The 66,624-nt window shown below is 48.9% G+C and overlaps 3 protein-coding genes across 6 annotated transcripts; 1 reads left to right on the top strand and 2 right to left on the bottom strand.

Moving 5' to 3' along the window:
• Positions 1–6,587: 6,587 nt before the first annotated feature.
• Positions 6,588–29,292, top strand: SHISA5 (shisa family member 5). Of its 4 annotated transcripts, XM_049777429.1 has the most exons (6): positions 6,588–6,737; positions 8,529–8,679; positions 18,585–18,668; positions 27,766–27,881; positions 28,034–28,246; positions 28,330–29,127. In XM_049777429.1, the coding sequence occupies exons 1-6, from the start codon at positions 6,680–6,682 to the stop codon at positions 28,407–28,409; spliced, it is 702 nt and encodes a 233-aa protein (XP_049633386.1). In that variant the 5' UTR covers positions 6,588–6,679; the 3' UTR covers positions 28,410–29,127. The 4 variants fall into 4 exon arrangements, with proteins under 4 accessions (XP_049633386.1, XP_049633382.1, XP_049633383.1 ...); XM_049777425.1 differs by lacking the exons at positions 6,588–6,737; positions 8,529–8,679 and having other exon boundaries at positions 18,588–18,668; positions 28,330–28,441; positions 29,100–29,292; XM_049777426.1 differs by lacking the exons at positions 6,588–6,737; positions 8,529–8,679 and adding an exon at positions 29,128–29,292 and having other exon boundaries at positions 18,588–18,668; positions 28,330–28,451.
• Positions 29,293–29,657: 365 nt separating this feature from the next.
• Positions 29,658–30,625, bottom strand: TREX1 (three prime repair exonuclease 1). Its single transcript, XM_049777433.1, has one exon. The coding sequence runs from the start codon at positions 30,623–30,625 to the stop codon at positions 29,699–29,701; it is 927 nt and encodes a 308-aa protein (XP_049633390.1). The 3' UTR covers positions 29,658–29,698.
• Positions 30,626–31,241: 616 nt separating this feature from the next.
• ATRIP (ATR interacting protein) lies at positions 31,242–62,524 on the bottom strand. Its single transcript, XM_049777441.1, has 13 exons — positions 62,390–62,524; positions 58,091–58,209; positions 55,315–55,485; positions 51,975–52,093; positions 48,573–48,732; positions 42,314–42,416; positions 41,877–42,006; positions 41,006–41,695; positions 33,575–33,711; positions 33,336–33,427; positions 32,356–32,433; positions 32,019–32,268; positions 31,242–31,678 (listed from the first exon to the last, which is right to left on the bottom strand). Exons 2-13 carry the CDS (start codon positions 58,190–58,192, stop codon positions 31,611–31,613), a joined length of 2,100 nt encoding a protein of 699 aa, XP_049633398.1. The 5' UTR covers positions 58,193–58,209; positions 62,390–62,524; the 3' UTR covers positions 31,242–31,610.
• Between the last annotated feature and the right edge of the window lie 4,100 nt (positions 62,525–66,624).

Here is a 66,624-nt window from a genome sequence, read left to right as displayed (position 1 = left end):
GAGTCACATCCTAAGGCAAAAATTGATGCTGTTGTTATGGTTGCTATTGTTTTTATTTTGGCTTTGGGGCCACACCCAGCAGTGCTCAGAGTTTACACTGGGCTCTACACCCAGGGATCAATCCTGGTAGGACGCAGGAACCCTATGTGATTACCAGGGATTGAACCTGAGTTGGCTTTAAGCAAGGCAAGTGAGCTACATGCTGTTCTATCTCTCCAGTCTCAAATTTATGTTCTTTTTTGTTTGTTTTTGTTGTTTTTGGGTCACACCTGGCGGCGGCAGCACTCAGTTCAGGGGTTATTCCTGTCTCTGTGCTCAGAAATCACTCCTGGCAGGTTCCGGGGACCATATGGGATGCCAGGATTCGAAATGCCATCTGTCCTGTGATTTGAACCAACCACCTTAGGACCTGGGTCGGCGGCTTGCAAGGCAAATGCCACTGTGCTATCTCTCCAGCCCAGGCCTACAATATTTTTTTTTTGTTTGTTTTTTTGGGCCACACCCAGTGTTGTTCAGGGGTTACTCCTGGCTGTCTGCTCAGAAATAGCTCCTGGCAGGCACGGGGGACCATATGGGACACCGGGATTCGAACCGACCACCTTAGGTCCAGGATCAGCTGCTTGCAAGGCAAACGCCGCTGTGCTATCTCTCCGGGCCCAGGCCTACAATCTTAAACCTATTTAAACAGGCTCTCCCTGCTTCTCCTCCATCTCTCTTGCTTTCCCTGCTTCTTCCTCCATCTCTCTTGCTGAATCCCCTCCATCCCCTCAGGCAAACCTTTTGTTACTTACCAAAGACCCCTCCCAGAAATGGGCAGGTCTTATTAGCAGGTAAGGTTACAGGAAGAATGGGGATGGGCCAACAGCTTTCTTTAAAAGAATCGCTTTTTTTTTTGGGTCACACCCGGCAGTGCTCAGGGGTCACTTCTGGCACTAGGCTCAGAAATCGTCCCTGGCAGGCACAGGGGACCATATGGGATGCCGGGATTCGAACCAAATGCCTTACCTCCATGTTATCTCTCCGGCCCGCCAAGAATTGCTTTTTAATACCAGGGACTAAAACATAGTACAGTGGGTAGGATCCTCAGCACCCCATATCACCAGGAATGATCCCTGAGTGCAGAACCAGGAATAAGCCAGGAATAAGCACTTGTAGGGTGTGTGGAAGGGAGGAAGGAAGGAAGGAAGGAAGGAGGGAGGGAGGGAGGGAGGGAGGAAGAGAGGAAGAGAAGGAAGGGAGGGAGGGAGGAAGAGGGAGAGAGGAAGGGAGGGAGGAAGAAGGAAGGAGGGAAGAAAGGAGGGAAGGAAGGAAGAAAGGAAGGAAGGAAGGAGGGAAGGAAGGAAGGAAGGAAGGAAGGAAGGAAGGAAGGAAGGAAGGAAGGAAGGAAGGAAGGAAAAAAGGGTCAGAGCGGGCAAGGTGTTTGCCTTGCACGCAACCAACATAGGGTTGACAGTGATTCAAATCCCGGCATCCCATATGGTCCCCTGCCCCATCCCCTTATGGAGCGTGCCAGGGGTGATTTCTGAACACAGAGCCAGGAGTAACCCCTGAGCTGAGCACCACAGGGTGTGACCCAAAAACAAAAACAAAAAAAAGAAAAGAAAGAAAGGAAAAAGAAAGAAAGAGAGAGAAAGAAGGAAGGTTAAGAAAAGAAAGAAGTGGGCCCGGAGAGATAGCACAGCGGTGTTTGCCTTGCAAGGAGCCGATCCAGGACCTAAGGTGGTTGGTTCGAATCCCGGTGTCCCATATGGTCCCCCGTGCCTGCAGACAGCCCAGGAGTAACCCCTGAGCACCGCTGGGTGTGACCCCCCCAAAAAAAAGAAAAGAAAAGAAAGGAAGAAGGAAGGAAGGGAGAGAGAGAGAGAGAGAGAGAGAGAGAGAAAGAAAGACAAGAAAGGAGAGAAAGAGAGAAATAAAGAAAAAAAGAAATAAAGAAAGAAAGAAAGAAACAAAGAAAGAAACAAAGAACGAAAGAAAGAAAGAAAGAAGAAAAAGAAACCACTGTATCTCCTCTCTTGCCTCCACTTTCAAATACAATAAATCATCTAGTCTTCTGGTGTAGTCTCTCTCAGTGAAGGAGTTTATATGTATATATTTTTTGTTTGTTTGTTTGTTTTGCTTTATTTTTTGGGTCACATCTAGTAGCGCTCGGGGGTTACTCCTGGCTCTACACTCAGAAATTGCTCCTGGCAGGCACGGGGGACCATATGAGATGCTGGGATTCGAACCACTGATTTTCTGCATGCAAGACAAACACTCTACCCCCATGCTATCTCTCCAGCCCTGGAGTTCTATTTTTTTTTCGGCCACACCTGTTTGATGCTCAGGGGTAACTCCTGGCTAAGCACTCAGAAATTGCCCCACCGTCCTTCTGCGTGCAAGGCAAACACCTTACCACTGTGTTATCTTTCTGGCCCCCATTAAGGCAGTTTTATGGGGCCTGCCAGTCTTGTTGAGATGCCCACATTTGACATGAGGATTCAGTTTCTATGTTAAAGAATCTGATTTCAAGGTCGGAGAGATAGCATGGAGGGTAAGGCGCTTGCCTTTCATGCAGAAGGTCATCGGTTGAAGTCCCAGAGTCCCATATGGTCCCCCAAGCCTGCCGGGAGCGATGATTCTGAGCATAGAGCCAGGAGTATCCCGGAGCGATGCCAGGTGTGACCTAAAACCAAAAAAAAAAAAAAGGGGGGGGGGGAAGTTTGGTTTGAGGGAGCAGATGAGAGCACTTGTGGGACCCTGATACCAAGGTCAAAAAGGCTGAGGTAGGGGCCAGAGAGAGTATAGCAGTAGGCTTTTGCCTTAAATGCAGCCAACCCGGGCCTGGAGAGATAGCACAGCGGCATTTGCCTTGCAAGCAGCCGATCCAGGACCAAAGGTGGTTGGTTCAAATCCCGGTGTCCCATATGGTCCCCCGTGCCTGCCAGGAGCTATTTCTGAGCAGACAGCCAGGAGTAACCCCTGAGCACCGCCGGGTGTGGCCCAAAAACCAAAAACCAAAAAAAAAAAAAAAAAAAAAAAAATGCAGCCAACCCAGGATGGATGGTGGTTCGAATTCCAGCATCCCATATGGTCCCCTGAGCCTGCCAGGAGCGATTTCTGAGCGTAGAGTCAGAGTAACCCCTGAGTGCCGCTGGGTGTGACCCCAGAAGAGGTAGAAGAGAGTTCCTAAGTGAAAATGGGAGGGAGGTCCAAAGGTCAAGAGGTCAAAGGGCAAGGGAGAGGAGAAAGGCCAACCCAAGAGTTTAGTGAGGGTGGGGAAGAAGAGAAACCAACACTACTCATGATAGCTGGAATCTGGAAATAGCCCAAGTGTCTGAGAACAGATGAGTGGATAAAGAAACTATGGTACATCTATTCAATGGAATTCTAAGCAGTTGTTAGGAAAATGAAGTCATGGAATTTTGTTTTGTTTTGTTTTGTTTTGGTTTGGTTTTGGTTTTTGGGCCACACCCGTTTGACGCTCAGGGGTTACTCCTGGCTATGAGCTCCTGGCTTGGGGGGACCATATGGGACGCCTGGGGGATCGAACCGTGGTCTTGATCTTTCCTTGGCTAGCGCTTGCAAGGCAGACACCTTACCTCTAGCGCCACCTTCCCTGCCCCTTTTGTTTTGTTTTTGGGTTACACCTGGTGGAACTCAGGAGTTACTCCTGGCTCTGCACTCAGAAGTTGCTCTTGGCAGGCTCGGGGACCAGATGAGATGACGGGAATCGAAACAGAGTATGTGGAGTATGTCTGGGGCTGGTTTCGTGGAAGGCAAAGGTCTACTGCTATGTTATCACTCTGGCCTCAAGTCATAAAATTTGTATATGAAGAGCAGCATGCAAAGTGAAATGAATCAGAGGAAGAGACATAGAATGACCATCTCATCTGCAGGATATACAAATAATAGTATTAGAATAATACCCAAAGACAAGAAAAACGAGGGCCAAGGGGGCTGGAGTGATAACACAGCGGGTAGGGTGTTTGCCTTGCATGTAGCCGACCTGGGTTCGAGCCCATAAATCCCATAATTTAAAAAAACTAGAAGAAAGAGAGGAGGAGGAGAAACTAGGGCAGGTAGAGCACTTGCATTTTATTGGCTGATCAGTGTTTGATCCCCAGCATACAAATTCCACTAGAAAGGATCCCTGAATGTAGAGTCAGAGTGAACCCTGAGCACCACTCACACACACACACACACACACACACACACACACACACACACACACACACACACACACACACACACGGAGAAGGAAGGAGGAAGCAGGTTTGGGGGTGACTGAGCATGAGGGCAAGGCTGGGGATCTGCATGTTATGGGGGGGACTGTGGGACAGCTGCTGTACATGGGGTGGAGGCACCTGGGCTTATTCTTTTGCAGAGTGGAGAGCTGAGGAAACAGAGGCGGTCCTAGGAGGAGGCTGTTCTGTCACAGAGCTGCACATCCTGAGCAGAGACAGCCCTGACTTTGTCCTCCAATCTGTGTGTCCAACATGGCGAGTCTCCCAGCCTCCTCCACCAGGTGTTTGGGGGGGCCTGGGACCACCCAGACCCTTCCTCCTGTTCTCTCACCCAGCCTGGAAACTGCATCAAGACCATTCTGGTTGTCTCCTCATTCATTTGCCCTCTGCTGAGAGTCACGTACACAGTGAGGCAGGGGCTCCGGGGATTCCAGCATTGAGTGTTTGACCAAATGTGCCAGGTATGGGGAGAGGAAGGCTGAAACACAGGGCTGAAACCCTCGACAGAAGAATGCAGAAGACAGTTACTAGGGGAAGAGAGTCTAGGATCAGGGGTCCTCAAACTTTTTAAACAGGGGGCCAGTTCACTGTCCCTCAGACCATTGGAGGGTCTGACTATAGTAAAAACAAAACGTATGAACGAATTCTTATGCACACTGCATAGATCTTATTTTGCAATGAAGACACAAAACAGATACAAATACAATATGTGGCCCACGGGCCATAGTTTGAGGACCACTGGTAGGTGATTAGATCTGAGGGTGGGGCCCTTGTGGACAGAATTAGTGCCCTTTGAAAAGAGACCCCTCCACCAGGTGAGACACAGGGTAAAGTACATACTTTGTAATGCAGAAGACCTGGGCTCCATCCCTGATACCCCACAACCCACACAAAGGTTCCATCACTTCTGAATGTGTTCCCACCCCCACCCCCCCCTTTTTTTTTTAGGTTTAGCAGTGCTCAGGGCTTATCTCAGAGTCGACTCTCTCTGCTCTGGGATCAATCTTGTTGTGCCCATACTATCTCTCTGGTTCCTGGATATGTTTCCTGTTTAAAATGTGCTCACATGGGGCCGGAGAGATAGCATGGAGGGAGAGCATTTGCTTTGCATGCAGAAGGACAGCAGTTCAAATCCCGGCATCCCATATGGTCCCCCGAGCTTGTCAGGAGCGATTTCTGAGCACAGAGCCAGGAATAACCCCTGAGCGCTGCCAGGTGTGACCCAAAAAACAAAAAAATAAAAATAAAATAAAATAAAATGTGCCCCTAGGCCAGAGTCATCTATGACCAGGATCACACAGAGGGGTCCGTGGCATCTATCTTGGCCTTCTTAGCCTAGAGGATAGAGCAATGTATCTGCACTCACCGGCCAAGTCTGTGATGGGCATTACAACGAAGATAGTTGCTTCAGCTTTGGAGGAACCCCTTGTCCCAATACAGCCAAAGCCCCATCACAGGATAGCCAGCAAGGGCCTCTGCCAAGGGGGAAGACAAAGATACCCTTCAGCCAATGCCCTGAGTCAGGAGGTGGCAGGAGTGAGTGCCCAGGACACTGCAGCCAACTCTGGCTCGAAGCTGGGATGACCTAACCAGTCAGTACTGGGGGCTTGGATGATTATGGGTGAGGGGTGTCCCTAAGAGGGGAGTGGGGGGCCTGGAGAGATAGCACAGCGGCGTTTGCCTTGCAAGCAGCCAATCCAGGACCAAAGGTGGTTGGTTCAAATCCCGGTGTCCCATATGGTCCCCCGTGCCTGCCAGGAGCTATTTCTGAGCAGACAGCCAGGAGTAACCCCTGAGCACCGCCAGGTGTGACCCAAAAACCAAAAACCAAAACAAAACAAAAAAAAAAACAAAGAAACAAACAAACAAAAAAACTATGGCCCGCAGGCCACATATTGTATTTGTATCTGTTTTGTTTTTTCATTGCAAAATAAGATACATGCAGTGTGCATAAGAACTCGTTCATCCAAAAAAAAAAAAAAAAGAACTCGTTCGTAAGTTTTGTTTTTACTATAGTCAGACCCTCCAATGGTCTGAGGGACAGTGAACTGGCCCCCTGTTGAAAAAGTTTGAGGACCCCTGGTCCAGAGGCTGGTCCTACTCCTGGGTGCATGAGGACCCCCCCCAGAGACCAGACCAGAGAGGGTCTGTGTCCGGGCTCCCTTAGTGCTGCCGGTGGGGTTTCTGGGGAGACTTTCAGAGATCCTGGCCAGGCGGGCACCAGTGAGGGGAGAGCGGAGGAGGCAACTTGGAGTCGACACCGGACGTGGCCAGGGAGGAGGCGTCCACCTTCCCCGCCCTCGTCCCCACCTCTCCCAACGGGGTTCCCGGAACGGGCGGGGCGGGGTGAGGAAGGGCCGGGCCTAGCGGGTCATTTAGGTTGCTTTGCCTCCAGACCCTGCTGCTTCCGTCCGTCGGTCTGTCCGTCCATCCGTCCGTCTGTCCGTCCAGCCATGGCCGGGCCGGGTCCTGTGCTGCTGCTGCTGCTGCTGTTGGCACCGCTGCCGGGGGGTGAGCTCCGAGTTGGGGGGTGCAAAGGGGCCAGGGAAGGGGGACACGGTGGCATTCAGGCCACCATGCTCAGCAACCCTGGGACTGCCCGACCCAGACCACCGAACCCCCTTCCACCATTACCGCCCTGCCTGCTAGAACCCTACTCCGACCCTCTTTGTTCTGGCCGGCTGGGTCCCCCCCACCCCCAGAGAGCTTGAATGGAGCACCCCCGTGGTGACCCCATCTGGGGCCTTTTTACCTTTGGGCTCCGGTGTCCCCTGGCCTCAGGGTGGGAGGTGATTTTTCTAAGGGTGGGGCTGGGAGCTGCCCCCCTCCCCCCCAACCCTTGCCTAGGGGCCTCCTGGGGAAGGGCCTGATGTTTTGAGGATCTGAGGGCTGGAATTAGGGAGTAAGCTGGAGGCCAGGCCGGGCAGGTCTGGGAGTTGCTCACCCAGAAAATCTGGGAGCTCCAGGTTTCTTTTAGTCTTGGGAGGGCTCCCTTTTCCTCCCCTGCTCCTTCCTCCTTCTCTGCTCCAGCTTAGAAGCCTGCCCTGGGCGGTCTGTGCAGGCTAGAGATGGGGTTACCTGCCTCCTTAGGCCTGCCTTGGGCCTACTGAGGGCTCAAAGCCACCTGCTTAGCTAGCCTAGGATGGGGTTCTTTCAAGAACGGTCCAGAGAGAAGCCATCCCCACTTTCCCAGCTTCCTCTTTTCTAGGTCATCCGGGTCCACCCAAGGCTCATGATGGACCCTGATGGACCTGGTGCAGACGCTCATTGCCCCCCAAGTCCTGACTAGGCTGAGTCCTCTCCAATGGCAGAATGTTCCAGGCTCTTCTGGTTCAGCACATGGCCCTTCTCACACATTCGTGTGGCCTCCACGCACTTGGTGTTCTGTTTGGGGGTGCCCGGGCAAACTCTGGGCTTCACCTACTCCTCTGCTGCTCAGCTATTCCAGACTCTGAGGAGACTTAGAGACATTAGTCTGTAGTGAATTCCCAGAATTTCCCAATCATCTAGTCATTCCAACCCCTGCCAGCACCTGGTGGTGGTGCTACCTTTCAATTTGGGAACAGCTAGGCTGGGGTGGATTCTGGAAGGATTGAGGGGCAGAAGGAAGTCCTGGAAGTCGACTAGAGGTGCAGAATAGGAAGCAGGAAAGAATAGGAGCAGAAAAGATAGGAGTGGGAAGTTGGGGTCACCATCAAGGTCATTGTAGTCTGGCTCCTCCTTTGTAGACTCTGGACTTGATCCTGTGGCAAGGGGCACCAGGTATGAGAGTGATGGACTATAGGGGATGGTCCAGTAATACAACCACTAATTGGGGCCAGAACGATAGCATAGCGGTAGTGAGTTTGCCTTGCACACAGCCAACCCCAGATGGACGGTGGTTCGATTCCCAACATCATATATGGTTCCCCGAACCTGCCAGGAATGACTTCTGAGTGCAGAGCCAGGAGTAATCCCTGAGCACTGCTGGGTGTGGCTCAAAAACAACAACAGCAAAAAACAAAACAAAACAAAACAAACAAAAATCCCTCCCCCAAACCAACCACTAATCAAGTTCATCTCCCAGCAAAGAGTATCTAGACTGGGAGCAGGGATGGGGGACACCATTATCACCTAGTGGGCTAGGCAAGACTAGTAAGGGTGGTTGTCAGAGGCGGCCATTGACTACAGGGCTCCCAGTCTGTCCACTTAGTTTGTCCCCTTGGGCCATGCTGGGACAAACACAACGTTGTGCTTGTGGCTAAGGGCTGGTGTGTGTTTGGGCCCCATGACCCTTGACAAACAAGTATATCTCTGCTGCAGCCCATAGTGAGTTTTGCATGACTTCCGGCGGAAATGGCTTCCTTGAATACTGTTCCTACTACTGCTGTGGCACCTGCAGTGACCAATACTGCTGCCAGGATAAGGCTCATCAAGCGCCGAGCCCAGAGAGCTGTGCATTGGAGAGCAACAGGTGGGTGGATGCGCAAAGAGAAAGAGCCCTGGCCTCAGCCTTGAAGGCTCTGATTTATCCAGCTGACCAAGCAGCCTGCTGTGCATTTCACTTCTCCCAGCATGTTCTCAGAGCGGGCATCTTGGCATGAGTACTTTTCAGGAAATGTCTGCACCCAGTGATCTGTGCAGGTACCATCTTGTGGGCCTGCCCACAGACCATAATTTGACTTTCAAGCGTGGCTTGTGGATTTAGACTTGGATATAGGTTATAGATGGTTTCATGAGGAGCCAGAGAGATAGTAGGGTACAGAAGGTAGAGCATTTGCCTTGCACATCTTTTGTTTGTTTGCTTGTTTGTTTGTTTTTTGGGCCACACCTGGTGATGCTCAGGGGTTACTCCTGGCTCTGCACTCAGAAATCACTCCTGGCTTGGGGGACCATATGGGATGCTGGGGGATCAAACTGTGGCCCCTCCTAGGTTAGCACATGCAAGGCAAAGGCCCTATCGCTTGTGCCATCGCTCTGCCAAAAACGAACAAACCAACCAACCTAACCACTAATCAAATTTATCTCCCAGCAAAGAATATCTGAACTGGGGGCAGTTGCAGTTGTTTTGTTCTTTGGGGCCACACCCGGTGACACTCTGGGGTTACTCCTGGCTATGTGCTCAGAAATTGCTCCTGGCTTGGGGGACCATATGGGACTCCAGGGGATCGAATTGCAGTCAGTCCTAGGTCAGCTGCATGCAAGGCAAACGCCCTACTGCTGCTTCACCACTTTGGCCCCGCTTTTTTTTTAAATTTGGGGTCATACCTGGCCACACTTGGGGATCAGGGGGCTACTTTTGATCCTGTGTTCAGGGGTCACTCCTGGTGATGCCCATATGCAGTACCCAAAACCACATATAGTTTTGTCCAAAGTACCTCTCTCCAAAAAAAATTTTTTTTTTTTGGTTTTTGGGCCACACCCGGCATTGCTCAGGGGTTCCTCCTGGCTCTACGCTCAGAAATCGCTCCTGGCAGGCTCAAAGTGGGGACCATATGGGATGCCGGATTTGAACCAATGACCTTCTGCATGAAAGGCAAACGCCTTACCTCCATGCTATCTCTTTGGCCCCGTCCTCAAAGGATTTATTTATTTATTTATTTATTTATTTATTTATTTATTTATTTATTTATTTATTTTTGGTGTTTTGGGTCACACCCAGCGGTGCTCAGGAGTTACTCCTGGCTGTCTGCTCAGAAATAGCTCCTGGCAGGCACGGGGGACCATATGGGACACCGGGATTCGAACCAACCACCTTTGGTCCTGGATCGGCTGCTTGCAAGGCAAACGCCGCTGTGCTATCTCTCCGGGCCCATCCAGAAATATATTTTGAACACAGTTTTTGGAGCAAATGCCCTACTGCTATGCTTGCTCCAGCCCCTTGGAGAGAAATTTATATATTAAGTGTTTGATTTCCTTTTCATTTGTTTGTTTTGTGGTCCACGCATGGGTGTGCTCTCGGTTTACTCCTGGTTCTGCTTTAGGTTCTCTCCTAGAGGGACTCAAAGATCTGTATAAGGTGCTGCTCAGACTGCTGTATGAAAGTCAAGTGCCTTAAAACCCCCTGCATTATCTCTCTTGATCTTAGGTGCTTAAATTTCTTAAAAATAAAAATAGTCTGCCGGAGAGTTAGCATGGAGGTAAGGCGTTTGCCTTGCATGCAGAAGGACAGTGGTTCAAATCCCGGCAACCCATGTGGTCCCCTGAGCCTGCCAGGAGTGATTTCTGAGCGTAGAGCCAGGAGGAACCCCTGAGCGCTGCCGGGTACGACCCAAAAAATAAAATAAAATAAAATAAAAAATAGTCTGATGCCGGAGTGATAGCACAGCGGTAGGGCATTTGCAGTGCACGCAGCCGATCCAGGATGGATGTTGGTTCAAATCCCGGCATCCCATATGGTCCCCAAGCCTGCCAGGAGTGATTTCTGAGTGCAGAGCTAGGAGGAACCCCTGAGCACCGCCGGATGTGAACCCCAAAATAAAACAAAACGAAACAAAACAAAAAACTTTGGGGCCGGAGTGATAGCAGAACAGTAGGGCATTTGCCTTGCACATGGCTGACCCGGGATGGACCCGTGTTTGATACCTGGCATCCTGTATGGTCCCTGAGTCTGTCAGGAGCAATTTCTGAGTGCAGAGACAGGAGGAACCCCTGAGTGCTGTCAGGTAAGGTGTAGCCCAAAAATCAAAACAAACAAACAAAAAATAGTCTGTTTGACTAGAAAGACTATGCGGGGTCTAAGGTGCTGGCCTTGCAGGACTCTGGCTTAATCCCCAGTAATGCTTCTGGTCATCCAAGCACCACCAGAAGCCCAGAGCCAGGAATAGCCCCTGAGCAAGATGTATTTGGGGGAGGGGCTCCTAAAAAATGCTCAGGGGGCCTGGGATCACTCCCACTGATAATCAGTCAACTGTGCCTGATGGTTAAGTGCTAGGGCTTGGGATACGGTGCTGTTTGGGCACTGGGTTGCTAAGGAAGATCAGGGAAACTCCTGGAAGGTTCAGAACCTTGAGGGTTATACCCAGAGATACTTGGGAGTAGGGCCATGCAGTGCCGAGAGGTTTTTTTTGGACTTGGTGGTGCTCAGGGTTTAGACTTGACTCTGAGCCTGGGATCATTTCTAGGAGAGCTCAGGAGTCTATATGGGACACTGGGTCAAACATGTATGCAAGAGCCTTACTTGCTGTTCTAGCATTCTGGCCCTTGCGTGCTTTACTGTTTTCGGGATATTGAACCTAGACTCATGCACATAAGACATGTCCTTTGCTGCTGAGCCACATCTCTGGCTTGATTTTGGGAGATGAACTGGGATCACATGCATGCTATTTCACTCCCCATGTGCTATTTCACTCCCCAAGGACTGTATTATATATACTTTATTATTATTATTATTATTTTGTTTTTGTTTTTGGGTCATACCCGGCAGCGCTCAAGGGTTACTCCTGGCTCTATGCTCAGAAATCGCCCCTGGCAGACACAGGGGACCATATGGGACACCGGGAATCAGACCACCGTCCTTCTGCATGAAAGGCAAACACCTTACCTCCATGCTATCTCTCCGGCCCCACTTTCTTCTCCTCCTCCTCTCCTCCTCCTCCTCCTCCTCCTCCTCCTCCTCCTCTTCCTCGTCCTCTTCCTCTTCCTCTTCTTCCTCCTCCTCCTCCCCCCTCCTCCTCCCCCCTCCTCCTCCCCCCTCCTCCTCCCCCCTCCTCCTCCCCCCTCCTCCTCCCCCCTCCTCCTCCCCCCCCTCCTCCCCCCCCCCTCCTCCTCCTTCTTTTTTTTTTTTTTTTTTTTTTTGGTTTTGGGGCCACACCCGGCGGTGCTCAGGTTACTCCTGGCTGTCTGCTCAGAAATAGCTTCTGGCAGGCACGGGGGACCATATGGGACACCGGGATTCGAACCAACCACCTTTGGTCCTGGATCGGCTGCTTGCAAGGCAAATGCTGCTGTGCTATCTCTCTGGGCCCCTTCTTTTTCTTCTTCTTCTTCCTCCTCCTCCTCCTCCTCCTTCTTCGTTCTTCTTCTTATTTTGGTTTTTGGGTCACACCTGTCAGTTTTCAGGGCTTACTCCTGGCTCTGTGCTCAGAAATCACTCCTGGAAAGCTCAGGGGACAATATGGGATGCAGGGGATCAAACCCGAGTTTGTGCTGGGTTGTCTGCATGCAAGGCAAATGCCCTACCCTGTGCTAGCACTCAGCCCATATTACTATTATTGTTGTTGTTATTATTTTTTACTTTGGTTTTGTTTTGGGGTCATACCCAATTCAGTGATGCTCAGGACTTCCTCCTAGTGTGCATTGGGACCATTTGCAATGCCAGGGAGCAAACTAAGATCAGGAGATGGAGCGATAGCACAGTGGTAAGGCTTTGGCCTTGCACGCGACTGACCCAGGATGGACCTGGGTTCGATTTCAGCGTCCCTATGGTCTCCTGAGCCAGGACTGATTTCAAAGCACATAGCCAGGAGTAACTCCTGAGTGTCAACAGATGTGGCCGAACCCCTTCTCCCCCGAAAAAAAGCAAATTAAGGTTAGCTGTGTGCAAGACATGCACCTTTATCCTATATACCATCTCTCTGGCCCAAGTATTTTTTTAGTTCAGTCACTTTTTTGTTTTGTTTTGTTTTTGTTTTTTTTTTTGGGTCACACCCGGCGGTGCTCAGGGGTTACTCCTGGCTGTCTGCTCAGAAATAGCTCCTGGCAGGCACGGGGGACCATATGGGACACCGGGATTCGAACCAACAAACTTTGGTCCTGGATCGGCTGCTTGCAAGGCACACGCAGCTGTGCTATCTCTCTGGGTCCAGTTCAGTCACTTTTCTCTGGACTTTCCTTATTTTTTTCTTTATACTTTGTTTTTTAATTTTTTTTGGGGGGGGGGTCACACCTGGCTGCACTCAGGGATTACTCCTGGCTCTATACTCAGAAATCGCTCCTGGCAGGCTGGGGGTGGGGGACCATATGGGATGCCAGGATTTTTGAACCACAGTCCCTCTTCATACAAGACAAATGCCTTACCTCCATGCTATCTCTCCAGCCCTCTTTTTTTTTTTGGTTGAAGTTATCCTCTATTGATTGCCTCATTTTATGAGCCTCATTAGGACTGTTGCTTCTTCAGGTCAGCTGATAGTTTTATTATTGCTCTGTTGCAATACTTGAGGGACTAAATGGGGTCCTGGGTATCAAAGCCAGCTCAGCTGTTTCCAGGCAAGTGTCTTTGCTGCTATACTCTCTCTCCCACTCTCTGACTGCTTTAAAGATTTTTATCTTTGGAGATGAGAGATAATTCAGTGGGAGATAGTACAATGCCAGTCATGTGCCTGATCTTGGTTCATTGATTACCCAAGCACCGTTGGATATAGCCCTAGAGATCCTTGAACACTATTAGGATTGACCCTGGAGGTCCTACACTACCATTGGGATGTTCCTGGAATTCCCAACACTGCAGGGTTTGAGCAATACCAATACCTCAGGCTGTTGTGTAGAACCGCTGTCTTGATTAACAGAGCATCATAGGTGGGGTATCCTGACTTCCAAATGCCTCTTGGAAGGCCCTTGAACTTTTTGGGGTGGCCACAGCTGGCGGTACTTAGGGCTTGCTCTTGGATCTACGCCTAGAGATCACTCTTGGTGGGCTCAGGGGATCAAACTGGGTCAGTTGTATTCAAGGCAAGAGTCCTACCCGTTGTACTATGTCACTTCTGGTTTTAAAAATTATATATTTTCAAAAAAATTATATATTTGCATGTATATTTTAATAATTTTAATTTAGTTTCTTGGTTTTTTTTTTTTTTTTTTTTCGGGCCACACCCGGCGGTGCTCATGGGTTAGTCCTGGCTGTCTGCTCAGAAATAGCTCCTGGCAGGCACGGGGGACCATATGGGACACCGGGATTCGAACCAACCACCTTTGGTCCTGGATCGGCTGCTTGCAAGACAAATGCTGCTGTGCTATCTCTCCGTGTCCTAATTTATTGTTCTTGATGTGGTTTTCTCTAAATTCATGCTACTTAGAATTCCCAGTACTCCTTGAAAACATTACTTATTTTATTTCTAATCAGTTAAAAAACATTTTTTGGGGCCGGAGTGATAGCACAGCCAACCCAGGATGGACCCTGGTTCAATTCCCGGCATCCCATAAGGTCCCTTGAGCCTACCAGGGGCGATTTCTGAGCTTAGAGTCAGGAGAAACCTCTGATCGATGCTGAGTGTGACCAAAAAAAAAAAAAAAAAGAACCCAAAACCCCAAAAAACCCACATTTTTAGGAGGCTGGAGCAATAGTGCAGCAGGTAGAGCATTTTCCTACTAGGGTTTGATCCCTGGCATCCCATTTGGTCTCGAGCCTGCCAGGAGCGATTTCCGAGTGCAGAGCCAGGAGTAACCCTTGAGTGCCACTGAGTGTGGCCCAGAAACCAAACCAAACCAAACCAAAAAAAAAAAAACAAAACGGTTTTAGCCATTATAATTAAAATATTTTTTGTTTTTGTTTTTGCATCATACCCAGTGGTGCTCAGGGGTTACTTCTGGCTCTGTGTTCAGAAATCACTCCTGGCAGGCTCTAGGGATCATGCGAGATGCTGGGAATTGAACCCAGGTTGGTCCCTGGTCGGTCATGTGCAAAGGCAAACACCCTATGGCGTGCTATCTCTCTGGCCTTCATTTTAAAATTTTCTCTTGTGGTGCTGAGGCTCAAAAGTCACCTGATTGCAAGCCCTGAGCTTTACTACTTCACCTGACTAGTTATACTTCTGAGACCTTACATAAAATCTGTTCCATATTTCACCTATAGCTTCTGTATTTAAGTTTACCTTTTGTTTTTGTTTTTTTTTTTTTGGGTCACATCTGGTGGCACTCAAGAGTTACTCGGGCTCTGCACTTAGAAATTGACCCTGGCAGGCTTGGGGGAACATATGGAATATTGAGAATTGAACCACCATCCATCCTTGGTTGGCTGCGTGCAAAGCAAATGCCCTACCACTGTGCTATCTCCCTGGACCCTACCATTTTTATTTTTGTGACTGGGATTTAATTAACATATATTTATTTGAACATATGTCAGATTCATTAATTCTGTCCTAGATGTAGCTTAACTTCTGTAAACAAATCCAATAAATTACTTACTTGTTGTTATTCTTAGTTCAAGGGCTCTTCAAATTTATTTCTTCTCCCTTTTTTTTTTTTTTTTGGTTTTTGGGCCACACCCAGCGGTGCTCAAGGGTTACTCCCGGCTGTCTGCTCAGAAACAGCTCCTGGCAGGCACAGGGGACCATATAGGACACCGGGATTCGAACCAACCACCTTAGGTCCTGGATCGGCTGCTTGCAAGGCAAGCTATCTGTCTATTTCTCCGGGTCCCCTTCTTTCTCTTGCTTATTATTCTCCTCTTTCCCTCCCTCCCTCCCTTTGATTTTGTAGTGTCAGGGATTAAGTCTAGTGTAAAAAAGTACTTGCTTTGCAAGCATGATGCCTCGAGTTGAATCTCTAGTGCTACCCATATATGCTCAGTATTCAGTCTTCTGTGCTGTAGTTAGAGGGTTCCCTGAGCCCCTTCAGTGTGAGCTCAGCCTACAGAGCTCTATATTTGTTGATTTGGTTTGTTTTTTGGGCTACACTCAGAAGTACTCAGGGCTTTCTCCTGGTACTGCATTCAGGTATCACTCCTGTCCTGGCTCAGGGGATTCTGTAGGGTGCTGAGGATCGAATCCAGGTCAGTCACGTGTGCAAGGCAAACACCCTATTCTCTGTATTATCATTCCAGCTCCAGCACAATTTTTGAAAATTTTTTAAAATTGCACTCAGGGGTTACTCCTGGCTCTGCATTCCTGGCAGGCTTGGGGAACCATATGGGATGCTGGGAATTGAACTCAGGTCTGTCTCAGTGGCAACACAGCCACTCTACTGCTGTGCTATCTTTCCGGGCTCCATTTTTTAAATTTTATTCAAAGCATTGTGATTCATAGTTGAGTTTTAGACATGCAATATTTCATCACCAGACTCACTACTAGTGTCAAACTCCCTTCACCATTGTTCTCAGAGTTTATCCCATGCCGCCACTCCACCCCAGCACAATTTTTTGTTTGTTTGTTTGTTTGTTTTGGGGCCACACTGGGCAGCACTCGGGTTACTCCTGGCTATGCGCTCAAAAAATTGCTTCTGGTTTGGGAGGACCATATGGGATGCTGGGAATTGAACCCAGGATTGTCCAGGTTGGCCTCATTCAAAGCAAATGCCCTAACGCTGTGCTATCTTCTGTTGGTGGAGCTACATCTCTACCCCAGTTTCAAAAAACATCTTTCTGACCCCTATTTGGGGTGGAGGTTTGGGTCACACCCAGTCACACTCAGGGATTACTCCTGGCTATGCGCTCAGAAATCACTCCTGGCTTGGGGGACCAAATGGGACGCCAGGGATCGAACCCAGATCCATCCTGGGTCAGCCCCGTGCAAGGCATATGCCTTACTACTGTGCTATCGCTCGGGCCCCTCTGGACCCTGTTTTAAGCATTTTGTTTGTTAGCTTGTGGTGAAAACTGAACCCAAGGCTGTCTTTCTACTCTTGAGCCACATCCTCTGTCATTGTCTATCTCTCCATCTCTCTCTTCTTCCTCTCTCCACCTCTCTGATAACTGTTATTTTCAATTCTTTTTTTTGTTTTTGTTTTTGTTTTTTTTGTTTTTTGTTTTTTTTGGGCCACACCAGGCAGCAGCACTCAGGGATTACTCCTGGCTCTGTGCCCAGAAATTGCTCCTGGCAGGCTCAGGGGGCTATATGGAATGTCGGGGATCAAACCTGGGTCCGTCCCGAGACAGCCATGTGCAGGGCAAAGGCCCTACTGCTATGTTGTCGCTCCGGCACCTGTTATTTTCAGTTCTATTGTTTGTTATTAACCTTTATTGTTGTAGTGATCTGAGTTGCTCACTTGTTGGGCTCTGGTGCTTCCATTTTTCAGCTGTGCTGCTCTTGGCGCTCACCTATACCAGGGTACCATGCTCACACTCGAAGGTTTGCACTCGTTGAGTAGTTGTTGTGAAGCTTGCATATGTGCTTTCCTGGGCTTGCTTGCTTGCTTGCTTTATTTATTTATTTATTTATTTATTTATTTATTTATTTATTTATTTATTTATGTTTAGACTTAGGGGCACACCTAGCAGTTCTCAGGACTTACTCGTGGCCCTGAGTTCCGGGATCATTCTTAGTGGTGCTTGGGGGACCGTTTGTCCTGTTGGAGATCAAATTCAGGCCAGGCATACAAATTACGGTTGTGGTGCTTACCAGGTTCACTCACATAAGTGCTTACTGGAGTTTCACTTCCTGCCTGTGGCACATGCATGTTCCCCCCCCCACACACTTTTTTTTGGTGATTTTTTTGTGTGTGTGGGCCACACCCAACAGTGTGCTTGCACACTCCTAGTTGTGATGCAGTTGAGAGTTGCTTATGGTGCAGGGAATCCTTGGCTCAAACAACAGATTTGTTAGAATTGTGGTCAGCACATGTGAGGCACAGGAGAGTTGAACTCAGGACCAAACTCTTGCAAGGAAGTTGTTTTCAACCGCTGAGCGATTCCTATGGGCCCCTTTTCAAATCTTGTTTTTTGTTTTTTGGGTCACACCCGGTAGCGCTCAGGGGTTACTCCTGGCTCTACGCTCAGAAATCGCCCCCCAGCAGGCACAGGGGACCATATGGGATGCCGGGATTCGAACCACTGACCTTCTGCATGCAAGGCAAACACCCTACCTTCATGCTATCTCTCCGGCCCCCTTTTCAAATCTTTTGAGCATTGTTTGGAGGCATCGTATATAGTCTGACTGGATCTTGGGGGCCGGGAAAGTGGCGCTAGAGGTAAGGTGTCTGCCTTGCAAGCGCTAGCGTAGGACGGACCGCGGTTCGATCCCCCGGCATCCCATATGGCCCCCCCAAGCCAGGGGCGATTTCTGAGCGCATAGCCAGGAGTAACCCCTGAGCGTCAAATGGGTGTGGCCCAAAAACCAAAAAAAAAAAAAGAAATATAGTCTGACTGGATCAATTTCCCATGAACACTTGAGAAAAATGTCTTGGTTATCTGTTCTCAGGAGCTAGAACAGGCAGTAAGGGGTTGATTTTTTGTTGTTCAAATTTTTTGTTTGGAGCTTGGGGCCATTCCTGGAGGTGCTCAGAGGCTTTGTTCTCATGGTTTACTCCTGACAGTGCTTGGGGGACTGTAGAAGTTATTTTGGGGTTTGAACTGGTTTGTCTGCATGCAAGGCAAGTGCTTTCCTCCTTGCACTGTCTCTTCGGTCCCCAGGGTTGAGTTTTGGGCTTGTTCTATATGTACCAGGGATAGTGTTTTGAGCTGGGTGTTGGGTGGGGCTTAGGGGTTAACTGAGATTCTTTTCTTTGCAGTGTGGCTGATGCTGTGAACATTGAGCCGAGGGAGCAACTGGGTACAGCACTGAAATTCAGCATGGATAGTGACCCTATGCCAGGGTAAATGAAACCTGCAGCCTGGCTGCTTCAGTGGTAGAGGGGACGGAGCCTCCAATGGCTAGTGAAGGCAGGGCTTTAGGGACTAGGATGGGGCCTCAGGAAGCTAACAAACATGCCTGATCCCAAGGCCTTTGCTCCTTATTTTGGGAAGTCCATGTCCTGATTTTTGAGCAGGATGAGGGGGACTGGTTTAAGGTGAACAATTAAAGGTTGAGGGGTGCAAATCTGATTTGGTGTCTTTTTTTTTTTTTTTTTTTGATTTTTGGGTCACACCCGGCGGTGCTCAGGGGTTACTCCTGGCTGTCTGCTCAGAAATAGCTCCTGGCAGGCACGGGGGACCATATGGGACACCGGGATTCGAACCAACCACCTTTGGTCCTGGATCGGCTGCTTGCAAGGCAAACACCGCTGTGCTATCTCTCCGGGCCCTGATTTGGTGTCTTGAGATCGGTTTCTAGTGGTGGTATTAGAAGCCAGTCCTTTGGTGTGGGGGGTAGAGACCTTCCTATACCAATGAAAATGCACCTCAGTTCTACAGTTTGGGAGCTCTGTCTCTCCAAGACTTCCCTCTACTTCATAGGCCTCGGCTTTCTTTTCTTTTTCTTTTCTTTTTTTTTTTTTTGATATTTATTTCAGTTGGAAGGAAGGAGGGAGAGAGGGAGGGAGGGAGGAAGGAAGGAAGGAAGGAAGGAAGGAAGGAAGGAAGGAAGGAAGGAAGGAAGGAAGGAAGGAAGGAAGGGAGGGAAGGAGGGAAGGAAGGGAAGGAGGGAAGGATCGGGAGGGAGGGAGGAAGGAAGGAGGGAAGGAAGGAAGGAAGGAGGGAGGAAGGAAGGAGGGAAGAAGGAAGGCGGGAAGAAGGAAGGAGGGAAGAAGGAAGAAGGGAAGGAGGAAGGAAGGAGGGAGGGAGGGAGGAAAGAAGGAAGGAAGGGAAGGAGGGAGGGAGGAAGGAAGGAAGGAAGGGAAGGAGGGAAGGAGGGAGGGAGGAAGGAAGGAAGGGAAGGAGAGAGGGAGGAAGGAAGGAAGGAAAGGAAGGAGGGAGGGAGGGAGGAAGGAAGGAAGAGGGAGGGAGGAAGGAGGGAAGGAAGGAAGGAGGAAGGAAGGAGGGAAGGAGGGAGGGAGGGAGGAGAAAACAACAACAAAAAAAAACAGTTTAAAGAAAGGTGTTGGGGTGGGGAGGAAGAAGATAGGACATTGGTGGTGGGAAGGTGGAACTGGTGAAGAGAAGTGCCTCGGCTTTCTTGTTCTCCTTCCTGACTGGCTTTGAGTAGAGGTTCTGCCATCCTGTCCTCAGTCAGTGACTCACAAAACTCCGGAAACACAGTAGATGCTCCTTTCGTTACAAAGGAACTGAGGAAGGGAGGAAGATGATTGCAGAAACTGAGCATATGCTTTGCATTTGGGAGTTCTGGGTACTCCTAGTACCGGGCGCTCCCCTTCCACTTTTCCACAGAGCCAACAATTGCATCCAAACAAACAGTAAAACAGAAAGAGAGGAAACAGTTGGGTGGAAAAGATACACAGGGATGGTAAGAAGACTTAGTTTTGTTTTGTTTTTTAATTTTTATTTTCTTTAGTTTTGGGGTCCCACCCGGCAGCACTCAAGGGCTACTTCTGGCTCTAGGCTCAGAAATCATTGCTCCTGGCAGGCTCGGGGGACCATATGGGATGCCGGGATTCGAACTGCCGTCCTTCTGCATACAAGGCAAAAGCCCTACCTCCATGCTATCTCTCTGGTCTCAAGACTTAGCTTTTGTAGCCTCTCCAAATTTTTGTCTCCCCAAATTTTTGTGCATACCCACCCAGAAGAGTTGTCTCCTTTGGAGTTTTTGGTTTGGGGCCACACACAGCAGTGTTTAGGGTTTACTCCAGCCCTGCACGCATATTACTTCATGTGGGGATTTGGGGACCATATGGGATGCTGGGGATCACATTCAGATTAGTCACATGCAAGGCAGGCTCCCTTACTATTTACTGTACTATAACTCCAGCCTTCCTTCAAGGTTTTTTTGTTGGATGCTTTATTGTGTAGGCACAGCTGATTAATTCATTTGCCACTCGCTGTTGAATTTAAACTTTTAGTCCCCCCCCCAAAAAAAAAATAAAAGAGGGACCGGGGAGATAGCATGGAGGTAAGGCATTTGCCTTGCATGTAGAAGTATGGCGGTTCAAATCCCGGCATCCCATATGGTCCTCCAAGCCTGCCAGGAGCGATTTCTGAGCATAGAGCCAGGAGTAACCCCTGAGCGTTGAAAGGTGTGACCCAAAAATCAAAACCAAAAAAACAAGAAAAAACTTTAGTTCCTCTCTTGACCTACTTGTGCCACTGGAGGTTCCTATTCCTGATTGGTTCAATGGCTACTGGCATAGAGTTACTTGTTAACGTAACAAGAGACATCTTGGTGACTCTACTCTTGTGCAATTCTGAGGCTTCTGGTGAGCTGGGAACTGTGGGTAAAGAGTAAATATTAGTAGGAAATCTATTTTGGTCATCTGAAGGAAAATAGACATTTCCCCCTGGTAATCACTACCACAGGACCCACACTCACTTGAATGATAGGGTGGCATGAGATTGGGGTGTGGTGTGGTGTGGTGTGGTGTGGTGTGGTGTGGTGGTGGCAGCGGAGATGAGGACAGGAGGTCAGACCTGAGTGTCAGTGAGATGGAGGATGGGAGGGGAGAGGTGAAGGGCGGTTGATGAGTCCTGAGTGTTTACAATGCACAGTCCCCGTGGACAAGTGGATGCTTAGTCTCCAAGCCCATGTGTGGGATCTGGGTGCTGATCCTGCCCCCTCCTGCCCTGTGTATCTGGTAGGGTGTGGGAACCTATAGGAAACTTGGGTTGGGGCTGAAGAGATAGCATGGAAGTATGCATGCAGAAGGACGGTGGTTCGAATCCCGGCATCCCATAGAGTCCCCCGAGCCTGCCAGGAGCGATTTCTTGAGTGTAGAACCAGGAGGAACCCCTGAGCGCTGCCAGGTGTGACCCAAAAACCAAAAAAAAAAAGAAAAAAAAAGGAAACCTGGGGAGATGGAAGAAGTAGACTTGAGCCTTCTTTTTTTTTTTTTTTTTTTTTTTTTTTTTGTGGCTTTTGGGTCACACCCGGCAGTGCTCAGGGGTTACTTCTGGCTCCATGCTCAGAAATTGCTCCTGGCAGGCACAGGGGACCATATGGGACGCCGGGATTTGAACCGATGACCTTCTGCATGAAAGGCAAACGCCCTACCTCCATGCTATCTCTCCGGCCCCAACTTGAGCCTTCTTAATGCTCAGGCAGGGCCTCCTAATTCCTCTCTGCTAGTTGAGCCTGAAGCAGGGCTACTCATACATTGCAATATCCAAGGATCCTCCTCTTTGCCTCTAGGGACAGTCCTTTGCTGTATTCCACAGAAGTTGCTCAGATCCAGTGTGGGGGTCTGAAGGCAACCCAGGCCTCATCCTTAGGCTGGGGGCACCATGATGGCTTCAGGGCAGTGCTGGGTGTGGTGGTGTTTCAGGGTGACCACTCTGGCCTCTCCCTGGAGGCGGGCAAGGCATGAGGGCAGCCAGTGACAGAGGCTGGGCTGCCGAAAAGGGCCTATAGGATGGCCTACTAGGAAGGGGCCAGAGGGAGTGCTGTGTGGTAGGGCATGTCCTGTTCTCTGCCTTGCAAAGGGGCAGACTTGTGCTGTTCCAGGGTGTCGTGCGAGAGTGGGTGTAAGCTGGAGAGGGGGTGTGGGGTGCATTGTGGTGTATGTGTGCTCCTGTGTGTGATGTCGTTGCATATGCATGTCTTTGTGCCTTGCGTGATGTGTGGGCGTGAAATGTATGTGTGAGATCCAGGATGGCCCTGTAGCGTCATTGAGTGTGCATATATGTGTGTGTGTGTTTATGTGTGGTTGCCCTGTAATTGTGTTTCATTGTGTGTGAGTGTAAGGTGTGTGTATGCTAATATGTGTGATGGCCCTATAGTGTTATGTAGGGGTTAGTGTGTGTGTGTGTGTGTGTGTGTGTGTATGTGTGTTCCTTGATTCCTGGGGCAGTGCAGGAGGAGGCCTATGGGATGTTTATGTGTGGCTTCCACACAGAAAGGCTACCATGACCTTGGCAAGATCATTCAGAAGAGTGTTGGATGAGTGAGTTAGTGTGTGTGGTGAGGCGAGTTTAGATTCAGTAGGGACGATGAGGGGCAAGAGAGGCAGGAGCTGGGGGATATGGGTGACGTGGCAGGAGGTTTCCGCCATGATGCAGTGGGAATAGGGAAATAGAGGAAATGCAGGTTTGGACCCCCCTGGAGTGGGCAGAGGAGAGAGGTGGCCTCTCTGGACTTATTACAACAGACTGGGGCCCTCCTGGGGTGTGGCCGGAGGAGTGACACACTGTGTATTGCAGACACCCGATCTGGCTCTGCCCCCAGGTCCTCAACCAATCTGGCTGAAGTCCAAGCAGAGACTTACCTGCTTTGGGAAGGTTTCAGGCTGGCAAAGCAGGTAGAGGGAGGGTAGAGTGACCAGGCAGTTAGACCAGCTGTGAATGCCCTCAGGTGACCACCACCCCTGCTCTGGAAGATGGCCTTCCCAACAGGCATCTGTGTGCTGCCCTCCTGGCCATGAGCATTATAGGTCATTTGGGTCCTTGTCATGCGGGGAAAGGGCAGATGTGCTGTGCTGGCCTCTGCAGGAAAGGCGGGGCACAGGCGCCCTCAGCCCCCGTGGGTGGTTCAGCTCCCTGCAGTTTTTTCCTGGTCTGAACCTGAGACAGGAGTCTTCCAGCCCCATCAGGCATTCCCTGCTCTCCTAGAGGGTTCTCCAGAGACTCTGCCCTCCCATTGGACTCTGAGTGAGTCCAGAGGGGAGGGGGAACTCCCAGGATTGCATTTCTACAGGGCCTCAGGTTTGATTGTTCTCCTGCAGCTGCCCCAAGAGGTCCTGTGGGAGTTTATTCAAACTCAGGGATTTAGTGAATATCTTCCCTGGGCCATGTGGAGAGCTGTAATAGGTGCTTGGGGCCAGATGACAATTAAATTCTGGGAGAGCATTTATCATAGAACCTTGCTTACCTTGTCATTGTGTGTGTGTGTGTGTGTGTGTGTGTGTGTGTGTGTGTGCGCACGTGTGCGCACGTGCGCGTGCATGAGCATGCTCAGGGATTTCTTTTTTCTTTTTTAAGCCAGTCAAATTGAGCAGTGGGGGGGGCTATATACCAACTTTTGTGATACGTTAATAAGTTATGATAAATCACTGCCATGGGACCAGCCCTTTTTTTAAATTTTTTTAATTTTTGGGCCACATCCCGTGGCGCCCAGAGGTTACTCCTGGCAGGTTTGGGGGACTGCTTCGGACCTTTTATCCTGATAAGACAAAAGTGCCTAAGCAAACCTAAGTGGGTTCATTTTCCCACTGGGAATCAAGCGGAAGCACGAAGCGGGCAAATATGAAATATGAAATATGAAATAAATGAGACCACACAGAATTACATGGTGAAAACAAGAGGGAGAGGCCAGAGAGAGGCTTTATTCCTTAAATTGGGCCTTTATAGACGGATTTTTTTGGGCGTAGCCAGGGAGAAAGGAAAAGGGGATAAACCAATGAGATCAGAGCTAAAATTAGCATATGAAGAGACAGGTAAAGAGAAACCAGATACCTTTAAGGAAATGGGGGGAGAGAGAGAGAGAGAGATCACAAAGAGAGCTCAGCAGGAGACTTTTGGCGGGCTTTTGGCACTGTATTTTCTTTGTTAGAAAGAAATACTGAGGCCTGATTTCTAATAATGGTCAAAAATAAAGAGAGAGATAGGCACAGCCACGTTTAGAATTATAGCCAAACAATCCACACAAGGGTTAACTGATTTGACTACTCTAAGCGGGCCTTTTTGGCAAATAATTCTTTTTCAGGAGTGCACTACACCTAAGAAGGCTAAGAAGCACTTCTGAGTGGGGTGTAACAGGGGACCATATGGGACGCTGAGATTTGAACCAATATAGGTCTTGGTCGGTTGTTTGCAAGGCAAATGCCCTACCATTGTGCTATCTCCAGCCCCTATGCTCAGGAATTTCTCCCATTGGTATTGAGCGGACCATGTGATGCCCAGAAAGGACCCTGGGCAAAGTGTACACCCAGCCTATTGAAGCGGCACCTGTCCCCCAGAAGTGAAGTGTTTTTTTTTTTTTTTTTTTTTGGCCACACTCGGTGATCCTCAGAGGGTTACTCCTGGCTATGCGCTCAGAAATCACTCCTAGCTTAGGGGACCATATGGGACGCTGGGGGATCGAACCACAGTCAGTTCTAGGCTAGCGCAAGCAAGGCAAATGCCCTAATGGTTGTGAAGTTTGAAGCTGAGGTCTTTAGTGGAGTGGGAGCGATAGGGAGTGGGGTTGGGGTGGAAGAGATGGTGGACTCAAGTCTTGGGCCAAAGTTCTCCTTGTGCTTTTCAGAGTTGAAAGGAGATGGTGGCTGTAGCACTGTGAGGATGGGAGTCCCAGAGCACACAAGGAGTTTGGTTTTATTTAGAATTTTTGGTTTTATGATTTTTTTGGTGGGGGGAGGCCCCACCTGGCAGTGTTCAGGGCTTACTCCCGGTTCTGCACTCAGGGATCACTCCTGGAGAGGCTTGAGAGTCAGTGTGGGATACTGGGGACCAACCCTCGTCACCTAGTACAAGGCAAGCCCCGCTTTGCTGTACTAACTCTGTGCCCCTTAGTTAATATTCTTTTTGGGGGTCACACCCGGTGGCACTCCTGGCTCTGTACTCAGAAATCGCTCCTGGCTGACTCAGGGGACCATCTGGGATGCCGGGATTTGAGCCACCGTGCAAGGCAAACACCCTACCGCTATGCTATCTCTCCAGCCCCATAGTCAATACTTTTTTTTATTTTTTTATTTAGTTTTTTTGTTTGTTTGTTTTTGGGCCACACCCGGCGGTGCTCAGGGGTTACTCCTGGCTGTCTGCTCAGAAATAGCTTCTGGCAGGCACGGGGGACCATATGGGACACCAGGACACCGGGATTCGAACCAACCACCTTTGATCCTGGATCGGCTGCTTGCAAGGCAAACGTGGCTGTGCTATCTCTCCAGGCCCCCGTCAATAGTTTTTTAAATAAAGACGAACAGTCACTTGATTGTAAGTGCACTATCAGGGGAGGCAAACCTGATTTGTTATCATTGACTGTCAATAGTAGTACACACTTTGCAGAAAAGTATAGACAACACATGTGGTTTGGTGAGGAAGCTTGAAGCCACATTCCCCATAGGATCCCCCCCAGAGTTCCAGAGCCACTGTGGGCTCTTGAGCAAGAAACTCTTAAGAGCAGCCGGTGTAAGGGTGACTGTGTGGCTTGGAGCTTGCTCTGGTGGGAGCTGGGGATGTGGGGGTGGATGATGCCTGGTGGGACCCAGAGGGGATCTTGGGAAGCTGTAGGACCTCTGCTCAGCTTTGAGTGCTGAGCAGGAAGGCCCAGGGCTCCAAAACCCCAGATTCAGACCCTGAGTAGCTCTCCCTGCTACTAGGAGCAGCCAAGTGGGGAGGCCTGGGAGCTGCCGGGCCTGTCTGTGTCTTTAAGAGGGCCCTTGTGCTTGTCTTTCCTGCCGCTGACGGCAAGAGGAAGGCGGACCAGGGGCGGGCCTAGGAGAGTCGCTTTCTTTTTCCCCTAAAGGGGAGGAGATCTGAAATTCAACCGAGGAAGTGGGGATTGCGAGAGGCCCCCGAGTGAAGCTAACATGGGGTGAGCTTGATAAGCGTGTGGGTGTGTCGTTGTGTATGCGCGCTGGCTCACGGGACTATGGATGGTCCTTTAGCTTGTCATTAGGATGTGTGTCTGTGTGTGTGTGATGTCATTGGATATGCATGCCTTTGTGCCTGGTGTGACGTGTATGTCTGTGAGATCTGGGATGGCCCTGTAGTGTCTTTGAGTGTCTTTGTGTGTGGTTGCCCTGTAATTGTGTTTCATTGTATGTGAGCGCAAGGGTGTGTGCATGTTAATGTATGTGTGATGACACAATAGTTTATGTAGGGGTGTGTGTGTGTGTGTGTGTGTGTGTGTGTGTGTGTGTGTGTGTGTGTGTGTGTGTGTGTGGTGTGTTCCTTGATTCCTGGAACCAGCTGGGAAAAGGCTGTGCGGGAGCCCTACTGAGCAGGAGGGCGGGCCCCCTGATTTTGTCTCTGGCTATACCTGAGGCTCCTGGGAAAGCCTCCTGAGTTTGGAGTCGTCCCCTCCTGCTTTGATTTTTAGGTGGCGCTGCCCATTTTGAGCCTCGAGGTGGAAGCAAAGGCAGGGCAGGCCAGGCCCAGCCTTTGCTCCAGCTGTTTTGGCTTTTTTTCATGACTTCCTGTGCTGGCTACAGTTAAGCGTTTGTCTTCAGTAGACTTGGCTTGGCCCCTGGAGATGGAAGGCAAGCGTGGGACTCTGTCTTCACAAGTTAATTTTGGTGACCTTTCCTGGCTAGGGTCTGCTTACTCACAGGGCAAGTCACGCCATGGTGTCCCAAACCAGCAGACCCACATCAAGCTTATCCCTGTCATTCATCTGGCACACACCTGGCAGCCTACTGGGATTCCAGGGATGTGTGTGGACACTTGGCCTACTGCCGGCACCCAGGGTCAACAGTCTTGCCCTGGTACAGAGGTTGTCCATGCAGGGCCGTCATCCCATGCTTCTTTTCTCTTTATTGAGTTGCCATATGGACCTTAGATCTTCTGGCATCTTCACCATCTTCACCTCCTCTGCTTCTCAAGTTATCCTGCCTTCAACCTCTGCTTCCTCCCTAGGCTCCACAAACTAGTCTGTTTCACTCTCCACTGGCTCGTGATCTGTGTGTTCTATGACCATCTGCTGATCAGCTAGTGGGGTGGGCAAGATGTCTTGTCAGGGAGCAGAGGGCAGATGCTAGAATTCCTGTCCGAGCTCCTGAGGGTAAAGTGGAAGAGGCCAACTTCCAGCAAGATAGATGCATTACAGACTCCCCAAGCCCCATTACACCTCAGAGGAAGTGGGCTTACAGCAGCATGCAGTCTGGAAGCTGAACCGAGTCCCCTTCTGGCCAGCAGGCTAGCCCTGGGAGTGGGTGGGCTGTGGCCCCTGGGTCAGGGTACATGACCCCAGGTTGTGATCTGGTTTTCTTGCAGTTTCGGGGCAACAGTTGCTATCGGCCTGTCCATCTTTGTGCTCTCCGTGGTCACCATCATTATTTGCTTTACCTGTTCCTGCTGCTGTTTGTACAAGATGTGCCGCAGACCACCACGTCGTAAGCTTACCCACCCCCCACTCTTGTGTAGACCCCCACCTTGTGTCAACCCAATTTTTGGGGCTTACGGGGAGCTGCTTAAGGCCCCAGGTTGGGTTCAGCTAGAGGGAGCTGGTGAGACAGAATCCTGACTGTGCTTCTCTTCGCAGCGGTGGTAACTACGACCACGTCTACCACGGTGGTGCACGCTCCGTACCCGCAGCCTCCGAGCGTGCCACCCAGCTATCCTGGACCAACCTATCAGGGATACCACCCCATGCCCCCCCAGCCAGGGATGCCAGCAGCACCCTATCCTACGCAGTACCCACCACCCTACCCTGCCCAACCCATGGGCCCTCCGGCCTACCACGAGACATTGAGTGGTGAGTATGACTGCCATCTCCATCATCACCGGTCCCCTGCAGCTGCCAGGGGGCCTCCAGCCACTCCATGTCTTCTCTTTTAGGAGGAGCAGCCATGCCCTACCATGCCAGCCAGCCTCCTTACAACCCAGCCTACATGGACCCACCGAAGGCCTGCCCCTGAACACACCCTCTATCTCTGGCTGCCTCTGATGTGTGTGAGTGTGTGAATGGGAATGCAGACACGGTTCTGTTGATGTGTGGGTGTGGATGTTGTTTGTACACAGGCTTTTTATAATGCTGACGTGGTGGTGAGCGGTCCTCGCCAGAGATGCTGGGACAAGCTTTATTCTCTCCCTCAACGTTAATCTTCTTGAAATCACAAGAATCCAAGAATGGAATGGGGGCTCTTTTTCAGACCATCCCTGGGAGACCAGAGGGCCATGTTAAGTGAGTCACACAGGTCTTTGTGGAAACATACGTGTGCTTTCCTTTGGGCAGACTGCCATGGTCTTGAGGCCACGAAGAGCCAGAGCCACAATGCAGGCAAGTGGATAAGGCTTGTGGCTCAGAAGTGGGGTTTTAGTCATTGCAAGTGGGAGTGCCCAGGCTCCTGGGCCTTGTGCTGCACCTCGTGAGGGCAGGCAGCATCCTGGCATCAAAGCACCTCAGGCAGAGCCTCACCTACATATATTAACTGTTTGCCCGGGTTGTCCCTGCCTCCTCCGAGACTGCCGAGGAACTATGTTCATCCACAGGTCACTCTTACTGGTGCCAGTCCGTGATAGGTGGACAGGTGGCCTCCGTCCACTCCACCTCTGCACTCAGGTGTCCACCCTGCAGTGTTTTTTTTTTTTTTTCGTTTTACTTTTAGCCAAATATTATGCCTTATCCGTTTCAAGAGGTGTGAAAATTTCACTGGGCTGAAACCAAGGGGATACCAATGGCCCAGTGAAGACACCATCTGATGCTCATCATTCCCTACTTCCCCAACAACAGCGTCATCAAGTGTCCAGCTTCTGTGCCTGTTGCCCGTCTGGACAGTGGGCTCCCTATATCAAGGGGCACGGGGACCAGAGGTGGAGGGGGTTTTGGGTGGCAGCTCTGGCCCGAACTTCAATTGTGTTCCGGTCTCTCTGATCATTCTCACCAGATCTTTTTAGCTTTGTACTGTTCATGTGTTTCTGTGTCTTGTTTATAATAAAGGCAAACTTTTGGAACTGCTGCCTTCTTTTCCTCTGTTAGTGCTGGCGCTAGATATTAGGCCTGGTTCCATTCCACTGGCACCTGGCTATCTGTAACAACTCTTGCCTCTTTTGGGGGTTAGGTGCTTGACTGTCCTGCTCGGGAGTCCATGCCACCTTCTATGTCTGTCTACTCTTAAGTGGAACAGAAGCCCAGGTGGCTATAAAGAGGGGCGGAGACAAGTGAATCAGTGCAGTGGGTCTTTATTAGGCAGATACCCTTCCTGGCCTACTGCCCAGGGGTAGCCAGGGATAGCCCATACAGTGTGGCTATTGCCAGGGTCAGGAAGGCCAGCAGGCTTAGTGGGACTAGCAGGCCATCCTTGGGTGGAGCTCCAGGGCCCTGCACCGCAGGAGGGGCATTGGGCTGCCTGCCTCCCCTAAGGTTGGGATTGGGGTCCCTGACTCTTCTCAGGGATGTGGGCACTACAGCAGTATACGGCCTTGGATTGGAATCAGCCAAGGTGGGGACCACCTCATACATTGGCTTGACAGTGCTGAAGGGTTTGGCATGAACATCCACCCATCGCAGCAGGGCCTGTGGCTGCCACTGACAGATGCTGAGCAGGGCTAACACGTCCCCTTCAGCCGTATGTGAGTCTGGTGGTTCCTGCCCATACAGGCGTGTGTAAATGCTGCCCAAGCTGTAGCTCTTCCTCGGTCCGTGCTCTGAAGGCCTGCCTGCTTGTTCCAGGGCCTTCAGGGCTGTGATGCTGTCTACACAGAAGGCGTCGTCCAGAACACTGGAAAGGCCCAGAGTAGCCAGCTCTGCTTGGAGCAGGGGAAAGTCATATCGATCCCCGTTGTGTGCCACGAGGCACCAGGGCTGTGGCTGGCGCTGCAGAAAAGCCTGGAGCATGTTGGCCAGGTTGGTATCGAAGAGTTGACGCCCATGTGCTGCTAGCAAATCTGTGTTCAGCCCAGTGATCTCGCTGGCTGCAGGGTTACAGGCTTTCCCGGGAGCCACACACAGGGAGAGCTTGTCCACCACACGCGGGGGTGGGGGCACTGTGGGAGGTGGCCCCCGAGGAGTGGGTGGGCTCTCCAGAGCACATCTGTGGATGGCCAGCAGGCACAACTCTGTAACCTTGGGCTGGGAGAAGGGTAGGCCAGTGGCCTCCAGGTCCAAGAAGATGAGGGTCTGTATGGGGGCCATGGTCGAGCCAGATACGTGCTGCTGAGCCTGGGGAGAAGCATGGGTAGGGAGTGGGTACGAGTGCCCCAGCAGCAGGACCTAGGAAGGGTGGGGAGGGGCAGGACTGGGAGCAGCACATTTCTGGCCTTCCCCACGGTCATGCTTGGGAGCTCCACAGTTCGTTTTCAGGGCAGGAAGCCCGAGAGGGTGGGGTAGCTTCCTTCATGGGCCAGCACACAATCCTGGGAGGTGGGGCTCCTCCCTGGTGCCTATCTAGTCCTGGGGTGTCTTTCCCATTGTGTCCCATCCCGCCAGGGGGCAGGGGTCGTCACTTACCTACAAGCAGCAGCACGGACTCTGGACGCACATTTTCCGGCTGGCTCTTGCAGCTGGCAGCAGTGGCGGGAAGTGAAACTCAGCCTGAGCCCGCCCAGAGGTTGGCCTCGGCAGGGCCTGCCTACTTCGTCAGCTGCCATCCTCCTGTCCCCTCCCTTTCCCACACGCCCCACCCCATGGTGTCCAGCAGCCTGTACACTGCATTTCAGGCCCTTCTGCTTCCCATCGGAGAGGAAGCCAGAGAAGGACCCAGGCAGCATGCCCACGTGTGAGAGAACAGCGGAATCTGAGACCTGAATATCCTAATATGGTCTTTTAGAACCCACATTTGGTCCCCATGTTCCCAGGACTCTCCAGTGTAGGCCTCAGTGAAGAGCAGGCTGCCTCCTTTCTCGCCACACAAGGTTTCTTCCTATGGCCTGGGCCCAAAGCAATGACTCAGGACAATTCACAGGCAGGGCATGGCTTCTGTCTGAAGGCTGACTCGTTGCCATGGGGACAGGAAGGAGGACGCCAGCCTTCTCAAGTCCTGTCTTGCTCCATCCCTCCCACTGGGCTGACACAGACCAGACTCAGGAAACACAAGCAGCACTGCTTTTAATCAACTGACGAGGTGAGAAAGCGATGGTGCTGCCGCCACCGCCACCGTGTGGTCCAAAGTTCACTGGCCTCAGTTACAGTCCATCTCATGGTCGTCCACATCAGGTTCAGCAGCACACAGGTCCTCCAGGGCTGCCTCTGAGTGAGAGGAGTCAATGGTGAAAAGCCCATGCCCACGGAACTAACCAGGCTGTTCCACACCCAGGCCTTGCTCTCTCCACATCATGGAGAGACAGCAAAAGTGATTCAAGCAAAGTGATTCAAATAGGCGAGTCAGATGGGGTTGTTTCTGGAAAATTGTGACTGCCAGGCTGACTCAGCAGACGAGTGAACACCAGCCTGCTGAGCTCAGAACCAGAGCAAGAAGGCAGGAGAATGGGCCCAGTGCTAACAGCGGCAGTGGTAGGTGGAAGGAGGCCTGCACGCTTAAAGCCAGTCTCTGGGAGACTGCCCTAGGGAAGGCCTGAAGGCGGCTTACCTTCACAGTCTGTCACATCTGGAAGTCCTCTAATCAGCATACTGACTCCTGGCATCACCTGGTCATACTGGTGCAGGACCTCCACACAGTGCACGGTGAAGAGCTTGTCCTTCTGAGACAGGCTGTGCAGCAGCAGCACAATGTCCCGCAGGCACCGCACTGTCCGCTTCTGCTGCTCCGTCTTTGGGGGGCCTGCCCACCGCACCGTCAGCCACTGTCTGTGCAGCGTTACCGTGAGCGCTCTGACCACCTGTAGGGTGGGCGCAGCCTGAGATGGGTCTCTGCTTCCCACCACCGGAGCAGTGTCCTAAGCACAGGGCAGCACCCCTCTACTCACTTCAACGCTGCACTGACAATCAGAGCCGGTGACTGGAGAGGAGTTCTGTACCCCAAACTTAGCGAGGAGCCATACAGCCTGGAATGAGAAAAGACCCTGCTGCGTGCCTGGTGGAACTAGGCCTGAGAACAGCAGAACCTGCCCCTAGAAGGTGTGTGTGTGTGTGTGTGTGTGTGTGTGTGTGTGTGTGTGTGTGTTCCTGTCCCCATCCGTCCATAGCCAGCAGTGCTCACTCCTGGTGGGGGCTCAGGGACCACATGTGGTGTTGAGGATGAACTCAGGCCAGCCACGTGCAAGTCAAGCACCCTACGCACTGTACTGTCTGGTCCCCAACAAGTCTTCTATACCTGGCAATGTGCAGGGATTACTCCTGGCTCTGCACTCAGGGGACTATATAGGATACCTGAACAGGCTGAATCCAGATTGGCCACTGCAAGAAAAGTACCCTACCCGCTGTACTATCGTCCTCATGAACAAGTGATTTTTAGCAGTCCCCAGAATAGCATTGGGAGGCATTTCCAGATCTGACTCAGGATAGACCAATATCCATGTTTCACCCCACCTGCCATCATGCACCTCCCTCTCAATCCTTTCCCTATCCTACCTCTGTCACCAGGCCCCACAATGAGGTGGTGATCAGAGTGGCCACTCTGCCAAGTCCACGACTCTTTGGTGGCCACCCACATTGCATCTGTGTATATGAAACATGGCTGCTACATAGCTTTGCTACTGAAGTGAATGAAAACTCCTTTTCTTCCCAGAGAAAGGAAAGAGTATGTTTGGCCCTAAAGATGGCATGGTGAGCAGTCCCCATGGAACTCTGGAGTTCTTACCCTTTTTGGGGGAATGTAGAGGGTTTTTAGGCCACATCTGGTGGTGATCAAGGGACCACATGTCGTCCTGGAGACCAAATCTGGGTCAACTGTGTGCAAGGCAAGTGTCCTACCTACTGTACATCTCTCTGGCACATGGAGTCTTACCTCTTGTTCCAGTTGAAGCCACTGCGACTCTGAGGCCACTTTGTCAGGCCTTGATGTGATGTACATGTAGAGCAACAGGAGTAGGCAGCCCTCTGAAACAAACACGTCATCTCTGACTCAGACAGCCTCTCACCACCTGAGCTTGGGCACAGGCTGCAGTAGTCATCAGGCAGCCAATGCCTCCTCCCTGCCACTTCCCTTCCTTCCCATCCTCAGATATCAACCCTGGCCTGCCTCACCTGACCGGGAACAGAGTTGAGACAGGAGCTTCTCGTGGTCTGCCAGGAGGGAGATCAGCTTCACAGTCAGCAGCACACTGGGCAGGGGCGTATCTGGGCTGAGGCACTGCGGTAGCACTGGGAACAGACACTGGAACCTATGTCACAGGGACCCAGAAACATGACTCTCCCAACCCTACTAGGACACTCGTTCCATTGGCTAACAGGACACCCGAGCAAGTCCATACTGGGAAGCCTTGGGGTTCACACAAGTGGGGTTAAGAGCAGGCCATTGCTGATTGGTCTCATCTGACTATCCATCACTGAGGGTTAGACTGCAGGACCTCAGCTGACACATGTCCATACAGAATATGGGCAATGCCAGGCCTTCCCAATGCTTGGATCTTCACTGCCTTTGCTCCCTAACTGAAGCAGGCCTTAAACTGGCATGAGAAACATGTTCTGTGCCAAAGAACTGGTCCTGGTCCAAAATGACAAACATGGACTAGCTATAGGTGGATCTTGTGAGATCAGAGCAAGATTTTTTTTTTCCCTCTTAATTTTGGAGTCACATATGGCAGTGCTCAGGGCTTACTCCTGGCTCTGTACTTGGGTTCACATGTGACAGGCCCAGGAGATCATAATGGAGTGCCAAGAATCAAACCTGGGCTGGTCAAATGCATAGAAAATAAATGTGTTGGGCCTGGAGAGATAGCACAGCAGCGGCGTTTGCCTTGCAAGCAGCCGATCCAGGACCAAAGGTGGTTGGTTCGAATCCCGGTGTCCCATATGGTCCCCCGTGCCTGCCAGGAGCTATTTCTGAGCAGACAGCCAGGAGTAACCCCTGAGCAATGCCGGGTGTGGCCAAAAACAAAAAACAAACAAAAAAAAAACCAAAAAACAAAAAACCCCCAAACCCCCCCCCCAAAAAAATGTGTTACCCACTATACTAACACTGGTCTGAGGATGGCTATTTTTCCCATCAGAATATACCAGTTCTATTGATAAAGAGTTTATATGGGGTGTGCATGGGGTAAATATTACCAAGGAACCAATTCCCAAGACAATCACAGTGCCTGGTAGTTGGTGAGAGAGTTAAATCTAATATGTATTGTCATGCATCTGCAATCTATGTATATAGCCTTGAAAGTTAAGATTTTTTTTTTTGGTTTTGTTGTTTTTTGGGTCACACCCGGCAGTGCTCAGGGGTTACTCCTGGCTCCATGCTCAGAAATTGCTCCTGGCAGGCACGGGGGACCATATGGGATGCCGGGATTCGAACCGATGACCTTCTGCATGAAAGGCAAATGCCTTACCTCCATGCTATCTCTCCAGCCTCAATATTTTTTTGGTTTTTCTGCCACACCTGTTTGATGCTCAGGGGTTACTTCTGGCTAAGCACTCAGAAATTGGCCCTGGCTTGGGGGGACGATATGGGATGCCGGGGGATCGAACCAGGGTCCTTCCTTGGCTAGCGCTTGCAAGGCGACACCTTACCTCTAGTGCCACCTTGTTGGCCCCGAAAGTTAAGAATATTTCTTGGCGGGCCCGGAGAGATAGCTCAGCGGTGTTTGCCTTGCAAGCAGCCGATCCAGGACCAAAGGTGATTGGTTCGAATCCCGGTGTCCCATATGGTCCCCCGTGCCTGCCAGGAGCTATTTCTGAGCCGACAGCCAGGAGTAACCTCTGAGCAATGGTGGGTGTGGCCCCCCCCACCCCCAAAAAAAAGAATATTTCTTGGCGGGCCCGGAGAGATAGCTCAGTGGTGTTTGCCTTGCAAGCAGCTGATCCAAGACCAAAGGTGGTTGGTTCGAATCCCGGTGTCCCATATGGTCCCCCGTGCCTGCCAGGAGCTATTTCTGAGCAGACAGCCAGGAGTGACCCCTGAGCACTGCCGAGTGTGGCCCCCCCACAAAAAAAAGAATATTTCTTATGGATAAAACACATATTCCTTATGGGGCCAGAAGACAGCTTGCCTAGGGCACATCCCTAGCTTGTTTCCAATTCAATTTGAATCCTGGAACCGCATGGAAACACCCCCCCCCCCCCACATCCCCAGAAGCACCGGCACTGCTGAGGTGGCCTAAGTACCCTTTGGCAACACAATATCCGCTGGCCCTTGAATCCTCTAAGTGGATGGTCAGAGAACTGTCACTGGGGCTGGCAGGTCTCTTGAGCACTACTGAGAGGACAGCCCCCATCCCAAGAACATTCCTCTTAGAGGGCTAGAAATGTAGCTCAGCAGCAGAACATTTGCCTTGTCTGCATGTGAGCTCCTGGCTCTGGTTCTGAAACTGCCTCCAAGAAATTACTCCTCAAAAAAAAAAGAAATTACTCCTCACTGGTGGTGAGATGGTTCAACAATGCAACCCTTGCTCCATCTGGCATTATCAAAGGCAAACAAACAAAAATCCTCAGTGCACTATTAGTAAGCAAAGTAGGTCTCATTTAAATTTATCATTTTCATTACTGGTACCAGAATCTTACACAAGTGGAGAATGTACTATACCATTTGCCCAGCTTAAGGTCTCATTATTTGTGAAATGACTTTACAGCAAATGCTGTCTACCACACACACAACAGACCTTCATTAGAGCATGTGAAGCTTTTTGAGAAACTGGGATTTTACCTAGTTGTTACCCAATTCGAGGTGTGTAGAGGCCCCAAGCCATCTTTTCATAACAGTGGTTTTAAGTATTTCTTTTTTAAACATCCATTTATGCTCAGGAGCTACTCCTGGCTCTGTGTTGAGAGGACAATATGTAGCACAGAGATGGAACCTGGGCCTCCATCAGGCAAAGCATGTATTCCAAACCATTAAGCCATCTCTCTCTCTTTTTTTTTTTTTTGGTTTTTGAGCCACACCCGGCAGTGCTCAGGGGTTACTCCTGGCCATCTGCTCAGAAATAGCTCCTGGCAGGCACGGGGGACCATATGGGACACCGGGATTTGAACAACCACCTTTGGTTCTGGATCGGCTGCTTGCAAGGCAAACACCGCTGTGCTATCTCTCCGGGCCCAAGCCATCTCTCTTAATCTCTCTGGCCCTCAATATTTTTTTTGGTACTCTGGGCTTCTACCTGTCAATGCTCAGGGAACCCTATGTTTTTCTAGGAATCGAATCAGGGTTGTCCTAGTGCAAAACTGGCCTTTCAAAATTATTTTTGTGTTTGTTTTTGGGTCATACCCAGGGACACCCAGGTGTTACTCCTGGCTCTGCATTCAGAAACCGCCCCTGACAGGCTCAGGGACCATATGGGATGCTGGGATTTGAACCATTGCCCATCCTGGGTTGGCTGTGTACAAGGCAAATGCTCTACTGCTGTGCTATCTCTCCGGACCCTCAAAATTATCTTTTAACACCAGACTTTTTTTTTTTGGCACACTCAACAGTACTCACGGCTTACTTCTGGCTCTGCAACAGGAATTGCTCCTGGAAATGCTTGGGGATGAATATAGGATGCTGGGGTTGAATCAGGTTCGCTGCATGCAAGGCAAATGCCCTACCCATTGTACTATTGTTCTGGCCCCCAGAACTTTTTTTTTTTTGGGTTTTTGGGCCAAAAAACCATACCCTGGGGGTGCGCAGGGGTTATTCTTGGCTCTATGCTCTGAAATCACTCCTGGCAGACTTGGGGGACCATATGGAATGCTGGGCATCAAACCGGGGTCTGTCCTGGATATGCTGCATGCAAGACAATGTCCTACTGCTGGCCCATCACTCCAGCCCCTCCAGAACCTTCTTTTAAAAAGAAGTTTCCTGGGCCGGGTAGGTGGCGCTGGAGGTAAGGTGCCTGCCTTGCAAGCGCTAGCCAAGGAAGGATCACGGTTCGATCCCCCGGCGTCCCATATGGTCCCCCCAAGCCAGGGGCGATTTCTGAGCACATAGCCAGGAGTAACCCCTGAGCGTCAAATGGGTGTGGCCCAAAAAAAAAAAAAAAAAAAAAAGAAGTTTCCTTCTCTGCTGGGGAGGGGGAATCTACAGTAGTAATCATACTGTGCCAGAAATCAAACTCAGACCCTCATAATATACAAGTACCTTACCACTGAAACATATCCTTAGAACTAAATGTTTGGGGGCGATATACACTGCTATACTCAGGCTTATTCCTGGAACCATATGGAAAGCCAGGGATAAAACCCAGTCAGTCATATGCAAGATAAATGCCTTATTTACTGTACTACCTCTTTGGCCCCTAGTGATTTTTTTTCTTAAGAGCTAACAATTAGCCACTTTGGTTAGAGATGAGGCCCATTTGCTGGTTTCTGCAATGGTCTGTGGGGAACAAGCCGGAACCTGTATTACCACAGATGTGGTAGGATACAGGGGATGATTTGCTATAATGCCTACTTCGCTGCTCACACTGCTTTTAAGACTACCTTAGAGCCTAGCTGTATCTATCCTTACTTAGTTCTTCTTCCAGGGGTACAGGAAATTGTATGTTCAGGGTTTAGCTATTGAGCATGAAGGAATTCTGGAGAACAGAGTGGGAAGTGATAGCTCAGAAGACTGAGGGGGCCAAATCCAATAGTACAGTGGGTAGGGTATTTACCTTTGTACTTGGCTAACTTGGTTTTGATCCCTGGCGCCCTATATGGTCCGAGTCCCACTAGAAGTATTCCCTTAGCACAGGGCCAGGAGTAAGTCTGAAAACCTAAGCACTGCTGGGTATAGCCCCCAGACAAAGAAAAAGGACTAATGACCTTGAAACCCACCCAGTACAATTCCTCATCCCGAATTTCAACAAGTTTCCTTACAGATCACTCACTCAACAAATACTGAATTTTGGCTTCCAGTGAGTCAAGTTCTGTGCTATGGTATCATGTTAGAGAGAGGGCTCTGAAAGTAACTCAAGGTCTACCAGAAGTCTGACCTGGCCTACCAAAAGCACCAATTAAAAGGATGGGGTTTTGGGGCCGGAGAGATAGCGTAGCGGTGTTTGCCTTGCAAGCAGCTGATCCAGGAGCAAAGGTGGTTGGTTCGAATTCCGGTGTCCCATATGGTCCCCCATGCCTGCCAGGAGCTATTTCTGAGCAGACAGCCAGGAGTAACCCCTGAGTATCGCTGGGTGTGGCCCAAAAACCAAAAACAAAAAAAAAAAAAACAAAAAAAACAAACAAAAAAAATGGGTGTTTTTTTTTTTCACCCCATGTTCTTTTTTCTTTTTTTGATTTTTGGGTCATAGCTGGTGGCACTAAGGGTGGCACTCCTGGCAGGCACGGGGATGTCGGGATTCGAACCACCATCTATCCTGGGTCAGCTGAGTGCAAGGCAAAAAAACGCCCTACTGCTGTGCTATCTCTTTGGCCCCCTCACTCTATGTTCTTATAGATGAGCACAACAGGAGTTCAAGGATGAGGTATCTACCAAGAGAAGTGGTAAAAACAAGGCTTCTGAAATGTATTCATCTATTATGAGCCAGCACCTGAGTGATGATGGTTCTGTGCTCACCATGTAGCCCACAAACATATCAGTACACTGGCCAGCACTAAGCAGCAACTTTACGATGGGCCTGACCAGCCAGAATATATTCAGTTGGAAGCAGGATTCAGAAGTACTTTTAGGGCCCGGAGAGATAGCACAGCGGCGTTTGCCTTGCAAGCAGCCGATCCAGGACCAAAGGTGGTTGGTTCGAATCCCGGTGTCCCATTATGGTCCCCCGTGCCTGCCAGGAGCTATTTCTGAGCAGACAGCCAGGAGTAACCCCTGAGCACCGCCTGGTGTGGCCCAAAAACCAAAAACCAAAAAAAAAAAAAAAAAAAAACTTCAGTCTTTGGCCATACCCAATTGTGTTTGAAGAATCATAGTGTTAGAACAGAACCCTGATTCTGGCCTTCAGCATGCAAAACATGCACTCAGCTCGTTTTCTTTTCAGACCTCAAAAAAAAAAAAAAAAAATACTTATAGGCCAAAATATAACAAAATGACAGCTCAAAATGCTGAGGTGCATGTTTTTTGTTTTGTTTTGTTTTGGGTCACACTCAGCAGGCTCAGGGGTTACTCCTGGCTCTACGCACAGAAATCGCTCCTGGAAGGCACAGGGGACCTTATGGGATGCTGGGATTCCAATCACTGTCCTTCTGCATGCAAGGCAAATGCCCTACCTCCATGCTATCTCTCTCACCCCTGAGGTGCATGTTTTATATGAGTGAGTCCTGGGTCTGATTCCCAGTATCACAGGGTTTCCTGAGTACTGCCAGAAACGGTCTTAGAGAAAAGTGTGGAGCCTCCCAACAAAAACGGGGAGCCATGCAGTTGGTGTAGTCCTCCAACACAAGAAGTAGACTCCTAGAGTGCTGAGAGTGAGACTAGATCACTAGATGAGGGTAAAGTTTGAGCCTGGAGGCTCTGGAATCCCAAAATTGATGGTAATAGTGATCACCAGACTACTACTTCCACCAAATTGTTTTTTTTTGTTGTTGAAGTTTTTAGACCACACCCAGTGGCGCTCAGGGTTTACTCCTGGCTCAAGTTCAGAAATCGCTCCTGGCAGGCTTAGAGGACCCTATGGAATGCTGGGTCTGTCCCGGGTTGGCCATGTGCAAGGCAAACACCCCACCGTTGTGCTATCATTCCAGCCCCCTTTCTAACAAAATTTTTTTTTTTTTTTTTTTTTTTAGTTTTTGGGTCACACCCGGCGGTGCTCAGGGGTTCCTCCTGGCTGTCTGCTCAGAAATAGCTCCTGGCAGGCACGGGGGACCATATGGGACACTGGGATTCAAACCAACCACCTTTGGTCCTGAATCGGCTGCTTGCAAGGCAAACGCCGCTGTGCTATCTCTCCGGGCCCCTAACAAAATCTTTAAGAGAAGCAAGCACCTAGGATCTAGGGCAGAGGCAGGCAAGATGAAGATGGGCAGACTCTCTGTGAGGTCACGTGAAGGTTGCAGACTCTCCTCACCCACTGCTTCCTTCAGGAACTCCACCAACTTAATGTGCTGTGATATGTGGATTTCATCTCATCCATGTCCTAGGTTCAAGGGCGTCCTACTTCAGTCTTTGTTCAGGGGGTAGATGGTGGTTAATAGCCTTCTTTTTATCTTTTTTTTTTTTTGGGCCACACCCGGCGGTGCTCAGGGGTTACTCCTGGCTGTCTGCTCAGAAATAGCTCCTGGCAGCACGGGGGACCATATGGGACACCGGGATTCGAACCAATCACCTTTGGTCCTGGATCGGCTGCTTGCAAGGCAAACGCCGCTGTGCTATCTCTCCAGGCCCTTCTTTTTATCTTATGGATTTTTTGCTTACCTGTTGTACAGAGGCAGATTTAAAAAAAAAAAAATCATTTCCGTGGTTTTCCCAAAACTTGTATCCACTTCCCATAACTTTAAAAATGCCTTGAATAAAGCCTTAAAATCTAAATGAAGGTGGAATTGAGCAGTGCAGATGACTGAAGATGGGAGCAAAGCGTAAGACCCACAAAGACTCATGACTCCCGTGCTGTATTATACCTGGGCAAGAAATCAAAGGAAGCATTTTCAGCTAATTTCATCAACACGTTAAGGCACTGGCTGAGGACACTGGCTTGAAGGTGACCTGTTGCAGCAGAGGAGAAAGTCAATAGGAGAAGAAGTATCCTCAAAAGTGGATGTTGGCTTTGGTCATCAGCAAGCCCACTTGGGGCTGAAGTTAGATCCCCAGGATCACATCTGTGGGCCATGTTCTGGCTTCCTTTTCTAGCAGCAGAATCCACCCCCGCTCCTGACAGTAACAGGTTGACGACTGCTTCACTGTGGCAGACCAGGTGCTGAAGGATGCTCAGTGACGCCACAGAGAAGCCTTCCACATTGAAAGGTGAGTCCTCAGGGCTGGCCTCTCCCCCAGAACTCACACGGGAGGAATGTGTTGGGGAGTCCCCAGGTGGTCCGCTTCTTTTGGCTGCTGCTGAATCCTGCAAAGCCTGGCAGTGTAAGCCAACAAAGAACTGTACCAGGGGAAGGAGATGCACAGCACCAGGAAGCTGGCAGAGAGGGAAGGCCCTTTTGCTCTCCTCTGCTGGTTTTCCATCACATGAACCTTCATTTCTGGCAATGCGATTCAGTCCAGTGAGTGCCAGATTCTGCGCCTCTCTTAGGGCTGGCAGGGAAAAGGACCCTTCACGAGAACTTGTAGTCCGCAGGCCTGAAATCCCGGTCAAGGTACTAGCAACAAATATAGGAGAAAACACACAGGTGAGATAAGAGAGAAGCTCCACCAAACAACCTGCCAGGCGAATTCTCTAGATTCCCTGCTCAGCCCACAGACCTCCCAGCTGACCAGGACTAGAAAGAGACTTGCCTACTAAAAACCAGAAATTGACCCTTTAAGGAATCTCATGCTTACCTGCCAAACCCTGGTGGCTGTAAGAGGGTGCCAATAGAAGCTTCAGAACAACTACCTAAGAGGTGGCACAGACCTAGGGATGATCCTGGTACCAAAGGTTGCTTCAGGAGAAGGTTTATCAAAATGGAACCTGCAGAAGACAAGATTACTCTGGAATGCCATCTAAAGAGCTTCAAAATGAGCAAATAAATGTTCCTTGGTGGCTACTGTCCTTTAAGCTGCTTTTAGAGTCTTTAAGATGCCTTTGGATACTGACAACTCTGGGACATACCTGCTTCTTGGTCCCTATCATTTCAGACTTTGGTTTAAGACAAGACTATTTCTCTGTATGCTTACAATTACAAAATTGCCTGGGGCTCTGGATCTTACAGCAGCTGGTCCAGGAGGACAATTAAGAGTTATAGAGGCCTCCTATGGAAAAAGTGGGATCCTGGTACCTTGAGTATTTGATCTCTGATTCCAGCTATCAACAGGACTCTTCTGGAACTCTTCTTGCTTTCCTTGACTAATTCCTGAATTATGGAATTTATTCTGTGAAAACTCTAGAAAAAAAAAAAAAAGAATCAAAATTTGAGCACAACTGGGTTGGAGAGATAATACGATGGGTAGGGTGTTTGCCTTAAACGTGGCTGCTCTGGGTTCAATTCCTGGCAATCCATATGGTCTCCTGAGCACTGCCAGGAGTAAGTCCTGAATCCAGAGCCAGTGGTGAGCCCTGAGTATTGATACATATGATCTCAAAACAAAACAAACTAAAAATACAAACAAAAAATTTTGATTACAAAAGCACAGGCATATCAGAAACCCTTACATATAAAGAATTTAAAAACAGGGCCCAGAGAGATAGCACAGCGGCATTTGCTTTGCAAGCAGCCGATCCAGGACCTAAGGTGGTTGGTTGGAATCCGGGTGTCCCATATGGTCCCCTGTGCCTGCCAGGAGCTATTTCTGAGCAGACAGCCAGGAATAACCCCTGAGCACCGCCGGGTGTGGCCCAAAAACCAAAAAAACCCCAAAAAAACCCCAAAACCCAAAAAACCAAAAAACAAAGAACAACAAAAAAAAACCTACAGGCAAAAAAAAAAAATAAAAAATAAAATCAAGAAGTAGGGGCCGGCGAGGTGGCGCTAGAGGTAAGGTGTCTGCCTTGCAAGCGCTAGCCAAGGAGCTAGCCAAGGAAAGATCGGGGACCTCGGTTAGATCCCCCGGCATCCCATATGGTCCCCTCAAGCCAGGGGCAATTTCTGAGTGCTTAGTCAGGAGTAACCCCCGAGCATCAAATGGGTGTGGCCCGAAAAACCAAAAAAAAAAAAAAAAAAAAAGAAGCAATAACATAAAAGCAGTAACCACCAACATTTGTTTAAGTTTTTTTGGTTTTGTTTTTTTTGGGTCACACCTGGTAGCACTCAGGGGTTTACTCCTGGCTCCACAGGAATCGAACATCTGTCTTGGGTCGGCTGCATGCAAGGCAAAGAGCCTACTGCTGTGCTATTGCTCCAGCTCCTTGTTTAAAGTTTTAATTTTGGGGCTATAGAGATATAACAGCAGGTAAAGTGTTTTGCCCTGCAAAACCTGCAGCCAACCTGGTTCAATTTCCAGCACCACATGTGATCCCTGGAGCCCTGTCAGAAGTGATCTCTAAGAGCAGGGCCAAGAGCTCTAGGCACATCCAGATGTGTCCCTAAAACTAAAATAGAAAAAAATATAACTTTTTTCATTTGTCCCATTACTGTTACACAGTACTATGGACTTTCAGGGGTTTAACTTCAAGCTCTCATAGTATAACATCTGGCACATAAGTATTATACAGATGTCAGAGGTGAGAGGAATGAGAGTGGGGTCTTTTGGGTTGTAAGATTGTACTGGTTTCGGGCCCGGAGAGATAGCACAGCGGTGTTTGCCTTGCAAGCAGCCGATCCAGGACCAAAGGTGGTTGGTTCGAATCCCGGTGTCCCATATGGTCCCCCGTGCCTGCCAGGAGCTATTTCTGAGCAGACAGCCAGGAGTAGCCCCTGAGCACCGCCGGGTGTGCCCCCCCCCCCAAAAAAAAAAAAAAAAAAAAGGGGCCGGAGAGATAGCATGGAGGTAAGGCGTTTGCCTCTCATGCAGGAGGTCATCGGTTCGAATCCTGGCGTCCCGTGCCTGCCAGGAGCAATTTCTGAGCCTGGAGCCAGGAATAACCCCTGAGCACTGCCGGGTGTGACCCAAAAACCACAAAAAAAAAAAAAAAAAAAAAAAAAGATTGTACTGGTTTGTACTGGTCAGTAGTCCCACCACCAAAATTCCAGTACAAACCAGTACAATCTTACAACCCAAAAGACCCTACTCTCATTCCTCTCACCTCTGACATCTGTATAATACTTATGTGCCAGATGTTATACTATGAGATTTTCATGTTAGCTAATTTATTTCTCACAATAACCTTATGAAAAGGGGTTCTCAGGGGCCGGGCGGTGGCGCAAGAGGTAAGGTGCCTGCCTTGCCTGCGCTGGCCTTGGACGGACCGCGGTTCGATCCCCCGGCATCCCATATGGTCCCCCAAGCCAGGAGCAACTTCTGAGCGCATAGCCAGGAGTAACCCCTGAGCATTACCGGGTGTGGCCCAAAAACCAAAAAAAAAAAAAAAAAAAAAAAAAAAAAAAAGAAAAAGAAAAGGGGTTCTCATTAGTCCCGCCTTGTTTTTATTTAAAATCTTTTGTGTGTGTGTGTGTGGCGTTTTTGGTCACATTCGGCAGTACTCAGGGGCTCTCTTGGCTCTACACTCAGAAACTGCTCCTGGCAGGCTCAGAGGATCAAATGGGATGCCGGGATTCGAACCATTGTCCTTCTACATGCATCCTACCCCATGGTCTCTCTCTCTGGTCCCTTAAAATCTATTTTTGTTTGTTTTTTTATTGTCACACCTGGCAGCGCTCAGGAGTTACTCCTGGCTCTTTGCTTAGAAAACACTCCTGGCAGGATCAGGGGACCATATGGGATGCTGGGATTCGAACCATCATCCTTTTGCATGCAAGGCAAACGCCCTACCTCCATGCTATCTCTCTGCCCCCACCCCCTTAAAATCTTTTTTTTTTTTTTTTTTTTTGGTTTTTGGGCCACACCCGGTAACGCTCAGGGGTTACTCCTGGCTATGCGCTCAGAAGTCGCTCCTGGCCTGGGGGACCATATGGGACGCCGGGGGATCGAACCGCGGTCCGTCCGAGGCTAGTGCATGCAAGGCAGGCACCTTACCTTTAGCGCCACCGCCCGGCCCCAAAATCTGATTCTCCAAATGGCTATTTTCAACTTTTTTTTTTTTTTGGTTTTTGGGCCACACCCGTTTGACGCTCAGGGGTTACTCCTGGCTATGCGCTCAGAAATCGCCCCTGGCTTGGGGGGACCATATGGGACACCAGGGGATCGAACCGCGGTCCTTCCTTGGCTAGCGCTTGCAAGTCAGACACCTTACCTCTAGCGCCACCTTCCCGGCCCTTTTTTTTTTTTTTTTTTGGGCCACACCCGGCGGTGCTCAGGGATTACTCCTGGCTGTCTGCTCAGAAATAGCTCCTGGCAGGCACGGGGGACCATATGGGACACCGGGATTCGAACCAACCACCTTTGGTTCTGGATCGGCTGCTTGCTAGGCAAACGCCGCTGTGCTATCTCTCCGGGCCCTCCTTAAAATCTTTTTAATTGTTTTTTTTGTTTGTTTGTTTTTTTGTGTCACACCCGGTGGCAGCACTAGGGTTACTCCTGGCTCTGTGCTCAGAAGTTGCTCCTAGCAAGGTGGGGAACCGGGAATCAAATGAGAGTCCATCCGGGGTTGGCCACGTGCAAGGCAAACGACCTACCACTATGCTATTGCTCTGTCCCCTTTAATTGTTTACTGGCAGTGCTCAGTGATCAATCCTGGTGGTACTGGGGTCAAAGTAGTATTAGAGGGACTCCCCTATGCAAGGCACTCTTTCATTTAGGCCATCTCCTGGCCCAACCCTCTTTTATATATAAGAAAACTGAGACAGAGATTGAGAGACCTGTCCAAATCACACAAGCCGGGCATGGAGAGATAGCACAGCGGCATTTGCCTTGCAAGCAGCCGATCCAGGACCTAAGGTGGTTGGTTCGAATCCCGGTGTCCCATAAGGTTCCCTATGCCTGCCAGGAGCTATTTCTGAGCAGCCAGCCAGGAGTAATCCCTGAGCACCGTCGGGTGTGGCCCCAAAACCAAAAAAACCAAAAAAACCAAAACAAATCACACAAGCCAGTTAATAGTGTAACTCAGATTCACAGACTTATTGGTGAGCTCAACCACCTGCTCACAGCTCTACGTTCTGTAGCTGCTATAATTGTTATATGACAAAAATGAGTGGCCATTGTTTCTTGGTGTGATACCCAGTACTTTCAAAGGGTGGTAAAAGGGAGGTAGCATATTTGAATTCTATAAATTGGCATTACAGACTCAGAGGGAAACCTACTGATGCTTGGCTATAGAAAGCAGAGCAGCATTCTTTCAGTCTGAATTGTACAAACTCAAAGATGGGCTATGATAGAAACATGTCTCTACATGTTTTGAAGCTGCTGACATGTGAATGAATGCTATCCAGGGAGAATTTTATTTTATTTTATTTTTTTGGAGGGGCCACACCCTGTGATGCTCAGAGGTTTTCATGGCTATGTGCTAAGAAATTGCTCCTGGCTCGGGGACTGTATGGGACGCCGGGGATCAGACCTAGGTCCATCCTGGGTCAGCCTTGTGCAAGGCAAACAAAACACCCTACTGCTGTGCTGTTGGGTCCCGTTTACTCCTTGACTGGTTATTGATAGATCCTCAAAGAGCTGCCAGAATTAGAAATTGATTCCCATTCCCCTATCCCCTTGGAGGGGAAAGAGATCTTGGTGATATTCATTCGCGGCAAATACTCCACACAGACAGGAGGGTAAAGGGTAAGAAGGTCGGATGCAGAGTCGTTTGTCAGTCTACCACCACCACCAAAAAAAACTTCGAGCCAGATAGTAAATTATTCCAAAAGACTGGAGCACCTCACTCCCAAACTATTTATTAGGCTCTCAACAGCGCCCCCACCTGGAAGGTAGTAGGTGGGACAACAGGCAGAGATAATGATCTTATGGCATTACTTTCAAATGCTATTGCTCAGGCCCATCCAGGGAGAATTTTTTTTTGTTTTTTTTTTTTTTTTTTTTTTTTGGGTCACACCCAGTGCCACTCAGTGGCTATGCTCTCAGAAACTGCTCCTGGTTGGAGGAACCATATGGGACGCTGGGAATCGAACCCATGCCTGTCCTGGGTCAGCTGTGTACAAGGCAAATGCCCTACTGCTGTGCTATTGCTCCGGCCCATCCAGGGAGAATTTTAAACAAGCCTGCCAGTTCAATGACATACTTCCTTTCAACAGGTACAGCCTCATTTCCTTCCCTGTGAATACAGCCCAAAGGCAGTGACTTGCTTTTAATAGGATATGGTAGAAGTGATGCTCTGTGATTTCCACAGGTCATAAACAAATAGCTTTTTTATTGGAGATTAGGAGTTGGGAACACCTGGTGATGATCCAGGGGCTACACCTGGTTCTGTGCTCAGGGAGTCATATATAGAGCCGGGAATTAAACAGGGGTAAGCTACATACATAGCAAACACTATCCAGGCAAAAAGAAAAGGTTTCATTTAGCTCTCTGGATCTGTTAGTTCTTTTTCTTTTTCTTTTTTTTTTTTGCCACACCCGTTTGATGCTCACAAATTGCCCCTGGCTTGGGGGGACCATATGGGACGCCGGGGGATCGAACCGAGGTCCATCCTACGCTAGTGCTTGCAAGGCAGACACCTTACCTGTAGCGCACCTCATCTGTTAGTTCTAAAGGAAGCTATGTACCAGATCATGAGCTCATCCAAGTAGTTCTTTTGAAAGGAACTGTGCTGTCAAATCTTGTGAATAAATTGCCTTGAAATAGATCCTGCAGCTCTAGACAAGCCTTTAAAGACTCAAGTCCAGGGGTTGGAGCAATAGCACAGTGATAGGGTGTTTGCCTTGCATGCAGCCAACCTGGAACTAACCCTGGTTCGATCCCTGGCATCCCATATGGTCCCCCAAGCCTGCCAGGAATGATTTCTGAGCGCAGAGTCAGGAGGAACCCAAGCAGTGCTGGGTGTGGCCCAAAATCCCAAAGGAAAAATAAAAAGACTCAAGCCCCCACTAAGATAAGTAGTCCCAGGGCTGGCGCGGTGGCTGTAGAGGTAAGATGTCTGCCTTGCCAGCGCTAGCCTAGGACGAACCATGGTTCGATCCCCGGGCGTACCATATGGCCCCCTAAGCCAGGAGCGACTTCTGAATGCACACCCTGAGCATTACCAGGTGTGGCCCAAAAACCAAAAAAAAAAAAAAAAGATAAGTAGTCTCTACCATATGTACCGTTAGAAGTGCTAATCCATATAAAAAGGGAGAATATACCCACTCATTGATTTGGGGGGGGGGTTTAGGTCACACCCATTTAATGCTCAGGGGTTACTTCTGGCTAAGCGCTCAGAAATTGCCCCTGGCTTGGGGGGACCATATGGGACGGGGTGGGGGGGATCGAACCGTGGTCCTTCCTTGGCTAGTGTTTGCAAGGCAGACAGACACCTTACCTCTAGCGCCACCACCACTCATTGATTTTTAAATCAAAAATTTGGATAAACCGCAATCAAGTTACAGATGACTGAGAAACTGACTTACCCTCTTTCTGAGACTTAATTCCAGGCTCTGTCTGGGACGAACGGAAAAGGGACATATAAGCAGAAAAAGACTCCTTTGTAGGGAAAGATGGTTTTCCAAACCGTGGAGAACTTGCTTCTGATTTTATAACCACAGAAGGGCTTTTCCTAGGACTAGAAAAAAATTATGAAAGCAGAGTAATGCTTTTGCTAAAACTTAGAATACATCATCACAAAACTTCTAACAAGCCTCGCTCTTTATTTTTAGAAGGGTTTTAAAAATTGTTTTTTTTGGGGAAACAGAGAGATAGTACAATAAGTAAGGCACTGTCTTAGGTGCGGTCAACCAGGGCTTGATTCCAGGCACCCATTATGGTCTTTAATACAGTCAGGAGTAAGTCCTGAGGCAACACGTATAGTCCTAAAATAAAAACCACGAAAAGAAAAAGAATATTTTGTTTGGGGGAGCCAGATAGTAAAGATGGTAAGGTACTTGCCTTATATATGGCCAACCTGGTACCCTATATAGTTCTCTGAAGATCACCAGGAGTGACTCCTGAGCAGAGTAAGGAGTATTCCTTGAGCAGAGCCACATGTGACCCAGCACCATGCCCATATTTTATTTTTGGGTCTGCACCTCACAGGTTACTCCCTACTTTGTGCTTGAGGTAGTTCCCTGTGGTGTTTGGGAAACCATGAGCTACTGGGGACCTTGAGAACTAAGGCCTCTCTTGTATGTATAACATGTGCTCTGGTCCTTTGAGTTATCTCCCCATAATCTTTTCAGGGACTAAAACATTTTTCAGAAAGAGGGTCAACTGTTAAAACCTAGTAGTTAGGCCAAAGAGAAAGCACCAACGTTAGGCATTTGGACCACTGCCTTATAAAGGGCCCACAAGGTTTGATTATTGGCCCCTTGTATGGATGATCCTGAGGGCTATAAGGAGTGATGCCTAAACACTGCCAGGTACACAAGAACACTGCCACGAAGATATGTTGTTTTGGAGTTGGGAAGACAGCTCAGCAGTCAAGGTGCAATGCATCATGTACGTAGAGAACTAGGTTTGAATCCTGGCATCACTTGGTATGGCATCGCCTCCAGCAACTCTGGGTATAGTCCTGGAGGTCCGTAGGTACTGCTGGGATGGCCATGGTGGTCCCATGCCTCACAGGGCTTATGTAACTCCATATCCTCAGGTTTTGCATTGATCTGCCCAGCCCAGTAGAATCAGAATCATCTTCTGAAGTGGTCCTGGGGTCCTTTTGAGCACTGGTTGGGAGTGACCCCCACCAAAAGAAAAAAAAAAACAAAAACAGGGGCCGGAGCGATAGCACAGTGCTAGGCGTTTGCCTTGCGTGCAGCCAATCCAGGATGGATCCCCGGTTTGATTCCCGGCATCTCATATGATCCCCCGAGCCTGCCAGGAGCAATTTCTAAGCACACAGCCAAGAGTAACCCCTGAGCGCTTCCGGGTGTGACCTCCCTCCCCATTCATAATAACAAAAACAAAAAGAATGCATATTGCTTTGCAATTTGCAAGCTAAGCCAGCTCCTAAGAGTTAGGATCTTGGTCGAGAAAAGCCTTAACTATGACTGGCTCATGTGGGAGGGGGGCACACCTGGTGGTACTGAGAACTATTCCCTGCATGTGCCTGGGGATCAATTCAGGTGATGCTGAGGGGCCTATGAGATACTAAGGCTGGAACCCAAGCCTGCTATGCTAAGCTTGTGCTCCTGGCTCCTACTTACACTGGCAATGTGGGAAGATAGAAGGATGGATTTCTTCAGTTCTCAAAACAACAAAACAACAAACAAACAAAAACCAAACTCAATTAGCTAGAACTAAAATAGCACTTATGCTTAGGGGTTACTCCTGACTCTACAATCAGGGATCAGTCCTGGAAGTGCTCAGGGGACCACAATGGTTGCCAGGGATTGAACAGGCCAGCCTCATGCAAGGTAAATGCCCCACTACTGTGCTATCACTCCAGCTCCTACCAAAAACCATTATATGTGATTACTTTTGTTTATGCCTTAGTGACGTGCACAATATTTTATTTTTATGAGATACAAATATAAAATGGTTAAAAATAACTAAAGCACATTTTTGTTTCGTTTTGCTTTTTTTTTTTTTTTTTTTTTGGTTTTTGGGCCACACCCGGCGGTGCTCAGGAGTTACTCCTGGCTGTCTGCTCAGAAACAGCTCCTGGCAGGCACAGGGGACCATATGGGACACCGAGATTTGAACCAACCACCTTTGGTCCTGGATCGGCTGCTTGCAAGGCAAACACTGCTGTGCTATCTCTCAGGGCCCTGTCTTTTTTTTTTTTTTTTTGGTCACACCTGGTGGACAAATGTGGTCTATCAGGGATTAGTCTGGGTTGGCACACCTGGTGGACAAATGTGGTATATCAGGGATTAGTCTGGGTTGGCTGTGTGCAGTGCAGAATTCTTAGCCTCTGTACTATCTCTCCAGCCCTAATATAGACTTTTGTTTTGTTTTGTGTTAGGTCTACCACAGGCAATGCTTAGGGGTCACTCCTGGCTCTGCATTCAGAAGTCACTCCTGGCATTGGTCAAGGAATCATATCGGATGCCAAGGATTGAACCAAGGCAAATTCCCTATTTGCAATACTATCAGTCTGGCCCTTGATATACTTTTCTTTTCTTTTCTTTTTTTTGGTTTTTGGGTCACACCCGGCAGTGCTCAGGGGTTATTCCTGGCTCCATGTTCAGAAATTGCTCCTGGCAAGCACGAGAGACCATATGGGACGCCGGGATTCGAATCGATGACCTTCTGCATAAAAGGCAAATTACCTTACCTCCATGCTAGCTCTCCGGCCCCCCTTGATATACTTTTCTGTTTTTTTTTTCTTTTTTTTTTCGGGCCACACCTGTTAAGATGCTCAGGGGTTACTCCTGGCTAAGCGCTCAGAAATTGCCCCTGGCTTGGGGGGACCGTATGGGATGCTGGGGAATCGAACCGAGGTCCTTCCTTGGCTAGCGCTTGCAAGGCAGACACCTTACCTCTAGCGCCACCTCACCAGCCCCTGATATACTTTTCAACAGAAAAATCAAAATCAGGAAAGGGAGGCAGCTCAAAGGGATGGAGTACATGTTCTGATTTTAGCTTTTAACTCAGAGCCACACAGTACCCTAACACTACAAGAGTAGATCCTGAGCATTCCAAAATCAAAAAGCAATACAAACTGAACTCTCAGTCCAGGCAAATAGATAGCTCAAGGGCCTAGAGTACATGCTTTGCATGCAAGAGGCCTGGGTCTGATCCGTGGTTCCACCCAATTTCCTAAGCATTACTTGGTGCGACCTCCAAACCGAAAGTCAGGTTTAACCAAATCAAACTACATGAAAACAATACAGAACAGAAGCTGAATATTCCCATTAAAATCATTACCTGACATGAGAAACAGAGGGGATAGCTAGTTTATTTACTCGCTCATAGCTATGAAGCTTTGTCCTCAATTCATTCATCTCTGCATCTTTAAATTGGAGTTCAGACTGCAATGACTGGAGCTGAAAGGTAGAAGAAACATATGTATATCTTATACAGAATTATCTCTGGGCTTTTCAGTCTTTTTTTGTTTGTTTTTTTGGTTTTTGGGCCACACCTGGCGGTGCTCAGGGGTTACTCCTGGCTGTTTGCTCAGAAATAGCTCCTGGCAGGCTCGGGGGACCCCGGGATTCGAACCAACCACCTTAGGTCCTGGATCAGCTGCTTGCAAGGCAAACGCCGCTGTGCTATCTCTCTGGGCCTGGTTTTCAGTCTTAAGGAAAAGCCAATAGTAAGGAAAAGCTAAACAACAAAAAAGTAAGTATGAAAGTCTGCTGTGATAAAAATGTCCTAAAATGGGGCCAGGCGGTGGCGCTAGAGGTAAGGTGCCTGCCTTGCCTGTGCTAGCCTTGGACGGACCGAGGTTCGATCCCCCGGCATCCCATATGGTCCCCCAAGCCAGGAGTGACTTCTGAGCTCATAGCCAGGAGTAACCCCTGAGCGTCACCGGGTGTGGCCCAAAAACAAAAAAACAAAAAAACAAACAAACAAAAAAAAAAAGTCCTAAAATAGCAAGCTTAACCTTTTATAAATATATCCCAACTTTTTTTTTTTTTTTTTGGGCCACACCCAGCGGTGCTCAGGGGTTACTCCTGGCTGTCTGCTCAGAAATAGCTCCTGGCAGGCATGGGGGACCATATGGGACACCGGGATTCGAACCAACCACCTTTGGTCCTGGATCGGCTGCTTGCAAGGCAAACGCTGCTGTGCTATTTCTTTGGGCCCATATCCCAACTTTTTTTTTTTTTTTTTGGTTTTTGGGTCACACCCGGCGGTGCTCAGGGGTTACTCCTGGCTGTCTGCTCAGAAATAGCTCCTGGCAGGCACAGGGGACCATATGGGACACCGGGATTCGAACCAACCACCTTTGGTCCTGGATCGGCTGCTTGCAAGGCAATCACCGCTGTGCTATTTCTTTGGGCCCATATCCCAACTTTTAAGGCAGTTTATGAGAATTCAAATACTTGTCTCTCTGAACTTTAGTGTATTATTATTATTATTATTATTATTTTTAGTTTTTGGGCCACACCCCTGGCAGGCTCAGGAGACTGACCATATGGGATGCTGGGGATCGATTCCCTGGGTCTGTCCCAGTTGTCCCAACTGCCAAGTGCAAGGCAAACATCTACTGCTGGCTATCTCTCCAGTTCCACTTTAGTGTATTTGTAACATAAGTACCTATCTTTATGTTTGAGGAATTAAGTAATAATGTGAGGGGCTAGAGTGAGAGCACAGCAGGTAAGACATTTGTCTTGCATACAACTGACCAGAATTCAACCGTGACATCTCCTATGGTCCGGAACCTTGTCAGGGGAGAGCCAGAAGTTAAACCCTCACTTGCCCTTAAGACAAAAGCAAGCAAACAAACAAAAACAAATAAATGATGAAAGCAAAATGCCCAGAGACCAGAGAGATAAAAAAGCTGCCTTGCCTGCAGCTGACTTAGCCCACAGCACTGGTTACCCAAGTACTGCCAGATGTGACCTACCAACCAAAAACAACAAAAAAATCCTAGCAGATTTTAGCAAGCTGCCCTATCTCATAATCTCATAAAAATTATTTGCTCTTGTAGTATGTAATTTTGTTATATAATTTTATGTATGATTATATTTTTTATAAATGATCAAATACACTATTTGTATATTATATAATTACTCAAATTATTATTATTATTATTTTTTTTTTTTGGTTTTCTGGGCCACATCCATTTGATGCTCAAGGGTTACTCCTGGCTAAGGACTCAGAAATTGCCACTGGCTTGGGGGGACCATATGGGACGCTGGGGGATTGAACCGAGGTCCTTCCTTGGCTAGCGCTTGCAAGACAGACACCTTACCTCTAGCGCCACCTCACCAGCCCAAAATTACTCAAATTATTATACAATTTATTAAATACTTTTTTTTTCTTTGGCTGTAACTGGTGGTGCTCAGGCCTCTGGCCTGGTTCTGTGCTCAGGGATTACTCCTAGCAGTGCTGGTCAATAAATCATGGTTGGGGTCAGAGCTATAGCATAGCGGTAAGGCGTTTGCCTTGCATGTGGCCAACCCAGGATCAACCCGGTTAGATTCCCAGCATCCCATATGGTCCCCGAGCCTTTCAGGAGCGATTTCTGAGTGCAGAGCCAGGAGTAACTCTTGAGTGCTGCCGGATGTGGCCCAAAGACCAAAAAAAATCATGACTGACCACAGGCAAGGCAAGCACCTTGCCCTTTGTACTCTCTCTAGGCCATTAACTTTTATTAAACTTTATTTATTAAGTGATTAGTTGGTTGTTGGGTCACATCCAGCGGTACTCAGGGGATACTCCTGGTTCTGCACTAAAAAATTACCCCTGGTAGGTTGGGGGACCATATGGGATGCTGGGAATGAACTGGGTCCCTCCCAGATCCCACCCAGGTTCATTTGCATGCAAGGCAAATGCCCTACCACTGTGCTATCTCTCCGGACCCAAGGCTTTTAAATTAATTTAGTGGTACACAATTCCAGGCTTTCTTAAAAGATCTGATAGAGTATGTTAACTGCATGGCTCCAAAGCAAAACAAAAAACAAACAAAGCCAGGGGCTCCTATACACAGAAGTCATTTGAGCTCTCTGGCCTTTAAATCCTTCTTTAAAGTTTGCCAAAAGAAGAAATGGCAGAATGAGTGAACCTGGACTGGCCAAGTGAAAAGCAAGTACTCTACCCACTGCACTATTCACTCAGCCCCTTTTCTCCCTCTCTGTCCCCTGCTTTTGTTTTAGTTTTTGGGCACACCGGGTGGCGCTCAGGGGTTCTCCTGGCTCATCATACTGAAATGACTTCTGGCGGAGCGCAGAGGACCATAATGGATGCCGGGGGGAGTCAAGTGTTCTGGCTGTGTGCAAAGTAAAAGCCCTACTCACTCCTGCCCAATAGTCTCTTTTGGCCTAAGATAGGTCACTAGAATTTCTGATCTGCCAAAAAGTATAATTTAAGTCTATCTCTGTAAATCCTAAGCTACTGATTTATTCCTGCTCAGATCAACTACCACAGCAAAGCAGTTTCATCTAAATCCTTTTCTACATTACATGCACAAACTGGAGGAAAAGTACATGTGATTACTTGATTGGAGAAATTATTTAAAACAATTGCCATGTTAGAAGATTTATAGGCAACTTTTGGTGGCATTTCCAAAATACAACAAAATAAAAGTGCTTTGGGTCACCTTTTTGGAGAATTCCTTTTCTTTGTCACCGAGTGCTTGGGTTTTCTCTTGTTCAAGAAGGAAATGTGATTTCCTTTGCTCCTCCAGGACAGATTCTGTCTGATGCAGTGAGTCCCGCAAAATTTTAATTTCTCCATTTTTAATGAGGACTTCTTCTTCCATTGCCTTCATCTGTAAATCCGAAACCAATCTTGTTTAGTTTTTTTTTTTTTTTGGTTTTTGAGGCACATCTGTTTGACGCTCAGGGATTATTACTGGCTATGTGCTCAGAAATCGCCCCTGGCTTGGGGGGAGCATATAGGACACTGGGGGATCGAACCGTGGTCCATCCTATGCTAGTGCTTGCAAGACAGACACCTTACCTCTAGCGCCACCTTCCTGGCCCCTTGTTTAGTTTTCAAGGGAAAAATCATGTATTTGTTTAAACATGTAGTTGCAGAAACAGCATATTTACAATAAATCCTATAGAATCTTTCTTAGAATCCTTAAGAAAGACAGCTTAAGAAAACACTTGTTGGACCAGAAAGATAGCATGGAGGTAGGGTGTTTGCCTTGCATACAGAGGATGGTGGTTTGAATCCTGGCATCCTATATGGTCCCCAAAGCCTACCAGGAGTGATTTCTGAGCGTAGAGCCAGGAGGAAACCCTGAGCGCTGCTGGGTGTGACCCAAAACCAAACCAAAACAAAAAAGAACACACTTGTCACATATGAAACACAGATTCTATAAAATTATATAGGGGTTAATGTGCTATCTTGCAAGTGGTCAACCCCGATCAATCCCTGGCCCACATATGATCCTCTAAGCACTTTTAGGAGTGATTCCCTAAGCACAGAAACTGGCGTAAACCCTGAGCAAAACCAAGTATGGCCCCCAAAATCAAGATAAGTAATCTGAGACACACACTTCCCAGAATGAAAATCCCATTCTGCTACAGTCCCCATCCTCACATCTACCTTAATCACCTTCAACCCATGGGCTCACAGATGGTCATCTGTATTTTCTGCAAAACTAGTCATGAAAATAACAAGCATTTCTAAGATGTTGCATTATTTTTTTTGCTGCCTTTTATTTGTTAAGGGTTGGGGGGTCATATAAATGTCAGGGATTGAACCCAGGTCGGCCACATGCAAGGATAGTTTTCTACCCACTGTGCTATTACTCTGGCTTTGTTGTTATTTTTATTTTTTTTGGTTTTTGGGCCACACCCGGCGTTGCTCAGGGGTTACTCCTGTCTGTCTACTCAGAAATAGCTCCTGGCAGGCACGGGGGACCATATGGGACACCGGGATTCGAACCAACCACCTTTGGTCCTGGATCGGCTGCTTGCAAGGCAAACGCTGCTGTGCTATCTTTCCGGGCCCTTTATTTTATTTTATTTTATTTTTTTGGTTTTTGGGCCACACCTGGTGGTACGTAGGGTTTACTCCTGGTTCTATGCTCAGAAGTTGCTTCTGGTAGGTATGGGGATCTTATGGGATGCCAGGATTCAAACCACTGTCCGTCCTCAATCGGCTGTGTGCAAGGCAAACGCCCTACCGCTGTGCTATCTCTCCAGCCCCATCTGTTGTTATTTTTTATTTGGTGTTATTTTATTTTTTATTTTTTATCTGAGCACTCGGTGGTGCTCAGAGATTACTAGCTCTGCACTCAAGAATCACTCCTGATAGGTTTAGGGGATGATAGGGGATGCCAGGGACCGAACTCAGGTCAGCCACATGCAAAACAAGCACTTTACTCACTGTCCTATCTCTTCCGACCCCATGATGTTGCATTCTTTTTGTTTTATTTCTGGTTTTTGGGCTACACCCAGTAGTGCTCCGGTGTTACTCCTGGCTCTGCGCTTAGAAATCACTCCTGGGGAGCCGTAGTGATAGTGAGTAGGCGTTAGCTTTGCATGCTGATGACTGGGTTCAATCCCCGGCATCCCATATGGTTGCCTGAACCTGCCAGGAGTGCCACCAGGTATAGTCCAAAAACTGAAAACCAAAAAAAAAAAAAAAAAAATAGGGCCCGGAAAGATAGCACAGCGGCGTTTGCCTTGCAAGCAGCCGATCCAGGACCAAAGATGGTTGGTTCGAATCCCGGTGTCCCATATGGTCCCCCGTGTCTGCCAGGAGCTATTTCTGAGCGAACAGCCAGGAGTAACCCCTGAGCAACACCGGGTGTGGCCCAAAAACCAAAACAAACAAACAAAAAATAAATAAAAAAAATAAAATATTCCTGGCAGGATTAGGGAACCATGTGGGATGCTAGGGATTGAATCTGGTCAGCCACGTGCAAGACAAATACCCAAGCACATACCCTACCCACTGTATTTTCACTCTGGCCCCAAAGTTGAATTCTTGATATCAGATTTATGCCATAATTTTCAGTATAAAAGAAATATTTTCTCTCTTGGATTTGCTAAATAGTGCTTAGGTTTTTTTTCTGGCCTGGCTGTTTAGGATTTAGTTTCCTTTGGCCTATATTTTCTGTTGTTTTTTTTTTTTTTTTCCTTGACCATTACCATTTCCTGATGTTGAATCTGTTTATCAATTGGGGAGTTTATAATTGTATTGGTATACAGTGGTGCTCAGAACACTCCTGGAAGTGCTGGGGAACCATGTGGGACACTGGGGATTTGAATTTGTGACCACCTGTTTGCAAAGCAGATGCCTGTAAACCACATGCTATCCTCTGGGCCCCTGGATACTTTAAAACATTTACATATTTTGCTAGGCTATGCCATTTATAAAAGTGAAACATTAAATGCAAATACTTTCAAGTCTCTTACCTTTTCTTTAAGTTCTTTGTACTGTGCTTGAAGTATCTCCAATTCAAAATTATCTTTAACCTGAACACTTTCTCTGTGTTCCCCTGCACAATTTTTTAACATTCCATCTAATGTGGAGACTTTAGGAGCATCTGTAAAGAATTACAATTCCCAAGTAAATTTCAGGTTCTATTATTTTCCCACTTTTGCCAGACAATGCAGAAAAAAAATAACTCTTGACACATACTAGAGAAAGAACTAGAACAATAAAGCATTTTTTTTTTCCAGCTCTGGCTACTCATTCAGGAATTACTCCAGGCAGGCTGGGAGCTCCATATTGGATGCTGTGGATCGAACCTGCATACAAGGCAACAGCATTCCCTCTGTACTATGTAATATTGCTCCTCACCCAGAAATACTTTTTCTAACCTAAGAACATGATTCAAACTCATAAATAATACTTGTAAGACAGCAGATCCTGGTACCCTCCCTTTAATCCCAGTCTAGGTTTAGGTTTCATATGAAAACTGACAGATAACAATGTGTCTCACTTGTATAAATTTAGTGGTTATTTATCAGAGCTCCTTCAATATACCAGGCACAATTTGATGAGTAAATGACAGTCCCTTAATCTCATGGTGCCTATAGGAAATTGATTTAATTATTTTTTTGGTTTCTGGGCCACACCCGGCAATGCTCAGGAGTTATTCCTGGCTCTGTGCTCAGAACTTGCTCCAGACAGGCTCGGGGGCCCATGTGGATGCTGGGAATTGAACCTGGGTCTGTCCGAGGTCAGCCGTGTGCAAGGCAAACGCTCTAATGCTGAGCTATCACTTCAGCTTCACTTATAGAAAATTTTAAAATAAACACTAACATAACTATAAAATTACAACTTGGAAAGCCTACAGGAGAGGGATTTGCTCCTACTGGAATATATAGGACACTTCCCGAGGGAGAGAAGATGGAAATAACTGAAGAACAATCAGGAAGCAATCAGAGAACTGGAAGGGGAAGGGACGGAAAGAACACGCATGTTCTATAGAGGGCAATATAAAAAATGCCTATACTGTAAGCAGGCAGAAAAATCTTTTTTTTTTTTTTTCTTGTGGTTTTGGGTCACACCCGGCAGTGCTCAGGGGTTACTCCTGGCTCCATGCTCAGAAATTGCTCCTGGCAGGCACGGGGGACCATATGGGACCCCGGGATTCAAACCGATGACCTTCTGCATGAAAGGCAAATGCCTTACCTCCATGCTATCTCTCTGGCCCCAGGCAGAAAAATCTAAAGGAACTCCGAATGATCAGCGTGTTAAGAACCCAGAGAGTGAGTAAGAGCAAGACCATGCTGGGTCTTGTAGGCCATGGACATTATACCAATATGCTTATAAAAAGTCATTGAAGAGATAGCATAGCACGATTGCCTTGCAAGCAGCCGACCCAGGACCTAAGGTGGCTGGTTCAAATCCCGGCATCCCATATGGTCTCCAGGGCCTGCCAGGAGCTATTTCTGAGCAGACAGCCAGGAGTAACCCCTGAGCACCTCCGGGTGTGGCCCACAAACCAAAAAAAAAAAAAGAGGGGCCGGAGAGATAGCATGGAGGTAAGGCGTTTACCCTTCATGCAGAAGGTCATCGGTTCAAATCCCGGTGTCCCATATGGTCCCTCGTGCCTGCCAGGAGCAATTTCTGAGCACAGAGCCAGGAAAAACCCCTGAGCACTGCCGGGTGTGACCCAAAAACCACACAAAAAAAAAAAAAAAAAAAAAAAAAAAAAAAAAAAAGAAAGAAAGAAAGAAAGAAAGAAAGAAAAGAGGGGTGACAGTTAACATGTAAAAGGGAGATGGTAGAGATGATACAGAGAGGATGGATTACAGAGATTAAGAAGGCACTGGTGGGCCCGGAGAGATAGCACAGCGGCGTTTGCCTTGCAAGCAGCCGATCTAGGACCAAAGGTGGTTGGTTCGAATCCCGGTGTCCCACATGCTATTTCTGAGCAGACAGCCAGGAGAAACCCCTGAGCACCGACGGGTGTGGCCCAAAAGCCAAAAACCAAAAAAAAAAAAAAAAAAAAAAAAGAAGGCACTGGAGGGGCAGGAAAGATAGCATGGAGGTAAGGCATTTGTCTTGCACACAGAAAGACGATGGTTCGAGTCCCAGCATCTCATATGGTTCCCTGAGCCTGCCAGGAGCGATTTCTTTTCTTTTTTTTTTTTTTTTGTTTTGGTTTTTGGGCCACACCCGGTAACGCTCAAGGGTTACTCCTGGCTATGCGCTCAGAAGTTGCTCCTGGCTTGGGGGACCATATGGGACACCGGGGGATCGAACCGCGGTCCATCCAAGGCTAACGCGGGCAAGGCAGGCACCTTACCTCTAGCGCCACCGCCCGGCCCCATCCCAGGAGCGATTTCTGCGCGTTGTGCCAGGAGTAACCCCTGAGCTCTGCTGGCTGTGATCCAAAAACCAAAACAAAACAAAAACAAAACAAAAAAGAAGGCACTGGAAGTGCCTGGAACAGCAGATACGGCGCATGATTTGCCTGTGATCAAATTGGTCTACTGGTTGTGATGCCTGACCTCAAAGCCAGGAGTAAGTCCTAAGCATAGCCAATTGTACCCTTCCCAAAAGGGGGAAAGGGGAGAAGAAAGGAAGAAGACCAAGAATTTAGAGAGGGCCAGAGAGATAGTATGGAGGTAAGGCATTTGCCTTGCATGCAGAAGGATGGTGGTTCGAATCCAGGCATCCCATATGGTTCCCTGAGCCTGCCAGAAGTGATTTCTGAGCATAGAGCCAGGAGTAACCCCTGAGCACTGCCGGGTGTGACCCCAAAACCTAAAAACCAAAACCAAAACCAAACCAAACAAAACAAAAAATCCCCCACGAATTTAGAGAGGACAGGAAAAGTTGTTAAGATGTAGGATGAACGAAAAGGGAGCTGCAGCAGCCTTGTGGCTGGCTGAGTGGAACCATTGGGTCCTTAAGAATGTTTTCAGGGGCCGGGCGGTGGCGCTGGAGGTAAGGTGCCTGCCTTGCCTGCGCTAGCCTAGGACGGACCGCGGTTCAATCCCCCGGCGTCCCATATGGTCCCCCAAGAAGCCAGGAGCAACTTCTGAGCGCATAGCCAGGAGTAACCCCTGAGCATCACAGGGTGTGGCCCAAAAACCAAAAAAAAAAAAAAAAAAAAAGAATGTTTTCAGTCTGCCTTGTCAGGTGCCAGGAGGGAGGTGCTGGCAAGGGTCCAGGCATCCTGGGTATGATGTGTAGAGCTGAAGATTCAAACAAGATGCAAGGTGCCCTTTCTAGGAGGCTCCCAAGACTTCAGTTGTTCCCCCACCAGAAATGGAAAAATCAAAGTCACAAGGAAGAAGTAACTTGCTTTCTTTGCTAAGTGTGTTGCAGGCCCCAGAGTTTAGGGACTATAAGGACTAGGTACAAAGTATTGATGGTGTAAAAGAAGTAGCTAATTAATCCCTGGCCTCTGCCTGACTCCTTTCTGTTCCTGAGGCAAGCCTGGGTCGCCGAGTGAGTGTCCCTCTGATGGTGCTGGGCCACGATTTGGGAAATCTCTGCTTCCAGGCAAGAACCCAATGGATGGCTCCGGGAAAACATGAACCCGACTTTCAGATTTCAAACAAACTTTGTTTAATGCAGCGTTTTTCAACCTCTGTGCCACAAGATACTGTCTGGTGTGCCGTGGGAAAAACTCCAATTTTCTCCATAACATGCAGCTTTGGTTCACAAATAGACCAAAAAGTGCGCAAAGTGCGCGCTGAATGGGTCTTTCATAGGTCTATTTGTGAGTTGAAGCCGCATGTTACGGACTATGACTCCGGTGTCAGTCACACTGACAGGAGGAGACATGCAGTAGATTTCGCACTGAATAAAGTCAACCGAAATAGGAACAATGATAAAATACTTGATTATTTCATAATAAAGCAATCATAAAAGAATTTCCTTGTGTGTATTTGACTCCTAGTCGAGAATCCCTGTCTACATCGTCAATATAGACGCAGAGCTAAATTTCTGCTTTAACATTAATCTAAGGGTGGTGTGCCTCGTGTGTGTGTTTTGTTTTGTCCTGTTTGTGCCTTTGCACATAAAGGTTGAACAACTCTGGTTTCATGCATGTTCCCCTCCTAGAATGAATGGAGTTAGCTTTGGGCTCCCCCCCCTACGCCCCCAAAAGGCGGGGGGGCCAGGCCAGGCCGTCCTGGTGCGTCTGGGACGGTGGGGTCTGCCTGCCAGCCTGCCAGTCGGCATCAACCCCTGCGAGGCAAGGGTCCCGTGGGTGGCGGGTGGTGGTGGTCGGGTGGGGTCGGACTCACTGGGCCCGGGGTCCCGGGGCGCGGCGGGCGCCTGGCTCAGGGCCTGCGAGGCGAGCGAGTCGAGCTCCTCCAGGTCGTCCGCGGTGAAGTCCAGCAGCGTGCCGAACGGGTCATCGGGGTCCGAGGGGAGGCCCGCGGCGGGGGAGCTCCGGGCCCGCTTGCTCGGGGGGGGCCTCGACCTCCCGCCGCCCCTGCCCGACGCGGCGGAGGTCCCGGCCATGCTGGCTTTCCGCCTTGCCGGTTCCCCAGAGAACCGAATCGGGTCGGGCGGCCGCGAGGCCAGCAGCGGACCAACCGCTCGCACGCTTACGGTCTCTTCCGCCTTAAGTCCCGCTTCTTCCGGTACAACACCCGCCCTTTCCGGCGTAGGGCCCGCCCCATTGGCAAAAGGGACCAATCGACGGCCCGCTGGCGGGCGCGGGAGAATGACGCCATCACGGCGCGCGGACTAAAGCAGGGTTGCACGCGTCCAGCTCCTTGCGAGACTTCGGGCTACCGGACGGGAGGGCTCGGTCTTGCGGGGACGTCGCGTGCGATTGGAGGCGGTCATCTACAGCCTGGATGTGCTGGGAGGGAAGGAAAGACCGTGCAATACTGAGATGGGACTCGGGGCTGCTTTTTTAGGGCGTCGGTCTCCCTGGATCTGAATCCCAGCATTCCAGGGTCTGGTTCTCTCCCATCCAGCCTTCAGTTTGCCTTCCCACTGTGCCCATCTCTCCGAAGTGCTCCGGTGGAGGAGTGTGGGAGCACTGGGTGGGTGTGGAGGATGAAAAGGGCTGTTGTAAGCAGCAGTAAACCAATGCTTTGGGGGTACAGCAAGTGGTTTGAGGGCCGGGGAGAGGGCAGCGGATAAGGCGCTGGCTCAACACACCGCCAATCAGGGTTATTTTATCCCTGGCACCCCACCAAGTTTCCCAAGCCCAAGGCGCGGAGCCAGGAGTAGGCCCCTTGCATGTGACTCAAATACAAAAAGTAAAATATTTCATTTGCGACAGGTCCCGGGAGGAATTTAATATCACACAATTAACATTCATTCATTTAAAAAAAAAACACTTCCTAAAGAGCTTCTGGTATTTCGGAGGGGGCAGTACTCAGCAGTGCTCAAGGTTGCCCAACCCACCATACCCCTACCTGCCAGTATTTTTGTCTTAAGTGCTGGTTATATTAAAATGAAGCTATGTCAAGGAAAATGCCATGAAAAGCAGTGCCTGCAGCGGCGTTTGCCTTGCAAGTAGCCGATCCAGGACCAAAGGTGGTTGGTTCGAATCCCGGTGTCCCATATGGTCCCCCGTGCCTGCCAGGAGCTATTTCTTTTTTTTTTTTTTGGTTTTTGGGCCACACCCGGCGGTGCTCAGGGGTTACTCCTGGCTGTCTGCTCAGAAATAGCTCCTGGCAGGCACGGGGGACCCTATGGGACACCGGGATTCGAACCAACCACCTTAGGTCCTGGATCGGCTGCTTGCAAGGCAAACGCTGCTGTGCTATCTCTCCGGGCCCAGGAGCTATTTCTGAGCAGACAGCCAGGAGTCAAAAACCAAAAAAAAAAAAGCAGTGCCTGGTCTATATTACTAGTGGGAAATACCAAGGGAACAAAGAGACTGATAAAAAAAAAATTCCTTCATAAACCAAGTAAACCATTAATCTGTGAGAGAAGGCAAGGTTTCATAGAGTAGAAATTCTTGGTGGGGCCAGTGCAATAGTAAAAGGTTGGGCATTTGCCTTACGTGGCGCCAATCTGGGTTTGATCCCCAGCACCCTATGATCCCCCAAGCACTGCCAGAAGCAACCCTTGAACACTGCCAAATGTCCCGTTCCACCCACCCCCCCAAATAAAGGGCAAAAAAACGAGTAAAAATTCAGAGATAGCATGGAGGTAAGGCGTTTGCCTTGCATGCAGAAGGGCGGTGGTTCGAATCCCAAATCCCATATGGTCCCCCAGCACTTCCAGGAGCGATTTCTGAGCGTAGAGCCAGGAGTCACCCCTGAGCACTGTTGGGTGTGACCCCCCCTCAAAAAAAATTTCAAACTGGACTTGATTTAACTTTGGGCTCAAGGGCTAATTATTTTGTTATTTTGGATTGGGAGGAGGGCTTAGACTCCAACCCTGTACAGCTCAGACTGGCCACTTCTGGCCCTGTGTTCAGAGGACCATATGTGGTTCCAGGGTGGAGGCATGTACATTTTCAAGGCCTTACCTGCTATACTATCTATTTCTCCACCACCCAGTAGGATTCTATTGGGTTGCAGATGTGTGCATGACAGCAGAATAGTGATGACTAAAGGACATTACAATCTTCATCCTCAGTGGCAAAACTGGCCTCTGAAAGTCTTGAGTAAAAGCAGCCTGGAATCTTGAATATCTGAGCTTAGATTAAAAACTAGGAAACTCTTGGGACTGGACTGATAGCCTAGCAGGTAAGATATTTGCCTTGAATGTGGTTGACCTGGGCTCAATCCCTGGCATACCATATGGTCCCTCAAGCCTGCCAGGAGTGATTTCTGAGTGCAGAGAGGTGTGACCCAAAAAAACAAAGACTAGCAGGCTCTTTGATAGTTGCCTACATGTTAAATGCATGTATCTTTTTGTTGCCACTTGTTCTGATTTTGGGGGTCACATCTGGTGGTGCTTATGTCTTACTTCTGGCTTTGCACTCAGGAATCACTCCTGGTGGGATTGGACGACTTTATGAGGTATTGGGGATTGAACCTGGGCTGGCTGTGTGCAAGACAAGTTTCCTACCAGCTGTACTACCACCTGGTCCCAGAATACTTAAGAATAAATTGCAGGGCCCGGAGAGATAGCACAGTGGCGTTTGCCTTGCAAGCAGCCGATCCAGGACCAAAGGTGGTTGGTTCGAATCCCGGTGTCCCATATGGTCCCGTGCCTGCCAGGAGCTATTTCTGAGCAGACAGCCAGGAGTAACCCCTGAGCAACGTGGGGTGTGGCCCAAAAACCAAAAAACAAACAAACAAACAAAAAAAAGAATAAATTGCAGCAGATCCTGTTGTAAAGAGACAGGATTGTACTTAATTTGTAAGAAGGGATTAGGTTTCATCCAATGAAAGAACAGTATTTGTTCTTGAGGACAATATGCTGGCTGGCTCTCATAAATTGGTTCTTAGTATAGGGCTGGGTGCCAGCTGGCAAGGCCCCTTAGGGAAAGCCTAAAGTCCAAAGAACATGCTGTTGGCTATGTGACTTTCCAAGAGATCAAAGCAGGCTGTTTTTTATTTTAACTAACATACATTAGTCATGGAGCTAGAGAGGTAGTATAGGGGGTAGGGTGCTTGCCAGGTTTATGGCTAACTTGTGGGTTGAGTCCCTGGCATACAATATGGACCCCCATAGTACGAATAATTCCTGGATGTAAAGCTAAGTATTGCCAGTGTGGCCTCCAAAGCTCCCCCAACCCCCCAAAAAAGTACAGTAGTTATAACAAGTTCAAGCTAGCAAGATCTTTTCCAAATTCTTAGTATTTTCCTTCCTGCCATCCACTTTCCCTGCCAATATTATTTATGCCAGGGAGCAAACTTATGGCTTCATATATGCAAGTGTTTTACTGTCTAACTACATTCCAGGGCCTACAATTCTCTTTTCCTTGGAGTCTCCCAATCTCCAGAAGGCCCTAGAACGGTCTGGTAATATTCCATGTTATGTGGCCTACGAGTGTTGCAGTACACCAGAGCAACCCCAGCAGCACTCAGACCATGAAGTTCCTGAAACTGAACCTAAAGCAGGGGTCTCAAACTCAATTTACCTGGGGCCGCAGGAGGCAAAGTCGGGGTGATCCTTGAGTGCAAAGTCAGTAGTAAGCCTTGAACATTGGGGGGTGTGACCAAAACAACTAAAAAAACAAAACAAAACAAAGAGATTCCTCTAGGGCAGGGCCACAAAATGTTGTACGGAGGGCCGAAAATGGCCTGTGGGCTACGGGTTTGAGACCCCTGATCCTAGAGCCTTTCCATGCCAGCCATGCAGTACTTTCCTAACCCTATTTGTTTCTGAGTCACACCCAGCCGAGCCCTTTTTCTGTAGTGGTGTGGCTTATAGGGCCAGGAAGGGCAGAAAATAGAGTACCTATGATGGAGTTAAATTCAGGTAGGACAGTTGGGACTGGAATTGACCAATGCAAGGTAGGCAATAATCCTCTGGGTCACTTTATCAGTTTTTGACTTAGAAAAATCTCAAAGGAGTTCTTAGAGCTATTTGTGAAAACATTCTCAGAGAAAGCTTA

Source organism: Suncus etruscus, chromosome 7, assembly GCF_024139225.1.
Source record: "Suncus etruscus isolate mSunEtr1 chromosome 7, mSunEtr1.pri.cur, whole genome shotgun sequence".
Classification (NCBI taxonomy): Eukaryota; Metazoa; Chordata; class Mammalia; order Eulipotyphla; family Soricidae; genus Suncus; species Suncus etruscus.
The sequence above is the reverse complement of the archived record's forward strand: the minus strand, read 5'-3'. Positions and strand labels throughout refer to the sequence as shown.

What these genes read in the sequence shown, in the direction of transcription:
- SHISA5 (XM_049777429.1), top strand. Translation starts at nt 6,680, where the DNA reads ATGGCCGGGCCGGGTCCTGTGCTGCTGCTGCTGCTGCTGTTGGCACCG. An exon ending in GATAGTGACCCTATGCCAGG is followed by an intron (nt 18,669 to 27,765) that starts GTAAATGAAACC and finishes GTTTTCTTGCAG; the next exon opens with TTTCGGGGCAACAGTTGCTA. An exon ending in CTACCACGAGACATTGAGTG is followed by an intron (nt 28,247 to 28,329) that starts GTGAGTATGACT and finishes CTTCTCTTTTAG; the next exon opens with GAGGAGCAGCCATGCCCTAC.
- TREX1 (XM_049777433.1), bottom strand. Translation starts at nt 30,625, where the DNA reads ATGGCCCCCATACAGACCCTCATCTTCTTGGACCTGGAGGCCACTGGC.
- ATRIP (XM_049777441.1), bottom strand. Translation starts at nt 58,192, where the DNA reads ATGTTAAAAAATTGTGCAGGGGAACACAGAGAAAGTGTTCAGGTTAAA. An exon ending in CAGCCACCAGGGTTTGGCAG is followed by an intron (nt 41,696 to 41,876) that starts GTAAGCATGAGA and finishes ATTTGTTGCTAG; the next exon opens with TACCTTGACCGGGATTTCAG. An exon ending in GGCTTCAACTGGAACAAGAG is followed by an intron (nt 32,434 to 33,335) that starts GTAAGACTCCAT and finishes TTCTCATTCCAG; the next exon opens with GCTGTATGGCTCCTCGCTAA.